This window comes from Nuphar pumila, chromosome 12 (assembly GCF_984573655.1).
Source record: "Nuphar pumila chromosome 12, dmNupPumi1.hap1.1, whole genome shotgun sequence".
NCBI lineage: Eukaryota > Viridiplantae > Streptophyta > Magnoliopsida > Nymphaeales > Nymphaeaceae > Nuphar > Nuphar pumila.
The window spans coordinates 16,763,940-16,836,028 of record NC_143260.1 but is presented as its reverse complement, the minus strand read 5'-3'; the positions used below and the strand labels follow the sequence as shown (position 1 = coordinate 16,836,028).

Here is a 72,089-nt window from a genome sequence, read left to right as displayed (position 1 = left end):
TACGCTTCGACGACAGTAAATGACAAAAAGGGGTGCTCCGACGGCAGCAAAGTACTTCAAAGGTTGCGTCGTCAAAGGGAGCTTCTGTTACAGCAGATGGTGCATCGTCAAAGGGTGAGCCAAAACATTTAGGGCGACATATTGAGAGGAGCTCCTGTTAAAGCAGAATCGTTTACTCTTTAGAGCGAAAACGATGATGATTTTAACCCTTTCTCTCTTCTGGCGGGAGGACATTTTTGTCTTTTACTTGAAACATTGTTTCATGGTGCTAATGGCGGGAAAGGGTACTTAAGTCTTTGCAAACAAATCGGACTCCAATGCTAAGTGATGCCGACACACATGGGAAAACGAGCCTCACGTCGTGTGCTTACATACGTGGTGCTCATTCAGACCCGAGAAGACGCACCTGCATGTTCCGGGGAGGGGGGGGGGCATATAACCTACTTGGCCTTCCCAGTCCATCTCAAATACGAGGACCTCTAGCTAGCTTTTATTCCCTTTATATCAAGAATTTCATATCCTTGATTTGCGATCCCTCATTTGAATAGCCTCGGATTTTGGAACGGAGCCTGTGGCATCTCACATACTTGAGATCCGAGTCTTTCAACCACCTGCTAAGATTTTTATTAGTCCTCTTTTAAGTACTCAATCATATTTATTGGCTGATTTGATGAATAAAGATTAATATAATATCAATATCAATATCAAATTTTGGTGTCCCTTAACTTGCTCGATTCAAGCGGCTGTACATACCCTTGGGGTGGGGAGCGCTGTATGTTACCCATGCCAACACCTGATTCAGAGTGAATGGACACCCAACTTGGGCTGGGTGCTCCCGCATCACCTCACGTTTGTGGATAGGGAGATATCCCCTACCCCGAGTTCGAACCCCTATGTTCCCACCCCTTTCTGCAAGGCGAAGTAGGATGCTCCCTCAGGGTCGAGATTCGAGAGGCAGCCCACAAAGTTTTTATGTCATTGCGAAGGCAATCGCGACACGCTAAGACCAATGGGGCCAGGTCTCTGATCATGAGTGCAGTTTCTCTATGTAATAAATCGAAAATAAATTAAATCACTGCTAAAAAAACTGATAGTGGGAGGAAGTTTAGGCATTTATAAAAGTGGCAGCTGTCAGGATCCAAATATCTACCGCCAAGGTAGTTTTTACCAACTAAACTCCCATCTTAGCTAACGGTTCCAAAACGGAGAGGATTCAAATGGTGTTATAGATGGTTCGTGTTACCAACCTCACCTTTCTCCACTTGGATCCGATATGTGTGCGTTCATTTGTCCAATTAGATGATCGACATAGGTCTTATGCAGGTTCACCTGGTTTATGTTTGGACTAATGAAATACAAATTATCTATTCCACATTCCTCTTATGAAGCAAGGTTAGAACGCTATATGATCATATCTGCAACACTTATCCAGCAGCCAGGATCCAAATCTATCTAAAACCTCTCTCTCTCTCTCTCTCTCTCTCTCTCTCTCTCTCTCTCTCTCTGATTGAGCTAATTAGATTCCCGGGTTGAAATTTTAAAGAGTATATGAATACTACAAGATGAGCAAAAGCTCAAATATACACAAAGAATAATGAATTAGTATCAAAACCCAATAAAAAAATTAACACGAACGTTCACGAGTTCACGTTGCCCCACTGCCCTTGCTGTTCATCCAACGGTGGCAACTCCATGAGCCATCTGAAATCATCTGTTGTCCAATTCTCCGGCTTCAAACTGCCATTATCTCCGCCCTCCCTCATCAAATCTTCCTGGACCGCAGGCTCCTCACTGAACGCTATTTTCTGTCTGGTCACCTGTTTTTCCGTCGGAATCCCAGAAACCACCGCATCTTTTCCGGTAAGTTTCTGAACGACTGCCCTGAAGTTCTGTGGATCCGTTTGCACGAACTCGGTGAGAATGACTCTTACCAAAGTGGGTTCCCTTCCTCTTATTGGCATGGCGTGTAGAGAGAGAGAGAGAGAGAGAGTTGGAAACTTGCTCGGTTTGCAGAGCTCTAGAGCATAAGGTTAGTGTGAAGAGTTGCTTAATTCTCAGAATTACTCAAGAGCTCTTTGCGTTCTTGAGATGTTATGTTGGCCATGGATCATCCTATTTATAGGATAAGGCTTCTCTCTCTCTTTCTTAGCCGGCATGGAAAGGATCACGAAACTTGAAAATATTACAACTCCGCTACTACCTTCCAGAAAGCCACGCTGACCAAGGAAATGACGAAAGCAAAAGCACAGACGAAACAAACGATTGGGCCTACGGAAGTTTTCTGCCAAAAATCTCCTTCATCATTTTTCTTAAATCCAAACGCACATCCATTTTTCAACTCTCATATGAAATCACAAAGTAGAATTTTTTTTTATTATTATCTACAAAATCATGGCACCACTATTTCCAAAGGCGTCAATATGTTGTTTACTTGCTGTGAACACAAGATACAAATGAAACCAGGAGCTCAGCACATCTGGCTAAGTTGGCTGGGCTCAGTTTAATTACATAAAAGCAATTGATAAGGGTAGATTTTCTTGTGATCTCGGCTTCAAGGTTACATCACCCCAAGTGGTTTCTTTAATATTAAGAGCTTGCAGAAAGTATTAGTAATACCATAACTTGCATCTATTGAAAGTATTAGAAATAGCAACTAGGGATGCACGAGCCCAGTCTGGGCTGTTCGAACTCGTCTCGTTTCAAAATGCATGTGTTCAAGCTTGGCTTGAGCTCGAAGTTGAGCTTGAACAACATTGTTTAAACTTGTCTCGGTTTTGCAGTAGAACCGAGTCGAGCTTTACCTGAGTTTAAAAAAAATGTATTTTTCACTTTTGAAGAGGTGGGATTCAAACCCCCAACCACTTCAAAATTTGTACAAATGCATCACCGTTGGACCAGGCTGGCAATTTTTTACTACTATGACGAAAAATTATGCATATTCTAAAATCAAAGACTAGGTTATTGTAAAACTTGAAAAGTTACCTGTTAGGTAAACACTAACTATTGTTTTTGCTTTTGCAAACATATGTTATATGTACTGTTTTTATGAGCTTTATCGAGTTTAGTGGCTTGATCAAGCATGACACATTTATGTAGATTGAGTCTGAACTTGTATACAAGCTTGGCTCATTTACTTTCATGGACAAGCTTGAGCTGAGCTTAAACAGATCGAACCTGAGCTAGCTCGGCTCGTTGTGCATCCCTTGGCAACTTCATATTTACGATGAGAAACATATTTAGGCAACTAGCTCGGCTCGTTGTGCATCCCTTGGCAACTTCATATTTACGATGAGAAACATATTTAGGCAACTAGCTCGGCTCGTTGTGCATCCCTTGGCAACTTCATATTTACGATGAGAAACATATTTAGGCAAGAATGGTCCTAAGATGGATGACCTTTTGGAAAGCCTTTCCCCAAACCTAAAAAGACAATTAGTTTTAAGACATTGCCACCAACATCAGCAAGTGGCGCAGGAACTTGAACTGACCTGTGATGACAACAAAAGGCTGGAGAGGCTTGGACTTGGAATCAACCAAGAGAGGGGGGGGGGGGGCAGCTCTCATTTTCAGGTTTCATTGTCCAAAAGGTAGAGGAGAGTTTCGTAATTTCCTTGAAAGAGAGTGAAAGGGGATGGCGATTTTGAAATTTCATCCAAAAGTGTGGCTGCTAAGACAACCTCCTCAATCCGCAAGTCTTACGTGTGTGCTGACCTTCGTTTCGTAATTTCCTTGAAAGAGAGTCAAAGGGGATGGCGATTTTGAAATTTCATCCAAAAGTGTGGCTGCTAAGACAACCTCCTCAATCCGCAAGTCTTACGTGTATGCTGACCTTCGTTTCGGTCAAATCTTTTTAGTTTCTATTGGGCAGCCGCTGCTTTGACCAAATGGGGGCTGCCCCAATCCGACCGGGTCAGCCCATGATGACAGGGCCCAGTCAAAGAAATCCGGTCTACCACGTGCAGCGGCCGACTCCCAAGAATTTGGATTATTTTTTTCTGATCACCAAAATTGCTGGAGCAACCGCCGACTCAAGTCACTCCAGGCTAGGCTGTCAAAGGGTCCGGTATGTCTCACGTACGTATCCGACCCTGCCCAACCCTGCATATCTGGGTATGGGCATAAAAAGGCTGACCCAAATCCAACCCAATTCAAGTAACTTGTGGGTTGGGTTTGGGCCAGGGGCGGTTCGAGAGAAGATGAGGCCCTAAACGACTCTCATCTTGTAAAATATCAGTCATAATAAAAACAGGATCCTTGGTGAGCTCATTTGAAAAACTAAGAGCAAAAAGCACAACAACAACAACTACTACGCCTTCATCCCAAAACAATTGGGGTCGGCGATATGAACCAAAAAAGAAAATCATTCTGGGTCTTCCACATGAATCCTTCTCCTTCAATCATTTCTATCCAATGCCATGTCAACGGTGAGGTTCAAAGCATTCATATCATTTCCTATCACCTTCATCCATGTCTTCCTAGGCCTACCCTGACCTCTTTTAACTAATATATTTTTCCATTTCTCCATCCTTCTAACTGGAGCATCATTAGGCCTTCGCCGAATATGTCCAAACCACCGTAAACGATTCTCTCTCATCTTATTTTGAATGGGTGCAATGCCTACCTTCTTACGTATCTCCTCGTTCTGAATCTTATCTTTTATTGTATTTCCACACATCCATCTCAGCATACGCATCTCAGCTACACTCATTTTTTGAATATGATGTCTCTTGGCAGCCCAACATTCTGTACCATATAGTAAAGCGGGCCTAATAGTCGTCTTATAAAACTTTCCCTTCAACCGCAATGGCATTCTACGATCGCACAACACTCCAGTTGCACTCTTCCATTTCATCCACCCAACCTTTATCTTATGATTTACATCTCCATCAATTTCTCCATACTTTTGAATGATAGATCCCAAATATTTGAAACAATCGTCCACCGGTATTTCTTGCTCACCAAGCATCACTACACTCCCATCACTACTTCGTTGCTTACTAAAATGACATTCCATGTATTCTGTCTTACTCTTACTCAACTTAAAACCTCTTGCTTCCAATGTTTGTCTCCATAATTCTAACTTAGCATTAACCCCAGCTCTAGACTCATCAATCAAAACAATATCATCAGCAAACAACATACACCACGACACATTTTCTTGAATTGATCTCGTAAGTTCATCCATCACTATAGCAAATAGGAAAGGGCTTAAAGCAGATCCTTGATGTAACCCAACCATTATAAGAATATTGGTTGTCACCCCTCCACAAGTGCGGACATTGGTTACTACCCCTCCATACATATCTTTAATTATACTAATGTACTTGAGAGAAACACATTTCTTCATCATTGTCCATCAGAGAACGTCCTTAGGTACTCTATCATATGCCTTCTCCAAATCAATAAAAACCATATGCAAATCTTTGTTCCTCTCTCTATTTCTCTCAATAAGTTGTCTAAGAAGATGTATAGCTTCCATAGTTGATCTTCCAGACATAAAACCAAATTGATTCTCTGATATTATGAAAGAGCAAAAAGCACATAAAAATAAAATTCTAGAGAGAGAACACAACCTGATGCTCCTACGGAGTTTCATTCTTATCCTTGAGTTTGTTAAATTCATTTTGCAAACTCTATAAAACCTCAAAATCAAATGACCATCGTCATGATTAACAACATAATAACATTAACAATGACAATAATGATATGCACAAAGTATATTTATCAAAAGGAATCCCATAAATTTGGTTGCAGTAACTTGCTGATAACGATTGTCATTTTCTTTGTGCTTTTTTTATATTTTAAAAACCCGTTAGAACCACCGAGGTGGTATCCCATGCGTTAAGCGGGGTCCTGGGTCAAGCTGAAGGCCCAGAATCGAATCCCTCTATCACATGGGGTGGTTGTTGTTTTGGTAGGGGTCCGCCTAACCTCAGCTTGCTTTTCAAAAAAAAAAACGTCAAAGAGAAAAGAAAAAAAATCAAAAGAAAATGTACTTGATGGTCGACCTACAATACTCGAAGAGCTTGTTGTGCTAGAGAAGAGGATCAAGCAGACGTGGACCTCACACGTGAGCATCACAGAGGACGGTGAGCTCGTCGTCTGACTGTTGGGAGTGTTCTTTATCCTCCTTATCTCTATCTTCTCACGACCCATCTCTTGATCACAACTCCTATAACGCCCCAAAATTTTAACCCTAATTTTTGAGGATTTTTTTTTATAATAGCGGAAACAAGTAATATTATGGGATTAAGCATTTCAGAACATTACAGTGGAGAGCAAGCCAAAACATCTGTTTCATTTCATTATCAATGAGATGGCTGGGTCCGTCTCGTTCTCATGTTTTCCTTGATGAGAGAAAGGCAGTACAAAACTTATAGGGTATTATAATATTGGAGGACTACGTGTGTCTCATCTTCACCCCATGGAGGTTAAGGGGAGCGGCCTATTCAGAGATTCACAGGGTAGGTCAAAAACTCTGCATAGTAAAGAAAGATGCTCCCTTTGTTTTTAGCTCGAGTGGCATATGTGGGCATAGGTCGGTACAAGGACTCTGTGTTCATCTTTCAATCGCTGCATTGTAGGATTGACCGCTTGTGATAGACTCAGTTAAGTCATTAGAAGGAAAATGAAAATACATAGCATAAGAAATACCCCTATAGTTGTTTCTAGCCAGCTATATGAGATGGACATGTTTATGCTTTTTCTGAGAAAATGAATGTGAATGCTTTAATTTTCATAGACTTATATGTCTCATTGACTGAAAAAACATGCGCTTATAGAACACGCTGAAATGATCAATTGAGATTTTGATCTACTTGTTATATGCAAATTTATGAATGCATATGCTATTATTGTGAAGGACTCGCTTATCCTGACTTGTTTGAAAAGCATGTGCATGTGTTTCACGCTAGATACAGTCAATCAGATTTGATCTATTTACTTTATGCAATTATATGTGGAATTATTTGATTGATTTTTCATTTATGTAAATGATTGTCATGGGAATGAATGTATGAATGCCATGGTTATAAACGAATGAATAAATGTCATGAAAATGAATGAATGAATGAATGCATTGTGAGTGAATGTTATGTATGTGGATTCGCTTGACCCTTATTTTATAAATGATGAGAATCACACTATGATTGTACCATCACAAGCTTGATTTGTATTCTTTAAGTTTGGTTTTAGGTTTCTTATAGGCACGTTGTTAATACCTTACAACATTACAGATACAATCCTGGAGGATTAAAGCGAAGGACGGGTTATTGCGCACTCAAAGGGACACTCTTACTCATTACGATCCCTAGGGGATCTAGAATATTATTCTTTGTGGACTTGTAAACATTTAATTTTTTCTTTTTACTCATTTAAAGACTTTTAAATATTTCATAATGAGAAAAACTGCTAGATGTTGTTTTCCTTTCTCATATATAAATTGGAATTTAATTTTAAATTTTATACTTATTACATAACTCCTCAAATGTCTTAACCCTTAAATAAATTATCAGCATGCATATCAGCCTAAAGCCACCTAGGAACTGGTATGATTTTGAGTGTAAAGGTTTTAATAAGCTAAAATCCTTTTTGGAAAATTCGTTTCTGAGAAAAATCATACTCTACGAAATTATGTGATTTCGGATGTAGAACCATGTTATGAATTGTGTTTTTGTAAGTATAACATGATTTTATGTGTGCAAGCATGAATATGATGTGTTCTTAATAGATCAAAATCATTAGATGTATGTTCTTGGTGTTTTCTTTATGAAAATCTTGAAGTTCTTGTTATTTCTTGAAAATTGCATGTTGTTTTATATATTTTAATCCGACCAGCTATAAAAATGTATCTAGTTCTTCAAAACAGTAAACCCGTAAATCTTGTAAAATTATAGAGATGTTTCGGACATATGAAAGCAATTTCAATCAAAGTCTGAGGCTTAAAGGAGCTATGGTTATAGAGATATGCACTCTGCAAGTTGACACAGAATTTCTGTCCCAACAGAAAATTTGTGTAGCTACACATTTTTGTGAAAATCATACCTCACAAAAATAATCAAGATTTATGGTTGATATTTTTATGTTTGTTAGTTTGTACATGTAAGAACACACAATAAAAAACTTGGAGGCTTACTCCTCACAATTTGGAAATTAAAAATCATAGAAATTTGATCTAGAACCTATATTTTTTGGAAAAATAGTCTATTAAATAACAAAAATAACTTGTATAATAGAATTTTTAATTATTTAAGAGAAATGAATTTAAGCTTAAGTTTTTGGAGACTTGTGTCAAATATATCAATCCACTCACATTAAAAATCTCAGAATTTATTTCATTTTGTTTGACGCATGGCTTATTTTTCATTCAAAGGATTGAACTGGACATGATTGTTTTGAGAATAGAAAACAGTCAGTGTTCTCAGAATTTTTATTTTTCAATCTAGAATGAGTTTAGATTTGAGTTTTTTTCCTGTAAACAACTAACATGTGTATGAATTTACAGTAAAAATCTCATAGTCAAAATCATTTTGTTTGATTTATGGTAGAGTTTTTAATAACTAAGAAATTTTGTCTAAACATATTTGAATTGGAAACTTGTGTTTGAATGCATGTCATGGTTCCAAAAGTGAATCAGATAAACATGGCTTAGATCCAAAGGTGAACCAGATGGGTACACGACCTGTTGATGTACAATATGTGAGCCTATTAAAGTTGTATGATTGTATCATCCTTTATGAATATCTTTTGAATGTAGTACTTTAAAATTCTGTCATATAATGTACAACATGATGTTATGATATCTTATAAGACATAAAATGTATTAATGCACATGTAGATGCTCATGAATGAACTTATGGTTTAAAAGAACCAATGTAGTACCATAGATGCACGAATATGATATGTGGCATGTTCGTGAACAACATATGGGTCTCTTGAGGTTGTGTACTACTTTATTATTTTTTTGTAAAAATCACGTGATTGCATTATTTAAATTGGTGCAATCATGCATGATGGTTTTAATTAGATTTTATCAGTTAGGTAGCTTGTTTTGATTGTGATTGGGGATTATCATCTATAAAAAAAGATGAGAATCTTATTGTTATTTTAGAGTTGGATATAAAATCAATTTTATCGAATTTTCCTTTATTTTCAGTTATTTTTCAACAAATTCACTTGAATTTCTTGCTTTCTCCAATATAATGTTGTTGTTAGCTAGATTTTCTCATAAATGAGGCCCTCTTATTTACATCATAAACCCAACCTCACCGGCCCATGTCGGGGAGCCAACGACAAAACCACCAACTGATTGCCAAGTATTCTGTCAGCCTGAGGTAGCCGGCAACCACAATCTAGCTGGTTCTCCACCGGCCTGCAACCCACTATGGGTGGTCGGAAGAGAGGGAAACCATGAGGAAGATGGAGGAATGTGTGGTGGTGATCGAGAAGGACAATCGGAGGAAAGTGAAGGAGAGCTGGGTTGAGGGTTAGAAACATGCGGGCTACGATTTGTTAACCCACCCTCATCCAACCATGTTGGGCAGCCGCCAGCAGGTCATCGACTGGCGATAAGGCATCTTGCCGTCCTGAGTTGGCCTGTCTACACTCCTCCATGACTGGTCGGGTGGGAAGAGGTCGGTGGTCTAGGGTAAATAGTCGCCCCACTCACTCTCTTTATCTGGGTCGTCAGATGGTAGGGGATGTTTGCCGAAGAATCTGCCGCTTCATAGGTGGTGTTGAAAAAGCTGATTGGCCAAAAAACCATGAACTTCACTGATCTAAAAAATCGACTGAGGAGCATGATTATCCATGGGTTGATTATTATGGATCCAATATGAAACCAAACAGGATTGTTCTCTCGATGGAATCAAGGTGAAGATCTTTCTCTAATACCAACTGATAAATCCATTGTCGGATTTACGAAGAAAGCTACCAAAGTACAATTATCTCTATCATATATCTAAGAAAAGCTGAGAAAAAAATAATGAGAAATTGAAATAATTAAAAATTAAAGTAATTAACTGATATTTATCTCTTCTCAAAACTGAATAACCTCCTAGATCTCTCGTTCTTTTATATATTAGAGTTTTTTAATTATAATCAAATTAATTAGCTTATTCAGATAACTTCCAAAAATATAAAACTTATCTTAATAGTATAGATCAGACATAATGATCCAATATTTAAGCACAAAATTCAAGAAAAAAATCTAAAATAGATTCAAACAGATCTTTTATGGATCTGGGTCTTCTGCTCCATCACCTTTTGACAAGGGTCAAAAGATGCACATGTAGGTTTCGAACTTGTGGGATTGTGGGGAGATACAAGTACTATCTTGCAACATATCCTCAGATTGTGGCTCGTTCCACTCATCAAAACAATATGGAATATCATCTACAATCTACGAAATAGTATGGTGTCAATGAATACCATATGAGGAGACTTGAATGAGAGATAGACGTTAGCATTCAACTGCTTTGTTGCATTTTCTTCAATTTATAAAGTGTTGATGACATGCATCAACCTGCCTCTTGCTCCCCTCCGTCTAACCTTCTCCATCGTTCTCCTCACCTTCACTCACTCTCCTGTCTCCCTCTCACACGCATTCTTCTCCAAGCCTAATTTCAATATTGACTTTGGTCCTATCGAATATAACTATGCTTAGGGCACAACCTAATGAAAATATGACTTAAAGCCACCTTTGCACCTCTGATAAAGAGGCACTTCACATGAAAGAATATCTAAACAAATATTTGAAACTAAAACCAAGTGAATATTAGACTGTTATTTTTTTTCTTTTAAGGCTGTTTGAGAGCGGTGACGGGGGATTCACCAAATCCAAAGCATCTCCATTGATTGGAGTCACCATTTTGGGAGGGGAGACAGAGATGGGAGCAGTGTTAGGAGGAGAGATGGTGTTATCAATGGGTGCATTTCAAAAATGTTTCTATCAGGATGTTGTTGCCAAATCCGCAGATTTCATCACCACTTCCATCAATGGCTCCCAAACAGAGCCTAAAAGTAATATCTAACTCAAATATACATGAAAGTGATGGCAGGGCCCGCACTGATCACGGGAACAGGGTTGCTCGGATAGGTGCTCAAGGTGATGCCCGGGGCTTCAGGTGTATTAACATTTGACATATGCCTGACCTGAACAATATATTTTTTATTCTGTGCTACAGTTCAGTGAAAAAACTATGGGACACCCTTTGAGAAATGCACCTCGTTTAGTAGCTTTAGAAGCGTGTGGACAAGCTTGTTTTAACTTTAAGAGAGAGAGAGAGAGAGAGAGAGAGAGAGAGGATCCAGTTTCTTTGAAAACGATGGGAGTGTAGTGACACCTGTGCAGATGGGAGCCACAAGAGGCTCCAACAGGATGCTTGGGACTTTGTTCAGTGACCCAGTTTCCCTCAGCGTCTGTATCAAACATGTCTTAATTTAGATCCCTACAGAAGTCAGGTTCACATCAACCTTTTTGCCTCTATTCTTACCAAAATCTTCCTGTGTAAATATATCTCAATTTAGATCCCTACACAAGAACTACAAGAAAAGAAAAAAAATGGGTTTTCTGAATTGTGTGAATGAGATCATAAAGGACACTGTTTCTGCATGATTCCCAAGAATTTTCGGCCACCAGAAAAGTGGCCTAAGGACATTCAACAGGAATAAATCCGGTTAACACATGCAGAGGGATAATTAGATTTCCGGTCAATCAGCACATCATTGTTTTCTGTGAATTAGCTGGATCTAAGATCTGAGATATCACGTAGACAGAACTACAGTGGTTGGCAGACAACTCCCTACCACTTTCACCAAAATACACAAAAGAAATGAACTCATTCACTGATTACAGAAGAACCAACACCCTTTCATATAGAAACACGTGATTGTAACACTTCAACACAGTGAGCTGATTGTAACACTTCAACACAGTGAGCGACCTTAAAAAGGTTCCATGTCAGTCTGATAACCCTTTCATGGAAAACGTGATAAAAATCTTTATTACAAGAGATCATTATCAATTTACAAGCCCCATAAACTGCATGCAGAAAGAAACTTAAATATAATATAATGCTCAAGTTCAGACAAAGAACGCACTCCATATGCAAATTTTTTTATTACATTCAACAAGAAAATAGACTCTATTAGCTAGTTAGGTTAATCTCTTAAAATTCCTTCTTGAATTCCAAAATCTCAAATTAGCCACATTCAAGCCTTGTATTGCTAATAAGCATCTTAAATTGCATACACAAGAATCCAAAAGCAAATGAATGACTTGCAAAAGCTGCATGAGAACAAACTTGATAGGATCATACTACACAAACCTTTGACAACCAGTCACACCCTGCATAAACCTCTAAGCCTGGCTGGTGAAGTTCCGCTTCCTTGAAGCATGCACATCTCCGGCTTATTTCACCTGTTAAGGCTATATCCCCAGGCCTTTGAACTAATCTTGGATATCCATCTTCACACCAAACCTGAACAAAAGAAATTCACAACACAAATTAGTTAATAGAAGTTTCACATGCCTGCCTCAAATTAGTCAACAACTAGTGAATTCCCGGAGTGCTAAGTTTGATGCTAAATGACAGAGAAGAAACTGGCTAACATCTCTATCATGGCCAAACCACCTAAAGCCACATGGAAAAGTGAATGCAGAAGTTCCCAACTCATAACTGCTCCTACCTTGGAGTATAGGTCCTATGAAAAAATTGCCTTAAGTTTTCAAAACTAATGGTTCAGATGGAATGCTCTGGGAGCATGAATTTTGGCATATTTGAGTTACAGCATATAAATTTTTGGCTGAGTTGTTCATTCCTAATCAGGACAATATTGTTGACATGGCCATCTCCAAGGAAATGGATATTATGTTCAATACTGAAGAAGCATGAGGCACAACCGCTAGAAAATGGATGGCAACTGGCTTTTCAGTATCTGAAATATTTCCATGAAATTTCGAGAAATAGATAGAAACCTTATTCTAGCACTAACCCCAGGCCCAATTGGAAAATGGAATCAACGATGTGCATGACTTGAAGTTCTTACAGAATGGATACACAAAATCAGGAAAGAGAGCAATGGAGTAAGCTGATGAAAGGATAGTGTTTAATGAACTCACTCCAATTCAGAGTGATGCATTTAAACCAACTGCTCCCTGCCGCTGTTCAAGACACACACATGCACCACACGTGCACACACACACAGGGAGAGAGAGAGAGAGAGAGAGATGACCTGCCCTCCATCTTCCTGACTCCATCTAGAATTGCAACTTGGTATCTTAGCTTCTTCATTCTTCTGTTTTTCTAAAAGTTGGGCGCCTCTAGCAGCCTTTGCTTCAACTCCTTTTAGCAGCTTAGTTGGATTACCACCATTATTGTAGTATCGGCCAATAAGTTTACCTACATATCTTATTGAAAGAACTTGAGTTTAAACATGGGTTATCTTTACGCATTAGCAAATGATCCTGTGATGGTTTGTAACTCCTTATGTGCTGCTTACTACATGCACAACTAAGCTAAAACATATACCAACTAAGATTACTTCACACAAAATACTGCAATGGATGTATTCTCTCTAACACAATCATTAAAATCTGAAAAAGAAAAAGGGTAAAACAGACTAAAATTGCTCAGCTTCTGAAACAAATGTATTTCTGAATAAAGAAAAAAATAGAAATTTGATAAATAAAAAGGTGCAGAAATGGCATCATGCAGTTGTCTTTATGTCTTCAAGTTCCCTTATCTCTAAATCACGCAACCTATCTGATAACAGACAAAATACGTGCTCTGAACTGATTTGATTAAAATCAATGACTAGTCTTCAACTAAAGGGTGAAAAGACATGGTGCAACTAACACAGTAAATTAGAGAAAAACTTGATCAACACATCAAAGAAAGAGTTGGTTGACATAATGACTCAAATCATAGGATGTGCTTTTTGATATTTCCCATAATGAAGCATAAAACACAGATTTAATCAAGACAGACCCATTGCAAAATCAGGTTTTTTAATTCCACATTCAATTCTACAACTAAATAATCAATGTTTTCATTTACTTCAACAAATTAGAGCCAATACAAGCACTTTTATGTGTCATGCATGTCCAAACATTTGTCCTCATAACATGCAGATTTTCCATGCCTTCACAGAAGCACTGTTTTCCAGTCTTGATGTAAGTATTAATGATTTATGTGTATGCATTCCACAGCTTGCAGAAGAAACTAAATCACAAACAAAACAATATGATCAGTATAATGCAATCAGAAACTAACTTCCCAAAAGGAATTCTGTAGGTATTTGAAGATCGACCTGCAAAAGTACTCACTTGTATCTTTTGAAGTAAAAGTCCCGCCAATCAACTATGCTTTTGATCTATGGGAAAGTAGAAAAAAAGAAAGTTTGTTAGAAACAATGGAGCAGAAGAACGGTAATAAACCGATTAGCTTTCATAAATCTCAACCATCAGGATAGTTACTGAGAATTAGTCATGACTACATCAATTTGATAAACTAAAGATACCACAGAAAAACGAAGATGGAGTGAATTAGTTAAGAAGAAACAAAATTAGCCTTAGAGAAGATATGAATAACAATATGGAAGATATTTCAAAGAAAAATTGCTACGGCTACCCCATACAATTCTCATACTAAATTCACAGTGAAATATTCCCTATTAGTAAATCCAATTGGAATATGACAAGTTAATGCTAGTTATACAACAAATGGAAATTTTCTCTATTGGAACCTGAATGCCATGACTGCAAAAGTATCATTCTTCACTATATCATGTACTTGATTATTTCTAGTGAAATGGTGGGGATGACATCTTCAGCTTGAATAACTAAAAGTAAAAATGTAGACAATAGACATAGAAGAGATAGACCAAAGTTGCCAGACTAGAAAGCGGAAGCAGGAATCGATACAGGAAGTAGAAGCGAGAAGAGAGGCATTTTAAAATTTAAAGGAAGCGAGAAGTGAAGTATCAATTTGAAAGCGAAACAGGAAAAACAAAAGGAAGCAATATGATAACTGAATAGGAATTGAACAAGAAACAAATAAAAACTAAAATAAAATTGATTATTGTTATATTTCATGATTTTTCAGTAAAAAAATTAAATTTTTGTTAAAATCTAACAATGATGGTTACCAATTTAGAGAAAGCACATGGGAAGTGTGTGGAAGCATGAGAGGAAGCACATGGAAAGCATTAAAAGAAACGCGAGAAAAACATATAGGAAACATGTACGGAAGCATGGATAACGCATGTGGGAAGCATAGAAGAAGCGTAGGGGAATTGAGATTCCCATGGAGTTTCGAAAGCGAGGAGTATCACGCTATCGAAGCAAATTTCTGGGAAGCGCACTCACCTACCTAAGAAGCCTTCGGTAACTCTGAGATAGACAATCAGGATCCAGAATAAAATTAAAACTAGTTAATAGCCAGCAAGTAGAATAACACCTAAAGGAATCCTTGACACATATTATACATGCTATTATAAAAATTTCATCAGTAAGAGTAAAAAATCAGAGCAAACATGATTACAATTACTAATAGAAGTAGAAACTGAAATGTATATAGTAGTCAAGAAGAAAAATAAAGATGGTTGAAAGGCTTACCTCTGAGGCAGACAAACCACGCAGGCAGTCAGTTAACCCATCCCCTAAGTTGAGAAAATAATTATTAATTAGTGAAATGGAGAAACCAGAATTACCTTTACTTGTAATAACCAAAGAAATAAAAATCAATCAAAAAAATTTTTTAAGCCTTAATCACTGTGAGAAAGAGAAGATGCAGGGGAAATCTTTTGAAAAGAATGTGTTTACCATTTCTCAAGTCATCCCTACCTTTATGTAGTTTGGACCAGCTATTATAACGTTATACAGATGACATCATATAAGCAAAAGTCCCTTACCAGTAGATGTGTTTCTTGTCATAAAGTTTATGTGATTGCAGACCTTTTTCATATTATTAGTGGAGTTCTTGCTTTGTTTTGGTTGTTTAATACATGATGGTGCTGAATACAAGTACTCGCAATGGAAATCGTGATAATCAGGTGACATGTTCTCTGGCGAAAACTGCATGTTCATGTTAAGGCTTTATTATGTAAATGGAAGTATTATCATGTTCATACCAAGATTTTACTATGTAAAGGGAAGCATTACAATAGTCAGATATATTACATATTTATTTGTAATGTTTGGTGAGAAAGGTTTGGCATGGATTCTTTCATATTAACTTCACTGGCTTAGTGTATTTTAAGTCAAACATGCACTGCAAATGAGTGTGAGACAAATTAGAGTTTCTTTAAGAGGAACCCCACCAATGAGGCTCTATTTGGGAGCCAGTGTTGGAGAGGAGATCAGAGAGGTGATGGGAGTAGAGAAGAAAATGAGTGATGAGACTAGAGTTGACAACTACATCCTTGTGAGGACGTAGTTGAAAAGGGCCATCTCCACTTTATCATCATTACCATCTCCTACATCTTGCCTTCCAACCACCAATGCAAGTAGGTGGGTAGGTGGCATTTATTATATCCCTATCTCCAGCTCCCAAACAGAGCCTAAGAGGAACTAGTTAGAATAATCATGGTTCAATGGCAATGTATTTGTTTCACATAATACGATACATCAGCAAGAGAGCAGAGATATTTTGTTTTGGCTTTATATGCTTAGTTTAGAATTTTAGAAATATTAAACAATAAAATGATACACACATTGATACAAGGAGGAGCCTAATGTGCTTAATGAGGATGTTGATAGGAAGCAACTGAAAGTTAAGATGGAAATAAGAGACAATAAAGAAGCTGATGATTATGCATGCCCAGAGTTAGAGGATGAAGAGGCAAAATGGGGAGAAACAATTTTGAAGAGGAGCAAATTTATTTAAGCTATTTTGCCATATTTGGAGAAGTGATTAAATAGCAGAAACTAAGGGAATCTTCTTCTGTATTATTCAGTGGGTTATATAACTTATTATCTATGCTAGATATTAAAAATGCATTCATATTCACAACTTTACATATGTTGTGGTTTGACAATTACCTTGAAAGCATATATTTCTACAAAAATGTGGTTAAGTAGATATCACTGCACTATATTTATGAAACTATAATTGTTTCTCTTTCCTTTCTTTTTTTTTGGCTGAGCCAAGGGAAAACCCGATCTCATCAGTCACGAACGATGGGTGTGAACCATAGTCACCTATATCGTTCAAGGTATTATCTTGGTGAGGGTATTTCTCGGAGAGATTTTTAAAAGTTGAAAATCTTGGGAGTTTAAAAAATTGAAAAAATATAAATAATAACAAAAAAAAATAAAAAATTTTGCATTACTTTTCTTTCAAAATATAAAGAAACAAGTTTTAAAGGTTTTAAAATATAAAAGAAACAAAAAAATAGGAAAATGCAAGCTTAAAATAAAAAGAGAGTTTGTTTCCAAAAATATTGTGATATTATCACAATATTTTGTCCTCTGGTGATATTTTGAAAATAGCACAAAATATTTTCTTTAAAATGTTACCTTAAAATATTGGTATTTCTCGCGATATTTTGAAAATATCACCAATATTGGTGACAGTGGTGTGAACCCAGCTGGCCCCAGTGCAGACCTCCATCAATAAAACCCTTGAGGTCCAATTTCTGCACATTTATTTCATGGTCTATTTATTCCATAATCAAGTTTACTTGAATTTTTTAGCTTTTTTTTTCTTGCATATGCTTTATTTTTCTTTGTAACCAATTACTTTTCAAAAATTTACAATTTCTATCCACTTTATTTGTTATAACTTTTTAGTTTCTTGTTCAATTTCAAAATGCATCGTATAATTAGATATGTCCATGTTTTCACAACAAAACATGTCAACACAACAAAACATGTCAGAATGCACATATTGAACTAAATGCTTGCAATGCAGCATTTAAAAGTTGCAACATATTATTCAAGGCCATTAAGTATGCTCAAATGATCGCAACACATGAACATGACCCATATAGGACATATGATACAAAGCAACAGCATAACTAAATGGTTTTAAAGATAAAAATATTGTAAGCATGAAGCACAAATATAATTATAATATACCTGTAAAATTTCCTGAAACAAAAGCACGAGATGCATCTCTGAAATTGGAAAAAAAAGGTGTCATTGCTATGAGAATTTGATGTCTGACAAAATAACTTTAATGAATGAAATGGACTTCTACCCAGGAAAGCAGCAAAGAGTGTATTAATCCTAGACATTACAACCAAGACATCAATATCCAATACTCTTCAAGAATAAATATTTTATCATCACTTCATAAGGAGCGTAACAATGTCGATCTTAGTCTCTGTTTGGGTGCCAGAGATGGGAGTGGAGATGGTATTTAGTAAGGGTATAATTAATACCACCTAGCCCCACCGGTGTTTGGGAACCCCGTTTTGGGAGATGAGGCTGGTGTTGGCAGTGGAGATGGACCATTTTCAATTACATCCTCACAAAGATGCTGACAACTCCACTTCCATCACCCCTCTCATCTCCACTCCAACACCGGCTCCTAAACACAGCCTTAGATGCAAATGGAACTGGCCAGATCCTACATTCCTACCTGATATGAATCCAAATCATAAGCCCAAGTCTGGACCCAAATGAGATGCAATCATGTAAAGTTGAATTTGGACCCAAAACATGTGTAGTAATACCTGATCCAGTAAAAGAAGACTACAATCAAGGTTTTTACATGTAAAATGTGCTAAAATGTATAATATGTATATATATATATATACAAACTTAAGTATGTGTACATATTTATATGCATATACACGTATATGTATACATATATTATATATGTAAATATTGTAACTAGTTGCAACTATTTATTGTAACTATTTTTCTTTTTTTCCTTTCCTTTTTTTTGTTAGGTTCTTTTTGGACTAATTAACATAGAGTTGACTAGTCAAATAGAGTTGTTGGAACAGTAGGGGTGAACCCTTTCATTATTTGTAATGCATTTCTTTGCATTTTGGTGATTAATAAAATATAATTTTTATATTCTTCTCTGCGAAGAACCCCTTTGTGGGTTTTTGTGTGTGTCCTTAGTGACACTTTTGTACTTGTCCATTTGATTTATTGGTGGACATTTTGGTTCGTAATTGGAGAATTGTATTCTCACATGGTATCAGAGCAAGGTGTGTAATGAGATATGCAGAAATACAAAGAGTGCTATAAGCACTTACAATGTCCTACAATGGACAAACAATAGCCAAGTCCACAAAGGGACAATACATACACAGCACAAAATATAAGTCTTTTTATTGAAAAGAGAGAGAGAGCTCTCGAGAATGAATAAATACAAAGGGGTTCACCCCTATTTATACAAAAGGAATAGGAGAGGAAAGGGAGGCCACATGACCTCAAAAGGAGAGCCAAAAAGGGGGCTCCCATGGAGTCGTTGGAAGCCCCCAACGACTCTATGGTGGGCCCTCTTAAATGGCTTAAAAAAGGAAAAAACTAAAATAAATACAGAAAAATAAAAAAGAAGAAAAACAAGTACCCCTATCGGGTACTTATGAAAAGATCATAATACCCCTATCAGGTATTATGGTGTATTATATGTATAGATACATGTATTTTAACACCCCCCCCCCTCAAACTTTATGGGGAGATGACCGAAAGTTTGCCAAGGAGAAACAAGAAGCGAAGAGCAGGAAGTGCTTTAGTAAAAAAGTCTGTGAGCTGATATTCGGATGTGACGTATGGCTGTGTAACTGTCCCACAGAGATACTCATCACGAACATAGTGGCAGTCCATCTCTATATGTTTGGTCCGCTCATGGAAGGTGTAATTGCTGGCAATGTAGATGACACTTTTGTTGTCACAGCAAAGCTTCGAAGCACCGAAAATTTCAACTCCCATATTTTGAAGAAGACTTTGAAGCCACACAAGTTCCATTGTAGTAGTTGTCATAGCCCTGTATTCAGCCTCGGTAGATGATAAGGAGACTTTCTGTTGTTTCTTGCATCTCCAAGCAATTAACGAATCTCCTAAAAAGACACAGAAACCAGTCGTTGAGATTCTATCATTTGGGTTTCCTCCCCAATCAGCATCAGTATAGGCAAGCAAATTTAATGAAGAGAGCGAGGATAGAAATAGCCCTTTAGTTATAGTGTTTTTTATATAACGAATAATCTGAAGCACAACACTCATATGTACAGTTGTAGGAGTATGCTAGAATTGGCTGGCAAAGTGAACAAAGTGAGCGATGTCTGGCTTGGTGATGGTCAGATAGGTGAGAGATCCAATGAGTTGTCTGTAGAGTGTAGGATCATCCAGAAAAACCCCATCCTCCAACTGTAGTTTAACGTTGATAACCTCTGGAGTCTCCACCTTTTTGTCATCAGAAATTCCAGATTTAGAACATATATCTGCAGCAAGCTTCATCTGTGATAATATATACCCTCGAGGAGAGTATGCAACTTCAATGCCAAGAAAATATCTGAGAAAACCCAAATCAGATATATCAAAGTTATCTTTTAACATATTTTTAACATCAATAATACCACTTTCATCATTGTTTGTGATGATCATATCACCAACATAAAGTAAAAGAATAACAATACTATTACCTGTACTTTTAACAAAGAGAGCAGTGTCAGTATAACAAGAACGAAATCCCAACTTAATCATGATAGCACTAAATCTATCATACCAAGCCTTAGGGGTTTGTTTGAGACCATATAAAGCTTTTAATAATTTAAGAGTTTGACCTTTTTCAAGCTTAATTCCCGGCGGAGGGCCTATATATACTTCTTCATTTAGTTGACCATTAAGAAAAGCATTTTTAACATCTACTTCAAATATAGGTCATTTCTTAGATGATGCCACAACAATTAGAGTTCAAACACTAGTCATTCGAGAAACATAAGCAAAGGTCTCCTCATAATCAATGTCGTATTCTTGTGAGTATCCCTTAGCTACTAATCTTGCTTTATATCGTTCTAAGGAACCGTCACTTTTTGTCTTTACTTTGTACACCCAACGGCAACCAATAACTTTTTTATTTGGAGGAAGTTGAGCCAATTCTCAAGTTTTAGCCTTCTTTAAGGCATCTAATTCTACCCTCATTACTTCAATCCAATGTGATATATTTTTTGCTTGATTATAATGAGAAAGCTCATAATATGAATGTAAGGCTATTAAACAAGCTCTATAATTTGGTGAGAGAGATTCATATGAAACAAACATATTAGGTGAAATTGATTCTCTAGAGGAGCGCCTAAGGGAAGTTTCTTCTAGAGGTTCATTAAGCCGCAAGAATTTTTCTAAAGCACTAATAGGTTTCTCTTGCTCACGTCGGGTGTAAACATGTAGATTGTCACCGGCAGTTGGTGATATTTCAATATTATGTGTGTCTTCACTATTACGTGTGTTTTCTAATATTTCTGAATGACTTAAAGATTCATCATTTGTATCTTCTAAAAGATCATTTAAAAACATATATTCAATTTCATTTTGTTTGTCTAAGATTTCAAATCCGTTCTCATCTTCTAAGAATGTCACAGCTTTTGAGACATATAACTTATTGTTCTTATAATCAAAACATTTATAGCCCTTTTGATTTTCACCATATCCCAAAAATACACATTCAATTGCTTTTGGTGATAGTTTATCTCTTTAATGTAAAAGAACAAAGCATTTACCTCCAAAGATACGAAGACGATTGTAATCGGGTAAAATTTTTAAAAGTTTTTCATGAGAGATATTATTTAATTTTGAGGACGGCATTCGATTGATTAAGTAGGTGGAGGTTAACACGGCTTCGACCCAAAAAAAAATTAGGAATATCTTTAGAGATAAGTAATGATCTAGTGGTTTCTAGGATATGACTATGTTTTCTTTCCGCTAGACCGTTTTGTTGTGGAGTTCTTAAACATGATCTTTGATAACAAATGTTATATTGTTTTAAATATGTTTGAAATTCATTTGATAAGTATTCTCTTCCGGAGTCGGATCTAAGAATGGATATGTGACTTTGAAATTGATTTTTAATTTTTGCACAAAATTCTTTAAAAAAGGTAAAAACTTTTGATTTAAGGTTAAGAAAATAAATCCATACATATCTAGTATAATCATCAATAAAGGTTACATAATATGAATAACCACCTTTAGATAAAACCAGAGATGGTCCTCATATATCGGAATGCACAAATTCAAAAGGTCTAGTTGAAATAAAGGTTTTTTTAGGAAATGGAGTAGACTTCATCTTTCCAAAAATACAATCTTTGCAATTGATATCTTTTTCTTTACAAAACTTGTTTCCAAAAGAAAAAAGATACATTTTAGAATAACTTGTAAGTCCAAGTCTTTTATGCCAAGTTTCAATACTTTTATCTTAGACATAAGTACAAAAAGATTTTGTAGGGACTATCAAGTGATCCATGTAGTAAAGATCTCCCTTTTTATGGCCTTGCCCAATCTGCTTCCTGGACTGGAGATCCTGCACAAAGCACCCTTGAGATGAGAAAGATGTTTCACATCCATGGTTGGCAATTTGGAAAACGGAAAAAAGGTTGAGATTTAGTTTAGGAACTATTCTTACTTTTGGAACAAAAAAGTTTTGAAGATTTTTAGGATCTAGAGTTCCAATGCCATTTATTTTGAGAAAGGTTCCATCGGCCGTAGAAACACAAGATATTTTTGAATTGGTGCATACGTTGTTTAAAGCATTTTCATGGGGAGTCATGTGAAAAGATGCTCCAGAATCTAAAATCCAAGAATACGTACCGGGAGGAGATGAAGAGGCAATGGAGGCATCGGAGGTGGAGGAAGTAGCCTTTAGGATTTGTTGGAGAGCCAAGAATATTTGACCAAGAGTGTTTTTGAAATCCCCGTTTTTGCCTTCATCTTCTTTAGTGGAGGATTCCTCAACGGAAGCCACCTTAGGCTTGAAGGTTCCATTTAATTTTGGGCATGTGGGTTTCATATGTCCCGGCTCATAACAATGATGACATATAATCATCTTCCTTCCACATTCCCTTGTTTTCCAAAATGAGGTGCTTGTCGGTTTTAACATGATTGTCGGGTTTAGATACAGCAAGAACATCATCCACGTTTTTACTCATGTCATGTCGAGTCGCTTCTTAAGTAATTTCGGCAATGGCATTCTCTAATGGAGGAAGAGTGGATCTATGAAGGAGTGAGGATCTCACTTGTTCAAATTCGGGACGAAGCCCAAATAAAAATTAAAACAACCTATCTTGTTCCATTTGTTTTTGTCTAAGCACAGCATTCTCTATAGCCACTCATTTAGGCTCTAAAAGAGTCAATTCATCCCACAAAGGGTTTAGAGCACTATAGTAATCTTAGATGCTCATATCCCCTTGTTTTGTAGTTCTAACTTTCTCTTGCAAGAAATAGGCTCTTGCAAGATCTTTTTGGGTATACATACCCTTCATAAAAACCAAGCTTCATTAGCTCGGCGAAATTTTGCAATATTTGCACATACCTTAAGTTCAACATTATTCATAAACCATGCTAGGATTTTTGCATGGTTGTTTTCCTAATCTTTCACTTGACGTTGATGGTCTTCTATTGCTTTGAGGCGAGCATCTCCCTCAAGAGCTTTTTCTTGACCTCCCTCCATCTTTGTGAGCTTAAGTTGAGGTTCCAGAACAATCCCCATTACATAACCCCAAAGCTTCTTCCCTTTGAGATTATTTTTCATTACAGATGCCTACATCATGTAATTTTTTCCATTGAGCTTGAATGATAGGTCGATCTTGGTATCCATTGCTTCAATAAGAGAATGTTGTAAAAGAAGTGGAGAGAGAGAGACAAGATTTCACCTTGGAAGAAATACCATGTAATGAGATATGCGGAAATAAAAAGAGTGCTATAAGCACTTACAATGTCCTACAATGGACAAACAATAGCCAAGTCCACAAAGGGACAATATATACACAACACAAAATATAAAAGTCTCTTTATTGAAAAGAGAGATAGAGCTCTCGAGAATGAATAAATACAAAGGGGTTCACCCCTATTTATACAAAAGGAATAGAAGAGGAAAGGGAGGCCACATGGCCTCAAAAGGAGAGCCAAAAAAGGGGCTCCCATGTAGTCGTTGGGTGCCCCCAACGGTCACAATTGTGACCGTTGGGGGCCTCAACGACTCTATGGTGGGGCCCCTTAAATGGCTTAAAAAAGGAAAAAACTAAAATAAATACAGAAAAATAAAAAAGAAGAAAAACAAGTACCCCTATCGGGTACTTGTGAAAAGACCATAATACCCCTATCGAGTATTATGGTGTATTATATGTATAGATACATGTATTTTAACAAGGTGCTCTTTAAGAATGAAGAAAGTTTGTTGGCTTGTGAAATCGTCTCTCTCATGCTTGTGTTGGTGGTTGCAACACAAGCTTGCTTTCTTCTCCGTGAATCATCTCAAAGTGTTTGTGTGATCAAGTTGTGTTCTCTTGAAGGTTGATTTGTTCGTTGTACTTTTTCTGTTATCGCTTTCTCATATTCTCTCTTTCTATCTCTTCTTACCCTTGCAAAATGGATAACAAAGAAAGTATCATCATCATGCTCATGAAACTCAATGATACGAATTATGTTATATGGTCTTTCATTATAAAGCATCACATTTGGAGAAAAGGGTTGTGAAGATTAGTGGTTGGTTCTGATCCGGAACCTAAACTAGTTCTCACTAAGGTGAAGAACAAAAAAGAAGTCCCTCTCACAGATGTGGAAAAAACTAAAGTTAAGCTAATTATGAAAAAAATGGAAAGAGTGAAAAGTAGGACATGTCAAGATTATGTCATGGCTCATCAACAAAGTTGACATCAAAAACCGCTCTAGCTTTGCCAAATTCAAGCATGTTAACAATGCTTGGGAATACCTCAAGAACGTGTATTCCCTTAAGGATATTGCACAGGTGTGCAATTTACAAGACAAACTATGAACTATGACTCAAGGCAATAAAAGTATTAGAAAATACTATAACGAGTTATTTGAACTATGAGAAGAATTGGTGCTACTTAAACCAAAGTGGCATTCTCCCAAAGGTATTGAGCTCCGCCAAAGGCAAATCGATGCGTAACAATTTTATCAATTTGTGAATGGTTTGAGGCCAAATTTGAGTCTACTAAATCGGATCTTTTGCATAGAGGCAAAGAAAGTTCCCTCTATTGTTGATACGATAGAGGAACTAAGCATGAAAGAGAATGGGTTGAAGAAAAATTCTCTTAAAAATGATGAAGAATTTGTGTTGGTCGTCTCTAGGCCCGAATCTTATGCTCGTACTTATAGACCACCTCACTTTGAGAAACAGCAAATGACTATAACAACAAAAGAAAATTCATGTATCATTCTTGTCATAAACCAGGGCACATTAAACCTGTGTCCCAAGCTAAGGAAAAGAAATGAAAAAAATACTATACGAAGAAGAAAGTGACTACGGTTGAAACACCTCAAGAGACCAAGGACGATGATACCTCTCAAGATACATCCATTGGAATAGTTAAATACTTATCTCAACTAGTAGAAGCTCTTCAACCTCTTCTTAGAGGATCTTCTTCAACTAGAGTTGCGGTCTCATCCTACACCAACCCCGATAAATTTTCTTGGCTTCTTGATTCTGGTGCATCTTTTCATATAACCCCAAATCGTGATATTTTATCTGAATGTCGTAATAACCCAAGTGTGTCAAATGTTTTCACTTTCGATGGTACATTTCTTGAAATCAAAGGAATAGAAAATTTTAAGAAAAATCTTTCAAATAAAAAAAATTATTTCAAAAATTAGACACATTCCAAAATTAAATTTAAATCTTCTATTTGTCTCTCAAATATCCGATTATGGTTATAATATCCCCTCTTCAAACAAATGTTGGATGCAGGATCAAGGCCATAGAGAAGGAGGTCTCTACTATATAGATTTTTTGGAGATACCCAAAGATATGTTTTATTCTATATATCCAAAAATTCAATATTTTCGGAGATTGGAAAAATTTTGTAATATTAATGACTTTACTCGTAAAGATTGTATTCTTGGGAAAATAATGAGATTACCATTTAATGATAGAACTTTTATTTCTTCTAAACCACTTCAGTTAGTTCATTCGGATGTTTGGAGTCCTACACCAATTATGTCTAAAAGTGGATATGCACATTATGCTATATTTGTGAAGGATTTCACTAAAAAAAATTGGATTTACTTAAACATCAATCTGAAGTTTTTTCTTACTTTCAAAATTTTTATAAGTTGGTTAAAAATAGATTTAATAATGATATTTTTATATTTCGCACTAGTTCATGGGAAAAATTTGTGTCTAATGAATTTAATGTCCATCGGAGTTTTTGAACCATCACATCCTCTCTCTTGACGAAACCAAAGAGACGAATGGGTATGTCAGGTCTTATTTAACTGACGACCCATTATACATGCTCTGGTCTTTTAAACCAAATCGAGCATCTTACCTGTGAAGGCGATCATCACCATTTATGTGATTTTTTTTAATCATCCTGCATTGTCACACTACGAGGTTACCATAAACCTCCAGTCCAATCATCGTAGTACTAACAAAATGTGCATGTCTGATAGTACCACTATGATGAAAAGGATATCGGTTTCTCGAAAAGAAACCCCAACATTATTTAGAAATTTTAAAGTCTCGTGCTTTAGGCCGAGGAATATCCAAGTCATTTCGGATACCAAAAAGAAAAATCAGACGTAAATACCACCTAGGGTTACGTAATTGAAGCCTTTTCGTTATGTTGGTTTGAAGAGAAAACTCAATTGCGAATACGCAAACGCCAAATACTTGTTTTTGCTTTTCGAGATAACGAACAATGCGAGCTTGAAATCTCGCATGTAAAATCATTTTTTTAAAAAAAGAGACTCGACAAGGATATCCAAATATGCATCTTTAAATACATACACGCGTAATCTAAAGTAAATAGGAGTACGCAAAACTATATACTTTATAAAGTTATATATATATATAGAATACATATATATTAAAGCAAAAGCCTATGCACATTCCAGCGCATCAGCAAGGTAAATGACATAAAACAAGGCCCGATGTGTGAAACCACATATCGAGCTAAATAAATTGCGTAAGCGATGCCCGGTGTAAAAAACCGTACATCGAGCTAAATAAATTGCATAAGCGATGCCCAGTGTATGAAACTGTACATCGGGCTAAATGACGTAATTTAAATAGACAATAATATGCAAAACTGAGTTCTTGAGTTATATATATATAAGTATAAGTTAGAAGTATTCTCGTATGCAAGTTTCCCCTACCTCGAAGATGGTCTAAATCGCCGACGATTCCAAGCATAGGTTCTTAAAGGCTCGTGCCTTAGTAAGTGTGTCTTGTCCATTGTGCTGAATGGTGCACTGAAAATAGTTTTTATCGTGTTGCGAATAGAACGATATAACCAACTTAATTTAACAGAATAAGCGACGTTTGTGTCACAGGGGTTGAACCCGAACCCAATTCAAGTTGACCGGGTCAAGCCAAGCTAGGTCGACTACAGAGCTGGGTTCGTTTTCCAACCGAGTCGATCTTGATCCCTAATCGACTAGGAACCGAGATGAACTCGGTTGGCTCGAGCTTTGCTTGGTTCTGGCCGAGCCCAAGGCAGCACCAGTTGTCCCTGCTGCGGGCGAGGGGCAGTGATCAGAAGAAAGAGGGGACAAGGCAGCTCGGTGGCTCTACTGAGCCCACCCCGACTTGAGGCACCCTAGTGGAAACTGAACCCAGGCTGGCACAATAGCAACCTTATTGTCGCTGCCATTGTCACTGCTTGGGGCGACGAAACAGAGCCACCGCTCAGGTGGCTCTGGTTCCTTGTTTGAACCAACGAAAGGGAAACAATAAAAAAAAGGGCAAGTGTCAGGTGGAGATGGCTCGATCCCTCCACCCAGCCAACCCAGCGAGAGGGGGAGAGTCAGACGGGGGGCAGGGGGTTTGCCTAACCCCACCTGTCTTTCCAGAGAGGAGGAAGGAGAGGGTGCTCGACACCCTCTCTCCTGAGCCAGAGCCAGAGCCACCGCCGCTGGTGGCTCTAGGTTGCCGGCTAGAGAAATAAAGCACGGGGGTGGATTGCAACTTCAGCCGCCCCACCTGGTCGGCAGGGGAAGAAAAGAGAAGAGGAGAGGGTGCTCGATACCATCCCTCCTGGCAAGCCAGAGCCACCACCGTTGGTGGCTCTGGTTTGCCAACGACAAAAATAAAACAGGGGGAGAAAAGGGGGAGGGCGACATACCTGCAAGAGGGTGACTCCAGACGAGGGAGGATAAATACAGTTGAGAGAGAGAGAGAGATGAAGGTAACGCAGAGTGAGAGGGAGACGGGAGGGCTTGGGTGAGCCGGCGTGCAAGAGAGAGGCGAGAGGGTCGAGACAGGAGCCGGGGCTCCAACGTTGTTCAGGGAAGAGAGAGGCAGGGGGGTTAGCAGGGAGAGAGTCGAGGAGGGGGTTTGCATTTAAAAAGAAACCCCCCTCATGGGATTTACATAGGCTAATCATGGGGGAATGTTGACTTCCCTCCTAGATCCGGTTAGATCCAAACACTTTTTTTGTAAACAAGAGTCTTATAGGTTATTTGAGAAGCAAAAAGAATATTTAAATTATGTTTTGGAATAATTCTGACTTTTGAAATAGAAAATTTTGAAGTATTTTTAAAATTTTCAATTCCTTTTATATCAAGAGATTTGTCTACGATAAAAACATTAGATTTACTTGAATTAATATCACAATCGAAGAGCACAGAACTATTAGGAGTCATATGGAATGAAGCGCCAGAATCTAAGAGGCAAGAAATATTACCGAGAGGTGAGGAAGAGAAGATCGCAACACCAGTTATAGAGGATGAGCCTATGAGGAGCAGTTATAGAGCTTCTACTAGTTGGGACAAAGACATGCTTCCAACAGATTTTGGGTTTCTATCAATTGCATCTTTGTCCTCCCGAGAAGCCTCTAGAGTAGTTACTCTTTTCTTGTCTTTTCCTTTGAATTCAAGGCAATATGACTTGATGTGTCCCGGTTCTCCACAGTTACGACAAATATTTTTTTTTCTCCCATCATTGATTTGTTGCCTCCCAAAGTCGTTTCTATTGAAATGAGGAGGCTTATAGCAATGAGCATTAGCACTGGATCTACAAACCGCCAATACATTGTCTTTGGTCTCCTTAGATTCGGTCATGAATTTTAACCTTGTTTTTTTCATGCATACTTGGGTCAAAATCTCGTGTAAATGAAGGAGCCTTTTTTGCTTACAATGGATGATAGATCCCTGAACTTGTTCAAACTCAGGCCTAAGTCCTCTCATGAATTGGAAAAATTACACTTCAAGGATTTGATTTTTTCTAAGGCGAGCATCATTAAGGGGGTATCCCAAATGGGCCCCATTTTAGCCATTTGGTCTCATAGTTTCTTGAGAGTCCCATAATATTCTCCAACACTTTTTTTTTCCTTTGTTTGCAATTGTAAATCTTATCTTGCAACTCTAATTTATAGGCAATATCATTTTGAGTGTAGGTTTGTTTGATAAAAACCCACGCTTCATCGGCCCTTTCAAACTCTAAATATTTTCACAAGGTTTTTCACACATACTTCCCAAACATAGGGACAAAACCTTGGCATGACCAACTTTTTATTCTTTAAAGGCTTTTTTGTAGTTCAAAAGAGTATTCTCTCTCTCTTTTCCCCTAAGAGTTTCTTCTTTAGTAACTCTTATCTTCCCCACAAATAGATTTAGTGAGAATAGGTTGAGGTTCTAATAAGAAACCATCAACATATTCCCACAAATCTTTGCCTATCAAAATCCTTTTAATAGTGGTAGACCACATATTATAATTCTTCCCATCAAATTTGACGGGAACAACCGTAACCACTTATTTTTCGGCCATAGTTTCAAGAGAAGAAGAGTAGAGGTAGAGAGAGAAGATAGATAGAGGAGGTAAAAGAGATGTGTTGACGATGAGCTTTCCGAAGCAACGAAGTTCATGATCACTCGTTCCTCCTTTACACACTCTTGAATGTTGTGCTCCTTCGTTTCAAAAATACTTTTTGCTCTGATACCATGTGATGAAATACAAAAAAAGAACAATAGGATGCCTCTTATGGGCTTTACAAAAACACAAGTGTGTCAAATACAAGAACATACATACAAGGTCACTAATGGGCAAGAGACAAAGGTAAAAAATATAAATATTATTTAGCATAATTGCTTGAGACAAGCATACCAATACAAGAGGGGTTTGTCCCTTATATATAACCTCACACACACAATAGAGCCTTGCAACCATCCCTAATGGCTAGAAATAGAGTTGTTGGGGAGGTCCCAACGACTCTGGATCAGAAATGTTAATCACAGAATGCAAGGGAAAAGACCGAGTACTTTGTGGTGAAAGAGAATAAGATAAATACATGCTGAATCGCTGATCCAGTTCAACATAGGCACACTTGCAATTTGATACAAATCACTTCCAGATTCTTTGTTTTAAGTGTGTATGTGTGTGTGTGTGTGTGTGTGTTTTGAACAATTCAATACAGTTTGATCTGATTTTAGTTTGTCTTTATAATAGGTGTCCAAATGAGTGCATGCACAAATTAACTATATGGGCTCACACAAGCACAACTCAACATACATGAACATGAACGCCACTTTAAGCTTATGCTTCTACATCATTGCTTGCAACACTCACATATCAGATATCAAATTTCTATTACTCCCAAGTCCTAACCTACAGTATGTCAGATTTCAGACAGACAGACAGCCACAGAGAGAGAGAGAGAGAGAGATTAACCTGCCTGCAAAATGATTGTAACCTCCACCTGTGCCATAATGAGTTTTACCTTTTGTGACATCAAATACAGAGCTGTAAAAGGAAAAAAACAAAAATTAATTGAACCGGTATATCTGACATGAACCAGCTTAATAATTGCAATTTTAAAAACCCAAATCACAAAGAATCACAGATTGATACCCAAGAATTCCAAGAAGGATGGGCAACTTATCATCCGTGCCATTGTGTCTAGCCAGTTCTTCTACAGTCCACAACTTCTGCAAACAGGTAGTTGAAATTGAAACTCAGACATTTGATTCTATCAATTTAGAAAGCTGATAATTAAGGTTATTGATATATAAACACCACACCCAAAAAATTGTTTCACACCACTAGTTTACTTAACAAACAGCAGACTTGACCAATTATTTTTTTCAACTATCCAAAATGGAATAGGCTAGAAGGATAATCAATCATGGAAAACCAGCAATCAATCTAAGACACATGGCAGGGACCCAAAAGCTTCCTAACTGACAGCAACAGCGTAGTATTCTCTTAGAGAAAGCCAGAAGTACAATAAATGATCACTATCCCTAATATTATCTATATCCACAAATGCTTGGTGTAAGGAGTTATTTAGATTCTACGGGCTCCTAGGTCATTTACATGACCATCAAGACAAGGATAATACAATTGACAGCAAATAAAATCTTATCCATCTAGTGATTTTAAGCTAGATCTATCACTACCCTTAGCCCAGTTCTGTCACACTACTCTTCCAAAAACTCTAACCTGCTAAGAATAAGGAGTATATGGTAATACACAAGATTACCTTTAGTATCACGGATAAATAAGTCATTCAAGTTAGAACAGGTCATCATGGGTAATGGGTACTTATAAAGTTATAATGAGGTCACTTTTGTAATTCACTTTACATCATACATGCATGTGTGCAAGAATACATTTATACATACATATGGCATCCAGGCTAATTGTGGACTGGATGGCTCATTTGATCTCAAGTTCTTTTCCTTCTTGGCCTTCTTCCTTCTTTCTTGTTGCAAGGCATGAGTGCCGAGGCAATTCATAACCAGATATTCCATATTCCTGAACCAGTTCAATCCGAAGTTGGGCACCAATTACAACAAGGGAGTCCCCAAATTCCACGTTAAATAATATGCCCACCATGTGTCCTCCATAAACAACAGCACACACCATTTAACCAAAAGAGGATAATTTATAAGACTCATCCTCCTAGTCCTTGCTCCCCTAAATTCCACAGGTAGGGTTACCTGCTGTTGTCAAACCAGCATTAAGTCATGCATGGATGGGAGATGCTTCCAAAAGGAACTAGGAAATAGTTTGCACCAATGTTGTAAGTATCGCATACGTATCGTATCTATGGGATTTTTCAATAAGATATGCACTTGTATCTCGATACAGGGTATATCTTATGATACACCTCTGTATCTTACAATAGGCCCCTGTATCTTACGATACACTCCAATACAGGGTGTATCTTAAGATACGCTATAAATGCAGTTTAAGTGAACTCATTTCAATTTTTCTTTTTCAAAAACATATAAAACCCCTTGAGCCTAGTTCATATTCATCCCTAAAGAGCTTAAGAGTGATTTAGGAAGATTTTTTGCAAAAAAAAAAGAAGATAATGATAATGATGATACTCATGATTGATGTTATCTAATTCATTTTTGTTTGAATTTTGAATAAATTTGGCTATGTAAAATTTTTTAAGTAATGAAAAAAACACTTTATGATATTTTTCTGTTTATGTAAATGCTCATTATTATGAATCTTGTGACTTATTAGCTTAGATTCATTATTTAAAATGCATATTATTTCATAGTTTGCATTTTTCTTGTGAGATATACATGCCATTTGTAGCATATTATCTTGATTATTGAATCTTCGATGTCCTTTGCATGTCATTCAATGCACATAATTGTTTTGATCTGTGATATTATAGTTTTATCTTATGCTATTCATTATTGTTTTTTGTTTTATGAATTTTTTAGATTTTTTTCTGATTTTTTTAATTTTTATTTAAAACATATGACTTTTTTATGATATGCTACGATACAATATGATACGTATCTTATTTTGGGTCCATCCGATATGGGTTATGATACGCTTTTTACAACCTTGGTTTGCACCATAGTCACCAATATCATCTCAACAATATCTTAGTGAAGTTATTTCTCAGGATATTTAGTTTTTTTATGTATAAATAAATATATGAAAAATATTAATAATAGTAAGAGAAAAGGAAAATCCTAATTCATTGAGATGCTACACTGTTGTATTGTTTTCAAGCTAATGAAGGTGTGCAGATTCAGTAATAGTATAGGATGCATTCATGAATGGCAGTACAATGATTTGACACATACCAGCTTTTGCTCAAACCTCAATGGCATAGATATATACTTGATGTTTAACCAATTTCATTGCCAAAAATTAGAAAAATTACCATATTATTACATGGAAAGTTCAAACTTCAAAAGTACCACCCACCAAAATTTGAAATTTATATAGTCAATGAAGTTTATGCTCTCTTGTTGGTTGAGATCTGGTACGGTCTGAAATCAGCACCAATTTAATTTGGTATTTTTTTTATTTTAGTGAGATTTGATGTTTCGATTTCTTGCTCTAATGGAGCGGGTGTAGTGGGTCTTTGGGTTTGGATGTTAGTATTTGATTTATTTAATTTTAAAAAAGTGGGTTATGTCTGTACGAATCAAGGTTCAGCAGTTGTCCCTAACTCAAATCCAGCTAAAACTACAGACCCAAGAGGAGATCCAGATCCAGCCAATGATCTAAATCCAAATGACACCCCAAATCTAGTGTTAAGGTGGACAGCCCAGTCAGTGTGGGAGCCACACATGTTGATATGGCAGCTTAGGTGGCAGATCAATAGTGGGCCCTACTGAAGACAAGTGTCAGCTTCCTATGGAGTTTTCGAAATTGAGATGGCATCTCTAGCACGTGACACGTGTCAATACCAGAACGAAGAACAAGCCAGCGGAGCCCACAAGGGGGCATCTCCCCCTCTCTAAAATGTCTCCTACTTTTTTTTAAATATGCAGAGTCCAATTATGCATACTTTTATGATTTTAAGAAACTAGGCTTAATAAAGAGTTCATTCAGGGAAAGACTCTAGTTTAGTTCTTGTTGCTAAGTAGGACTCATTTTTTGCCAACTAGAAGGTGTTTTGGGTTTATAGGTAAGGTTAAATTTAGGAATTAGAATTGGACTCTACCCCAGGCCCCAAATCTATAAATAGAGGTTTGGGATTCTCCTTATGAATTATTAAATAGAATTAAATTTATTTCTCTCTCTAGAGTCTAGACGTTTCTCTCCCTCTTCTTTCCCTCTCATCTCTCTCACCTCTCTCACGTTACTCTCTCCTCTCTATGACTCACGTGAATCTCAGCCTTCACTAGAAGGCTGGTCACACCTTGGTAAGGGCCCAAGCCCTTCTAGCTCATAGATGTCATCTAGAGATGTCGTCCATACCAGTAATTTGACTTGATGCTGCTCTCCAACCGTGGTTTCGTTGGTCCAGCCCTTTGTTAGTATTCCCAGAGGTATATCAGAAGTATACCTAACTTGACATAACTTTTGGAGCCTCTTTGAACTGTCCAATAACCCAAAACTACATTAACACCCAAAATTGCACCTACCGAGTGAGGTTGTCAGTGTATCGGGACAGTTCTGACTTCTGGAACTGACCTACACCTATCCCAACGTCTTAAACATTTTTCCATGTCCCTAGAACCTCCTCTAACTCAACCATGTCGTGGTTGAGCCCTTGACCCAGCCTTTCACTCATAGAATCCAACTACCTAAAACAGGTCTACTTGATTTAGCGGTGTAATGAAGTGGATCGATTCCGATGAATATGCAAGAACACACACCTCAATCAAGTGAGAACACTTGATTGAATAATCACACCACCCACACAAGGGTCAAATGATGTATATTGCATACAAAACTCTCTTGAAAAAGAGATGAAATAATACAAAGGCCATGAGGCCTATTTATAATACAAGAGGATAAAGGGGGCAGCCAATATGGTTGTTGGGCTGCTCCCAACGGTCATATTTATGACTGTTGGGAGCAGCTCCAACAGCTATATTGGAGCTGGCCCAACAGTCAAAAACAAAAAATTATAAAAAACAAAAAACAAAAAGTTGAAAAAGGGTTGTCAACCCCTAATGGGTTGACGCCTATTATAGTGAAAAGACTGAAATACCTTGCTGGGTATTTCAGTTACAATATATATATATATATATATATATATATATATATATATATATATATATATATATATATATATATATATTAACACCCCCAACATCAAACTCATGGTGAAACAATCGAGAGTTTGCCAAGTAAGAAGTGAAATCTTGGAGACGGAAGCGATTTGGTGAAGAAGTTTGCTAATTGATATTCAGACGGAACATAGGGCAATGTGATGGTTTTTCTCAGAAATTCTTCACGAACGTAGTGGCAATCCATTTCAATGTGTTTTGTCCTCTCATTAAATGTATGATTGCTTGCAATGTATACAGCGCCCTTGTTGTCACAACATAATCTTGAAGGTTCTTCAATATGAACCTCCAAGTCATCGAGAAGTTGTCTTAGCTACACTAACTCAGACATAGTTGTCGCCATGGCACGATAATCAGCTTCAGTGGAGGAGAGTGACACATTCTGCTGCTTTTTGCATCGCCATGAAATTAGGGAGTCACCTACAAATACACATAAACCAGTGGTTGAGCGCCTATCATTGACATCCCCTCCCCAATCAGAATCAAAATATGCAATGACTTCTAGTGAGGATGAGGATGATAAAAACAAGCCAAGATTAATAAATTTTTTAATATATCTAACAATTTTCATTATAACGCTCATATGCACTGTAGTGGGAGCATGCTGAAATTGACTAGCAGAATAAATAGCATGAGATATAGCAGGACGGATAATAGAAAGATAAGACAAAGCCCCAATCATTTGTTTGTAGGGCGTTGGATCTTGCAAAGGCTCTCCATCATCTTTATTCATTTTGGCATTTATGACTTCTGAAGTATCGACCAATTTTTTATCTGAGAGTCCTGATCTTTCAATGATCTTTGTTGCGTATTTAGTCTGTGACAAAAAATAACAACGATGTGAGTAAACAACTTCTATTCCAAGAAAGTATCGTAAAAAAACCAAAATTTGTCATATCAAAGTTGGCTTTAAGCACATCTTTGGCATGGTTAACTCTTTGCTTATCATCTCCTGTGATTATCATATCATCTACGTAAAGAAGTAGGATCATCATTCCTGTATTAGAAGACTTAAGAAACAATGCAGTGTGAGTAAAGCAAGATTTAAAATAAAGTTGTGTCATCAGATTACTAAACCTATCATACCAAGCTTTGGGGGTTTGTTTCAAGCCATATAAGGCCTTACGAGTGAATGATACCAAGCTTTGGGGGCTTTTCTCATGGCCTTAACTCATTCCTGATGATGTTTAGCCTCATGGTATGATTAAGGCTCAAAATACGAGTGAATGGCCATTAGACACGATCTATACCTTGGTTCAAAAGAATCATATGATACAGATCTACTAGGAGCTTTTGAAATTCTTATAGATTTTCTAAGGCTAAAAGAATCTTCTTCTTGGTTTTGAGAGTATCTTTCTAGGGCACATGGTGGGTGACCTTCGGTACGTCGAACATAGGTTTGTAAATTATTGTGAGATAGGTCTATTGTTAAAACATATGTAATAATACCATAATACCCGATAGGGGTATTATGGTCATTTCACAAAGTACCCCATAGGGGTACTTATTTTGTTTCTCGTATTTCACTATTTTTTATTTTTCTTTTTATTTTTATTTTTGTATTTTTTGGATACCGAAAAGGGGCCCCACAATGGAGTCGTTGGGGCCCCCAACGGTCACATATGTGACCGTTGGGGGCTCCCAACGACTCTATTGGGAGCCCCTTTGGTCTCCTCTTCTTATAAATAGGGGGAACCCCCCATGTATGTGGTATTGCTCTTGAGAGCTCCTCTTCAATAATAGTGATATTATTTTTCATGTGTGTTGCCTTTTTATAAGGCCCTTTGTATATCCCTTAGTGGATTTTCTCTCTTGTGCTTGTTGCATTTGTCCGTGTGGGACATAGTGAATGCTTTAGCATTCTTGGTTTCTTCCGCTTATTTCATTACATGGTATCAGAGCCATAAGATCTTCTAAAGGTAAAATCTTGTCTCTCTCTACTTCCTTTCTTTCTCACATCTTCCTTGTGTAGCAATGGAAGTCAAGATCGATCTATCATTCAAACTCAATGGAAAAAATTACATGATGTGGGCATCCGCAATGGAGAATAATCTCAAAGGCAAGAAGCTTTGGGGTTATGTAATGGGAACCGTTCCGGAACCCCAACTTAAGCTCACAAAGATGGAAGGAGATCAAGAGAAAGCACTTGAAGGCGATGCTCGTCTCAAGGCCATTGAAGATTATAATCATCAAATGGAAGATTGGGAGAGCAACCATGCAAAAATCCTTGCATGGTTTATGAATAATGTCGAACTTAAGGTATGTGCAAATATTGCAAAATTCCGCCGGGCAAATGAAGCTTGGTTTTTTATGAAGGGTATGTTTACCCAAAAAGATCTTGCAAGAGCTTATTTCTTGCAAGAAAAAGTAAGAACCACAAAACAAGGCGACATGAGCATACAAGATTACTATAGTGCTCTAAATACTTTGTGGGATGAATTGGCTCTTTTAGAGCCTAAATGGGTATCTATGGAGGATGTAGTTCTAAGACAAAAACAAATGGAACAAGATAGATTGTTTCAATTTTTATTTGGGCTTCGTCCCGAATTTGAACAAGTGAGATCCTCACTTCTCCATAGATCCACGTTTCCTCCCTTAGAAGAAGCTATTGCCGAGATTACTCAAGAAGAGACTAGGCATAGCATGGGTAAAAGCATAGAGGAAGTTCTTGCCGTATCTAAACCCGGCAATCATGTTAAAACATACAAACCACCTCATTTTGGTAAGCAAGGGAGTGGTGGAAGAAAAATGATTATATGTCACCATTGTTATGAGCCGGGACATATTAAACCCGTTTGCCCAAAGCTAAATGGGGCATTCAAGCCAAAGGTGGCTTCCGTTGAAGAATCCACCACCAAAGAAGATGACGGCAAGAACGGGGATCTCAAAGACACTCTTGGACAAATCTCCTTGGCTCTTCAACAAATCTTAAAGGTCACTTCTTCCACCTCTGGTGCCGCCATTGCCTCATCATCACCTCCCGGTACATACTCTTGGATTTTAGATTCCGGAGCTTCTTTTCACATGACCCCTCATGAGAATGCATTAACCAATGTGCACACCAATTCAAAAATGTCTTGTGTCTCTACGGCCGATGGAACTTTTCTCAAAATAAATGGTGTTGGAACTCTTGATTCTAAAAATGTTTAAAATTTCCTTGTTCCAAAAGTTAGAATAGTTCCAAAACTAAATCTTAACCTCTTTTCCGTTTCTCAAATAGCCGACCATGGATGTGAAATATCTTTCTCATCCCAAGGGTGCTTTGTGCAGGATCTCCGGTCCGGGAAGCGGATTGGGCAAGGCCATAGGAAGGGAGACCTTTATTTTATGGATAATTTAATGCTTCCAAATACCTCATTTTGTACTTATGTCCAAGACAAAAATATTGAAACTTGGCATAAAAGGCTTGGACATCCAAGTTACTCTAAAATGTATCTTTTTCCTTTTGGATACAAGTTTTGTAAAGAAAAAGATATCAATTGCAAAGATTGCATTTTTGGCAAAATGAAGTCTACTCCTTTTCCTATTAGATCCTTTGTGACAACAAGACCTTTTGAATTGGTGCATTCCGATGTTTGGGGGCCATCTCCGGTTCTATCTAAAGGTGGTTATTCATATTATGTTACTTTTATTGATGATTATACTAGATATGTATGGATTTATTTTCTTAACTTTAAATCGGAAGTTTTTAACTTCTTTAAAGAATTCCATGCAAAAATTCAAAATCAATTTCAAAGTCAAATATCCATTCTTAGATCCGATTCGGGTGGAGAATACTTATCAAATGATTTTCAAGCATATCTAAAACAACATGGCATTTGTCATCAAAAATCTTGCCCAAGAACTCCTCAACAAAACGGTCTAGCGGAAAGAAAACATAGGCATATTTTGGAAACCACTAGATCCTTACTCATTTCTAAAAATATTCCTAAAAATTTTTGGGCCGAAGCCGTGTTAACCTCCACCTATTTAATCAATAGGATGCCATCTTCAAAATTGAATAATATCTCCCCTTATGAAAAACTTTTTAATATGACACCCGACTACAATCGTCTTCGGATTTTTGGGTGTAAATGCTTTGTTCTTTTACATAAAAGAGATAAATTGTCACCTAAAGCAATAGAATGTGTATTTTTAGGATATGGTGAAAATCAAAAAGGCTATAGATGCTTTGATCATAAAAACAATAAGTTATTTGTCTCCAAAGATGTAACCTTTCTAGAAGATGAAAATGGATTTGACATATTGGAAAAATCAAATGAAATTGATTATATGTTTATTAATGATCTTTTAGAAGATTCAAATGATGACTCTTTGAGTCATCCGGAAATTTTAGAAAATACTCATGATTCTCATGATGATGATGTATCACCAACTAATGGTGACAATCTCCAAGTATACACTCGGCGTGAGGAAGCCCAACCTATTAGTGCTTTAGAAAAATTCTTGCGGCTTAATGAACCCCTAGAAGAAACCTCCCTTAGGCGTTCTTCTAGAGAATCAATTCCACCTAATAGGTTTGTCTCATATGAAACTCTTTCACCTAAATATAGAGCTTGTCTAATAGCCTTGCATTCTTACTATGAACCCTCCCATTATAATCAAGCAAAAAGTATACCTCATTGGGTTGAAGCAATGAAAGTTGAACTAGATGCTTTAAATAAAGCTAAAACTTGGGAAATAGTTCACCTTCCTCCAAATAAGAAAGCTATAGGATGTCGATGGGTCTACAAAGTCAAAACAAAAAGTGATGGTTCCCTAGAGCGCTATAAAGCTAGATTAGTTGCTAAGGGATACTCACAAGAATATGGCATCGATTATGAGGAGACTTTTGCTCCCGTGGCTCGCATGACAAGCGTTAGAACTTTAATTGCGGTAGCATCATCTAAGAAATGGCCTATATTCCAATTAGATGTTAAAAATGCCTTTCTTAATGGTCAGTTGAATGAAGAAGTATATATGGATCCTCCGCCGGGAATCAGTGTTAACCAAGGTCAAACCCTTCGGTTATTAAAAGCCTTATATGGTCTTAAACAAGCCCCTAAGGCTTGGTATGATAGATTTAGTGCTATCATGTTACAATTGGGATTTCGCTCATGTTATACTGACACTGCTCTTTTTGTTAAAAATGCAGGTAATAGTATCATCATCCTTCTGCTTTATGTTGATGATATGATCATCACTGGCAATGATGAAAGCGGTATTCTTAAAGTTAAAAATATGTTAAAACATAATTTTGATATGTCTGATTTGGGTTTTCTCAGGTACTTTCTTGGCATAGAAGTTGCATACTCTCCTCGAGGGTATATACTGTCACAGATGAAGCTTGCTGCAGACATATGCTCCAAATCTGGGATTTCAGATGATAAAAAGGTGGAGACTCCCGAGGTTATCAATGCTAAACTACGACTGGAGGATGGAGTTCTGCTGGACGATCCTACGCCCTACAGGCAACTCATAGGCTCCCTCACCTATCTGACTATCACCAGGCCCGATATTGCTCATGCTGTGCACTCTGCAAGCCAATTTCAGCATGCTCCTACATCTGTGCATATGAGTGCTGTGCTCCGGATCATTCGATATATTAAAAATACTTTGACTAAAGGGCTATTCCTATCCTCAATCTCTTCCTTAGATTTACTAGCTTATACTGATGCTGACTGGGGAGGAAACCCAAATGATCGAATCTCAACTACTGCTTTTGTGTATTCCTAGGAGATTCGCTAATTGCTTGGAGGTGCAAGAAATAGCAGAAAGTCTCATTGTCTTCTACTGAAGCAGAATACAGGGCTATGGCAACCACTACAATGGAGCTGGTGTGGCTTCGAAGTCTTCTTCAAGATATGGGAGTCGAAATTACCGGGGTTTCGAAGCTTTGTTGCGACAACAAAAGTGCTATCTACATTGCCAGCAACCACACTTTCCATGAGAGGACGAAACATATTGAAATGGATTGTCATTATGTACGTGATGAATATCTTCGTGGGACAGTAACACTGCCATATGTCACTTCAGAATATCAACTTGCTGATTTCTTCACCAAAGCCCTGCCTGCTCCTCGCTTCTTGTTCCTCCTTGGCAAACTTTCGGTCATTCCCCCGTAAAGTTTGAGGGGGGGTGTTAAAACATATGTAATAATACCATAATACCCGATAGGGGTATTATGGTCATTTCACAAAGTACCCCATAGGGGTACTTATTTTGTTTCTCGTATTTCACTATTTTTTATTTTTATTTTCATTTTTATTTTTGTATTTTTTGGATACCGAAAAGGGGCCCCACAATGGAGTCGTTGGGGCCCCCAACGGTCACATATGTGACCGTTGGGGGCTCCCAACGACTCTATTGGGAGCCCCTTTGGTCTCCTCTTCTTATAAATAGGGGGAACCCCCCATGTATGTGGTATTGCTCTTGAGAGCTCCTCTTCAATAATAGTGATATTATTTTTCATGTGTGTTGCCTTTTTATAAGGCCCTTTGTATATCCCTTAGTGGATTTTCTCTCTTGTGCTTGTTGCATTTGTCCGTGTGGGACATAGTGAATGCTTTAGCATTCTTGGTTTCTTCCACTTATTTCATTACATCTATATCATCAAGATTTCTTCTCACATTCTCATTTGCCTCATGAATATTTTCACACTTATCATTGACTAGGTCAAAGAGGAACGAATAATCACAACTCTCTTAGATTTTTTCTTTGCTAAAACCGTTTTCATTTTCAAGGAATGTAACATTTTGAGAAACATACAATTTGTTTATTTCAATGTCATAACACCTATATCCTTTTTTGTTTTCGACATAACGTAAAAACACACAAGAAATTGCTTTAAGAGAGAGTTTATCATTCTTGTTGGTAAGAACAAAACACTTGCACCCAAAGACCCTCAACCTTTTGTAATCATGATACATTTTACAAAGTTTTTCAATAGGGAAGACATTTTCAATATTTTTTGAAGGCATTCTATTTATCAAATAGACCGCCGTAAGGGCGGCTTCGGCCCAAAAATCTTTTGGAACATTTCTAGATACTAGAAGTGTTCTAGTGGTCTCAATAATGTGTCTATGTTTTTTTTCGGCAAGTCCATTTTGTTGAGGAGTGTATGAACACGATTTTTGATGAACAATCTCATTTAAGTTAAGATAATTTTCAAACTCTTTTGACACAACTTCTCCCCCAGAATCAGTTCTAAAGATTTGAATATTGGTTTTAAATTGATTCTTTATATAACTATGAATTTTTTTAAAACAATCAAATACTTCTGATTTATGTTTTAGAAAGAATATCCAAGAGTGTCTACTATAATCGTCTACAAACACAACATAATAGGAAACACCTCCTTTGGACACGACCAGAGTTGGTCTCCATACATCCGAATGCACTAATTCAAATGGATTCTTAGTTACAAGGTGTCTTGGTCCAAAAGGTAAAGACTTCATTTTGCCAAGAATGCAATTTTCACATACAAAAATTTTTTCTTTACAATTTGAAAGAAATGAAAACAATTGTAATTTAGTCACACTAGGGTATCCTAGTCTTTTGTGTCAAATTTCTATATCTTTCTTTTCCACAAAATTACAAAAAAATTGTTTTGGTAATTCAAGATTGTCCATGACATAAAGATCTCCTCTTCTATGGCCTCGCCGAATCGGCTTCCCGAACTAGAGATCCTGTATTAGTCAATCAATAGATGAAAAAACTATTTTGTAACCATAATCTGCAATTTGAGAAACCGATAAAAGATTTAAATTTAATTTTGGTACTATTCTAATGTTTGGTATGTGAAAGATAGGTGTTTTTTGATAAATACCAAAACTTTTAATTTTCAAAGATGTGCCATCGACAGTTGAAACACAAGAATCATTTGGATTAAACTTGCATTCGGTCAATATAGACTCATTAGGGGTCATATGAAATGAAGCACCAGAGTCAAGGATCCAAGAGGTCTTACCATGGTTGTCACTTGTAGATATGGCCGCTCCCGAATAAAAAGTAGCTTGAGCTTTAAGCATAGGTTGTAGTGCCTCCATTAGTTGAGCTAAAGAGAGCGAGCCGATGCATTTGGAGTCGGCCATTTCACTCCTTTCAACCGAAGTCGCTCTTTTGTCTTTTTTATGATTCTCTTCTTCCTTTTGGGACAAAAAGGTTTGACGTGTCCCGGTTCATAACAATGATAACAAATAATTTTTTCACTCCTTTTAAAATCATGATCACCTCTCTTTTCATAGTTGTTGGGATTTCTACCATTCTCATTTCTTAAAAAATGAGGTGGTTTATAGCTCTTGGTAAGATTTTCGGGCTTTGACATAGCAAGCACGGATTCTTCATCTTTAGAAGTGGATGGCTTTTTCAATCTATTTTTTTTCATCGTTAATTCTTCAAGAGTTTCAACTATGGAAGGGACCCCTCCTCTATGAAGAAGAGCGGATTTAGTTTCTTCAAATTTGGGCCTAAGCCCATTTATGAATTGATAGAAATGCCCCGCTTTGATTTGATTTTCGCGGAGTTCAACATCATGTGGGCAATGCCACTTTGGTTCAAGAAGAGCCAATTCATCCCAAATGAAAAAGAGAGAGAGAGCATTGTAGGATTCCCTTATGCTCATCTCTTGAGTCATGGTCCTTACTTTGTTTTGGATGTTACATATATGTGTGATATCCTTAAGACTATACATATCTTTACGGTATTTTCATGCATCACTAGCGAAGTCAAACTTCGCCAAATTAGAACACTTGTGGATGTCCACACTATTGATGAGTCATCCAATAATTTTGGAATGACCCATCCTCCATTCCTTCCATCTTTTCTCATAGTCGGAAACGGCTTTAGTCATTTCTTCTTCTTGAAGCGCAACTTCTTTTTCATTCTCGATTTTTGTAAGAATGAGTTTAGACTCCTTTTCGATGCCGTCAACCAATCCCCAAAGTCCTTTTTTCCATATTTTATGTTTTACTATGGATGCCCACATCACATAGTTTGTGTCATTTAGACGTATGGGAATGGGGACTATTACCTACCTCTTATTCTCCATTTACAACAAGTGGATAGAGAGAGAAAGAAAAAAGAAAGAGAGAACGAGGAAGAAAATACAAGAGTTTTTTTTTTCTCGAAGTGGTTCGCTTCCCAATGCAACAATTCGTGATTTGTTGTATTTTGCAAAGCTCATGATCCTCCTCTTGATATTGTCACGATCTTCTCTAAAAACGGCTTTTGGAACACCCAAGCTCTGATACCATGTAATGAAGTGGATCGAATCCGATGAATATGCAAGAACACACACTTCAATCAAGTGGGAACACTTGATTGAATAATCACACCACCCACACAAGGGTCAAATGATAAAGTATATTGCATACAAAACTCTCTTGAAAAAGAGATGAAATAATACAAAGGCCATGAGGCCTATTTATAATACAAGAGGCTAAAGGGGGCAGCCAATATGGCTGTTGGGCTGCTCCCAACGGTCATATTTATGACTGTTGGGAGCAGCTCCAACAGCTATATTGGAGTTGGCCCAACAGTCAAAAACAAAAAATTATAAAAAACAAAAAATAAAAAGTTGAAAAGGGGTTGTCAGTCCCTAATGGGTTGACGTCTATTACAGTGAAAAGACTAAAATACCCTTGCTGGGGTATTTCAGTTACAATACATGTGTGTATATATATATATATATTTTAACAAGTCGTTTGGTCCTATTTGGACTGTGTGACCGTTCCACATCTTTTCCAGCCTTTCCATGTGTTCCAGACCATAACCAATTGTCTCATGCTTATGCACACATCCCTAGGTAGATCCTAGACCCCCTGGTTCAGATTCAAACCCCTCGGATTCTGAATCACGAAGATCCAAATTGTGGGTTCCCGCCTACAGCTTGCAGCCAGCTTGTGTACGCAGCCCATAACCCACATGTCTTGGGATCCCAAATTGCGTGCCTAAAATTTGGTATGCAACCAGATATTTATCTTAGTTGCCAAAAGCGCTAGTTGGGACCTAGGCAAAAGCCTCCTAAAAGGACTAGTCGGCCTAGGCAAGACCAAAAAAAATAAAACATGGAGTAAAGTAGAAATATTATAATAAATAGTTAAATTTAGTAACAAACATCAAACATATGATTATAACTATCAATGTAGTATAAGTGTCTAATTCAATATAACATATTCCAAAATTGCATAACATTGAACATAAAACATACATAACATACATACATATATACATATTGTATAATGTACCTACAAAAACACATAAAAACCACTATCACCAATATCTATGATATTTTCAAAATATCGCAAGAAATATTGATATTCTAAGGTAGCTGATATTAAAGGAAATATCTCACGCTATTTTCAAAATATGGTGATAATATCACAATATTTTTGGAAAAAAACATTTTTTTATATTTTAAGTTTGCATTTCCTATTTTTTGTTTCTTTTACATTTTTAAAACCTTTAAAACTTGTTTATTTATATTTTTTGAAGAAAAATAATGCAAAATTTATTATTTTCTTATCTTTTGGTTATTATTTATATTTTAAAATTTTTAAACTCCCAAGATTTTTGAACTTTTGAAAATCTCTCTGAGAAATACCCTCGCCGAGATAATACCTTGAACGATATAGGGAAATATAATAAAAACTATATATATTTTTGTACGTAAACTCATGTATATGCATGTGTAGATCTATGAAAAACACAGACATACATTTAAAGAACATAAATAAAACAAAAGAAAAAAAGGGGGGAAGAAGAAGAAGAAAAGGAGGAAAGTGGAGGGCTAAGAGGAGGAAGAAGAAGAAAATAAGAATAAAAAAAAAAGGAAGAAAGGAAAAAAAGAAAAGGGAAAAGACGAAGAAAAAGAGAAAAAGGTGGAGGGGCGGAAGGAGAAGAAAAAAGAAAAGGGAAAGAAGAATAAGCAAAAAAGGAGAGAAGAAAAAAGAAAGGGTTTTCTACAAGTGGAGGAAGAAAAAGAAAGAAATGAAGGAGAAAAAAAAGAAGAAAAATTACCAACCATGTCCTTGTGGCCTAGGCGAGAAAAAAGGGCCCTACTGCTGAGACCCATAAGCCTAAGTGGTAGCCCTATGCCTAGGCGCCGCTTTTGACAATTAAAATTCTTATTACTCTAATGGCATTAGTTGCCTCCCTTATTGATCATGCAAAGAAGTTTCACACCAAATTTATCCTTTGCGTTGAGGACCAATGCCAATTTACATCCTAGGCATGTGATCTTTAACAACACAATTTTTCATATGCTAATCCTTCTCTTTATGGTCGTGACACTTGGAAGTGGAGATCACCATGCACGTAGATTTAAAAATAAGCATTAGGGAGTAGTACATATAAATATAACAAATCTATATCCAGTAGTAAACATTGATGTGTAAACAATAATTCATGATAACCTAAACAGTTCCCCAAGCAAAATTTTCATGCATTAGTTAAAATACTATGCCTCAAAAAACCTTCCCTAGATCATCTCGGAGGAGATCTATGCCTTCTGGTACTATATCTTCGCATGTTTATTCCAACATTAAGATCGATGGTATTCTATACTCTGTTCCATAAAAAGAAGAAAATGAGTAACTAGTTGCAAAAGAAATCATTTATTGGATCACATTTCGGAGGCAGAGTAGGATTACAGCCATTTACAACACCAAGATAAACACTACTGACCAGAAAGAGGTATTCTTATCTTGGCAAAAGGTGAGGAGAAAAAAAGAGACCAGCCCATCTCCAAGGACTAGGAGTGAGAAGGACAATTATCTACTGAAATCATGTAGAGAAAGGAGATGGCAGACTGTTCAGCAGCAATAAAATGACATCCCAAGATGGATCATGAAGACTCAAAAAATTCTATCAAGCTGCATATATATCTTAGAATAGATCTGCTTCTTTGATATATCAGTACCGACAGTTTGAATCATATTCCCCATTGTCGACTAATCTCAGCACCACCACAGAATCTTCTTGATCTCAACCAAACAAAGGAAACAATCAACCAAAACTTAAACTCAGTTCAATAAAGTAGAACTACACCAAATCAAGCCCGTTAGGCCGTAACCAAACAAATTTCATCTACTCAAACACATGGTATATGCCTACATGGTAGGTGATGCTACATGACCACTTCCCAGCATCTAGCAATACGCACAGCCATCTTAGGCAGATGGTTCCTGCCAACTTAATGGAGGTCACAGACGGAAACCGATCTCCAAGGTTCAAGAATGAGATCAAGTAACAAAAGTTTTCACGCTCTTTGACTCCAAATCACAATTTGATTTCACCAACAACAGTATAGTCCCGATGCATTTTTGAGAACTTATGATTTGAACGGATGGATTATGGTTTCCAAAGATTAGAAACTCCGTATTAAGGAATCCAGTCATCTACTTGCATCTTAATCATGACATCCATCATTCTATTTCTAACGCAGCCAATCCTTCGTAGTATAAAAGCCTAAGTAACTACGACTTCACCAATCCATTGGAATCCATCATCATTCTTCCTCAACTATCCTCATTCTCAATGGCACCACGAACAAGTAAACAATGAAACTGAGCTAACAAAATGAGGAGTCTTCGTGATCATCAGAATTAGCTCACAAATTTTGCACAGAGAAAATAAAAGACAGAAGGAATTTGATGAAAACAAATTCTATAACACCAAAATTTCTCAAGGAAAAAAAAAATCAGATACGACCAACCACTTTTCCGAACGGATTCAGCGACGACCGGAGGAGAAGAACGGCGAGGAGAGCCACCGGAATCGACGAAGCGATCAGGAAGCGAGGAATCGATGGCTTGAACGCCATAACCCGGAGGATTCTAGGGTTTAGCTTGGAGATTCAGAAGTGTGGTCAAAATCCTGATTGAAAAGCATCCATTCAAAGCAACTGAAGTTTCAGTGTGCTTTGGTTTCTATACTGGATCGAATCCACATATCTCTCGCTCGAATTGGGTTTGAAAATGGACCGGGTTGTACACTCGGATCCGATGTATCAGTTTTTTAAGGTTTTTGTTAAAGTTATGTGTAGTTTTCAAGGGTGCCAAGTACTTTGAACAAAGTGGTAGCTGCCTATCAGTTTTGTTTTTTTTTTTGCCTATTATCAGCCTACCGCGAGTGAACTGATGTTTGATATTTTTTGTAGCAAATCTGACCGTATTTGGCATGATCAATTTGCTATCAACTTTTTTTAATTAAAAAAGTAAATTTTTTAACTTGAATATTTATGAAAATTATAGACGGTTGACTTTTAAACCTTATAAAAACCGATCTGAATGTTAGAATTGAACAATCCAAGAGTCAATTTCTATAAAAACTCTTAAAAAAAAAATCCTTAAGCTAGAAAAGTAACAGGCAGCTACCACCTACTTCTTTGACAAAAATATATATATATATATATATATGAATGGTCAGGCTTGGATCACATTCATTGGGACCGAATCTGATTTTATTTGAGCTAGAACAACCGGATCCTGACACATACATGAAGCCCAGTCAGGTGAATTCGAACAACGGTAAAGGTGGCCCTAATCTGATTTAGCAGTCTCCGGTCTCTCCGCTGTTAGAACCGAATTTTCTCCGTAATAACAGGGTTTGGATCTTGTAAGATCCCCACTGGATTCGGTTTTGAAAACCAGATACAACTGGTTTTCTAGTTTATTCTTGTAGTGGTAATTGGTAAACCATTCCCCACAAACAACACCCGTATGGCCTGGGCACCCAACTCCAAAACCGTGGACCATTTTCGCAACCTTGCACGCAACTCCTAGCAACATTAGGGGCGGTCATCAGGTCAGCCTGGCCCAACCCAGACCCGGGCATGCAGAAAGCCCGGGCCCAGGTCTTATCCAGCTGAGTCTTAGGTGGAGCGGGACAGGCCTTTTAAGCCTTATTGGTAAAAGCGCCGTGCCTGGTTGGGCCAGGCTCCACTCAAGTATCATTTTGGCCCGACCCATTTGCTAGTCAAACAGATGTGCATCCCCATTTTTGCCAGCAGATTGGATTTGGTACCGATACTGGTCAGGTATGGTTCGGGTCTTCACATCCAACTCCAGAATATCCCACGCACCTTATTGTGATCAAAAGATAGATTACATTATCTAATCTGATGCGGTTGCATTTTTTATATGTGCCAGCCGGCATTTTTTTGGCATTCAAGTGATCATTTTTTTTTCAGGTCTAACCTCATTAATGCTATAACCACATTTTGACTTGGGTTGGAACCAAAACTCCAATTCAAATTTGATAATAAAAACACAAATTCAAACTAAATGAATTTTGTATTAAATTTGTTTTAGGATTACCCATAGATAGGTCGGACTTTTAAGACCTACATTTGGCTTTAGGTAATTGGCAATTTGAAAAACTCAAGGTTAATTAGGCATGGTCATTGATAGACTTTACATGCCCTAAAGAGTACTTATGATAGTGAGTGAAACTAATAGGAAATGTACAAAAGCTTTGATAAACAAACATAGGTTGGTTAGATGTACAATCCAAAACCTAGATTGTTCACCTTAGGATTGCTTTACTTTAATATGGGATAATATTTGCTACTCTTGGGGGTAAGGAACCCTCTAGCGAGAACTTCAAAAAAAAAAAATTTAAATGTTTTTGCCTATCTGACCTTTTAGATGTAATCTATATGTTTGGTTTAGTAGAAACCAACCTTTGGGCCATGGTTTTTTTATGTATATGTCAGATTTTCTTAGGGTTGAAAATTCAACAAAGTACCATATCAAATTTTCAAATCTTGCAAGTCTTTTTTTTTTTGAGAAGTAAAAAATTGAATATAGAAGAGGATCATACAAGCATAAAGAACTCGCAAGTCGTATTTTTATGTGAAAAAGTACCTCTAGGAGTGATTCCTACTATTTTGTACACATGCCATATTTGGTCAACACAACCTCCTTCTATGAGTTCCAACTAAAGGATTCCTTATCCATGAGTGTAGCAAATATTATTCCTTTATGCTTGTATGCTTGTAGTCACTAGGGATGCACACAAGCAGAGATTAGCTTGTACAAGCTTGGCTAGCCCAAAGTTCTGCTTGTATAGTCTCAGCTCGAGCTTGGCTTGAGACTAAACCACTACTGTTCAGGCTCGGCTCATGTCGAGTTTTGAGTCAAGCTGAGATGGGCTCATTTACCTCATCCTGAGCTAAACAGGCTGAGCTAGCTCAGCTCGTGTACAAACTCAAAGAAAGGGACCAGCCATGTTAGATTGCAATGTTCTACCGTTATTAATCTTTGGTTCACCTTATACACAGAATTGTACTGGACAAATCTTACTACAAGGGCCATACAATAATTATATGATCCACAGAAAAACACCATTAACAAAAAAGTCATTGTTACCAAGGTGGTATCCCATATGGTAAGCGGGGTCTTGTGTCAAGCTGAAGGCCCAGGATCGAATCCCTTGGCACATGGGGTGGCTATTGTTCTGATAGGGGTCTGCCTAACAACCCCAGCTTGCCTTTAAAAAAAAAAGTCATTGTTTTGTGCTGCTAGTTTTTTGCTGCAAGCGGATATCCCTTCGTCTACCTAAGCTTCCCTGTGGGTTGTGGCATCTCATAGACAACCTAAAGCCGGCAATTCTTATTCCTCTAAGTAGATCATCATAAACCAATAATGAATATCACAAAATGTCTCACAGACTGAAGAACTATAAGCAGAACCTGCAATACACATGGATAAACAGGGTTAATTGTCATATATACATTTCTACACCCAGCAAATGGTATCACACGTAATAGGGAAGCCTAGGAAGAACTAGCCAATTTTCAGTGCATGACACACTGGTGTTGGCTTAAATTGGATTGAGAAGAGCCACTTATAGGATGCTGCCATGGATCATCCGAATGGCACTGTGATGGAGGTCGATGGTCGGCATTCTCCTCAGCCAATCAACGTCCTCAATGAGTCCAGGCCAAAATGTTGAGAGGCAAGCAGAACCCGCGAACCCCAGAATCAGTGAGAGACCGATAACACATAGGTGGTCTAGAACACACTACTATGGGTCTCCTATTTATAGGAAGGTCCATAATGGGAGACAGAGACAGTTATGAGGTTGTAACCCCTAAAATCCAACTCTCCCATATACGTCTCTTGATGTACCCATGTCAATATGGGTCAGGTTAGATCTGATCCGATTCAAACTCCAACATTCTCCCACTTACCCATTGACATGGTTTCTTTCCTTCATTTCCTCCATGGTGATGCCCAACAAGCAAGTGAATTCCTCCTTGGAAAAATAGAAAATAAATGGACAATGTTAGGAAGTCATATTAGAAATATAGTGATGTCAAAACAAACCATTATGAGAATGCATGCAAATCACAAAATACAACAAACAACAACAACAACGGCTTCATCACAAACAATTGGGGTCGGCGATATGAACCAAAAAGAAAATCATTTTGGGTCCTCCACATGAATCCTTCTCCTCCACTCATTTCTATGCAAATCACAAAATGAGAACGGAATAATAGGGAGTGTAGACTTAAGAAAATTAATGAATTCAGGTATCTGAAGTTGAATATAAACAAGACTTGAATTGTTTATAGATAAAAAATAAAAAAAACAAGTCAGAGAATTGCACTTTGATATGTACAAGAACGATGAACTCGGAAGAACACATCTACCAACAAAAGAAAACAGTTTGAATTCATGAATAAACAGAGGTCAATAAACCCATTCGATTGGGACCATTGTTGCTCCCAAATGAGTTTTGCATTCTATATAAAAATGATAAGAGAGTCCCAAATGAGTTTGTAATAGAGCCTAAGAACCCAGCACATTACATAGTTTACACTAATTTTGGTGAAGTTTGTACAAGAAAAACCATGTTTAAGCAAAAGAGCACAAAAGCCCAGCACATTACATAGTGATGGAGCACTCTTAAGAATATGCCTCACCAGCATTAACTCTATGTTCTTCCCCACTAAAGGATTTGAAATTTGCACTTTGAAGGTGCTTAAGCAGACAATCAGTAGGTTCACATGGAGCATTTGTGCTTCCACAAGAAAGATTGCAGCATCCTTTTTCAATAGTTGAGCTACAAAAAGCTGGATAAGATGCAACCAATAAAGAAGAAGAAATAGACCAACAGGTGTTGAAACTCACTTTCAACGCGGAAGCTATGAAGACGAGGAGAACTTCTGAACAAAGATGTAATATCTTCTAGCCTCAACTCCTGTGAACATGGACAGACCACCAGCTCTTCCAGCTCATTGAATTGTTTGTGTTGAATGCTTTCATTCCCCCTATAGAGACTTCACATATACACGTAGGATTAGAGAAAAGGGAAAAAAAGATAAAGAACTAAGTTATAGCATATAGAAATGAGTTCTCAGATCCAACTCGTAGCTGCTCATAAAATCTAAGATAGTCCACCCCCATCTACGCAGCCCAATGAAAGGACTCTTCTTACCAAGTAAAGGCCTAGAACCTTCATAGGAGCCAACAAATTCCTTGGGCCTGGTTGGCAAAGTAACACAGAGGGCTGAGGTTAAATAGTAAGACCAAAGAACCAGTTGAGTCAAATATGAGTTAAAACTAGGCAATCGTGTAAAATCTCTAACATGGAGTGGACAAACAATTATGTCGAATCTTCAATAAGGCATTATCAAGGTCACATTTTCTCTATAAAAATGATAAGACATTCCCTAATATGAGACAAAGTTGATAATGTGAACCCAATCAAGCTATATATAACAAAATTTCAAGTTTGATTGTTTAAAGTTCAAGAACAAAATTTCAGGTTTAAAGTTTTCATAAGTCTCCTATCACTATTTACACAATTACAGATTCATAAAATTCAGGAAAGAAAAACATCGTCTAAACAAATTGACACGATGTTTAGACTTAAACTACAAATGGAGACTTAGTTGCAAATCGATTTGACTATAACGATAAGTGCTATTGCGATTTGCTTGATACGTCCTATCACATTGACTAGTTTTATAAGAGGCAGACGAAAGTACATAACAATCTATTTTTGCACGCACACATTTTAAAAGTCTTTCTACAAATATCTTACAAATCGATACTAGAAAATACATAATATCTTACAAATCGATATACATATCACATAATATATTACAAATCGATATGGCAATTCAGGATAATAGCTTACAAATCGACACTACAAAATACATAATATCTTACAAATCGATATACATATCACAAAATATATTATAAATAGATATGAAAATTCAGCATAATAGCGTACAAATCGATATTAACAAACAAAACACTATCTCACAAATCCGTAGTATGTTACTACAATCGTGATTTGTGATACATTGCATATACTGAGTGAATGGAGGATACTAGATGGGGTAGAGGCTCTTCCTCGCATCTGTAAACAAGCATTCTTGTCAACATGTCATAGAGTCTTACAAATATCGTTAAGTTTCCAACCATCTAAAGGACAAGATCCACCTGCAATAACAAAACAATGCTTTAATGGCACTCATGATGATATATGTTCTTCAACGATAGCATGATGACATGGAAAGATACTCACGACGCCTTAATGACACTTGTTGAAATGTTTGTGGTCATTGCTTTCTTCCATAATGCCTAACGACAATGAAAAATAAGAGAAGACTGTAAAAAGAGATGGCCGACAAATGCCTCTATGACTCCCACCAATGATCAAACCAGTCGATCGCGAACAAGGGAATGTTTTGTAACACAAGACATGAATGAGAAGGCAACAATGTGTTGTAACACAAGCTAAAAACTAAGGCGGAAACCTGGACTCGAGACGACGACAAAGGTTGCTCCTCCGGTGGCAGTAGACGATGACAAAGTTTGTGTCATCAAAGGGAGCTTCTGTTACAGCAGATGGTGCAAAAGTTTACTGCTTAGGGCGAAAACGAAACGTTTGGACTTTGAAGAGTTAACATCATCATTGACTTTTTGGATGGAGGACATTTTTATCCTTTTCTCGAATCGTCGTTTCCCTTTTTTTGAATGGAAAACATTTTTGTCATTTTCTCAAACCGTCGTTTCATGGCGAGAATAGCAGGAAAGGGTACTTAAGTCTTTGCAACCACACCGGATTTCGATGCTAAGTGATGCCGACACACACGGGAATACAAGCCTCACAGAGTTAACATCATCATTGACTTTTTGGATGGAAGACATTTTTGTCCTTTTCTCGAATCGTCGTTTCCCTTTTTTTGAATGGAAAACATTTTTGTCATTTTCTCAAACCATCGTTTCATGACGAGAATAGCGAGAAATGGTACTTAAGTCTTTACAACCACATCGGATTTCGATGCTAAGTGATGCCGACACACACGGGAATACAAGCCTCACATGCTTATATGTGTGGTGCTCAATCGGACCCCGAACATGTACTGTAGCAAACATTGCGTCTTTAAGGGAGAACACACAACACCCTCTCTCCAATAAGTGTTCTGATCCTTGTCTCTGCAAGTTGGACTGAGTTCTCATAAACACAATTCTGGGCCAGAATCATGATTTCCGGGGTAGCGCACACTCGAGATCTATCTCATGTCCCAGCCACCTTGTCATCTCCTAGGGGTCAAGACTTAGGAGTAGGAGGCTATTCTGGTTTGAGCATTGGTGGCTCCGTGAATGACTCCCAAAGATAATGATTCGTCATGGTTCGTGCTGATATAGGAGACCTCGACAACATTTCGACTCAACCAGAAGCTTTCTCATCTCCGCAGGGAAATTAAGCAATGGTTACAATCTGGTTATATCTCAAAGTTTCACTTGAACAATAGTTGGGAAGCCAAATTGTTATCGTTGGCCAACTCATCCCATGCATTAGATGACGTTCCTAATGTGGATGCTCCTTCAACCTCCGTTCGGAAAAGGAACTGATTGCTTGCATCAAGGAATGGCAAATCCGGGAGGAGCATAAGTGGCACCAGCTCTAGTGTGTCCTTTGGCTCAAAGATGGGGACACCAACACCCATTTCTTCTATCAATACACTTTTGATAGAAAGCAGTACAACCTACATGACTTCATTCAAATTTAGGGTGAGGTGGTTGATATCTATTGTATGTCGTCTCCTCTTACTTCAGCCATCTATTCTCCACCCTTGCTTCTCATGAAGGTTCTATCTCAAAATTAGGGGTGGCAATCGGGTTGGGTTGGCGGGTCAGAATACCTCAACCTGAACACGACCCGTTTATTAAACGGGTTGGATGTGGCAAACACGAACACGACCCATTTATTAAATGGGTAACCCGACCCGACACAGTTAACCCATTTAATAAACGGATCGGGTCGACACGACCTGATTACACGACACGACGACCTGTTTATTAAATGGGTCAACCCGATAACATAGACACGATTCGTGTAGTTCTTATTAGGTTTGAGTAGTTCTTATAAGTCTCTCTCTCTCTCTCCAGTAGCATTAAAATAAAACCCTAACAAACTCTTTAATCATCAACGAGCAAACCCAACAATTAACCCACGACCATCGATCAATCATTCATTAGAGAAATCATCCTCATCGGCCGAATCAACTTCCTCATCATCACCATCACCATCATCGTCGTCTTTGAACACCATGTCTTCCTTATCATCGACGTCCTCCTCATCCTCTTCGGTGCTGGAGCTCCAACGGCCACTAGCGGTGAAAGTTTGAGGGCTGTCGATGAAGAATTGAGGAGCAATGGCGGGTCTGAGGACGGTGTTGGGTGGTGGCAAATACGAAGGGGCGAAGATGTGCCGAAGGAGGAGGTGGGAGATCAGGAAAAGGGGAGGAGTCGACGATACCCTCCGCAGGATGATTGGAGAGAGTGCAGAGGCCGCAGTCTGCCACATTCTTTCTCTTTCTAGAAAGTCTCAGGGGTTTCCGAAGGGAGGAGCAGAAGTTTAGGGTTTTAGTGGGTTAGTATATTATATAAGAGGGAATATTTTTGTTCGGTCAAAATGGTGCATGATCTTTTCCATCAAAGACATTAGTGTCCCTAAACTTGTGACTTGGGTGGGTCGGACCTGGTGGTGTTAATTGGTCGGATATAACCTGTTTGCCTAACATGTTTATTAAATGGGTCAAACGGGTTGGCATACCCCTAACACGAACCCGACCCGTTTAATAAACGGGTTAGGCGGGTCGACCCGTTTATGACACGAACCCGTTTAAGTCAAACCCTAACCCAGCTAAAAAGTGGGTTGGTGGGTCCGGTCAGATTTTGCCACCCCTACTCAGAATCTTTATACTGTAGTTTCACTCGAGCGAAGGCGTCATTGTTGGACACACCCTTTCAGCTAGCATAAATACACAAGGGCCCGGTCCAGGCCCAGTTAATTTTTTATTTTTTTTAAAGCCCAGTCCTAGCCTAACATATGAAATAGATTTTTATCCATTTTTGTAGCCCAGTCTTAGCCCAGCCCTGACTGCATCAAATAGTTTGATTTGTCCATATGAAATAGTTTTTTATTAATAATTGTAGCCATTTTTTATTTTATCTCAATTTTTTTTTCGGGGGCGCTGCCCCCAACCCCAGCCTATCACATCATTTTTTTTTCTACACCCCTGTTTGCCCCGGTCTCACATGAATCCTAGCTACGCCCATGGCCTCAAGTCGCCAGGCATTGACGGGTTTCTAGTAGATTTTTCTTGTGGTTTTGGGAGGTTGCGCAGTCGGACATCTATCTGTTTTTTATTGAGTTCTACCACCATGCTAATTTGCTTAAGTTGTTCAATCGATCTGAGGTAGTGCTGATCCCAAAGGTGTCTGACATGGTCAACATTTCCTCCTTCAGACCCATCTTCATCCTCAGGATGCCCTACCACATCCTCTCTAAAGTCCTGGCGGACATGACGTAAGGAGTCATTTCGAACATCATAAGCATTTCACAGCAAACATTCATCAAGGGCAGGATGGTGCAGGACTGCATCGTGCTTGCATCAGAGGTCGTCCATAATATCTCTGCTTCTCAAAAACCCTACTTTATGCTAAGGCTAGACATTAGTAAAGCTTTTGACTGTCTTGTGGTACTTTTTAATGGATTCTCTGCAATACAAGGGCTTTGGAATACACTGGTGCAAGAGGGTTAGGGAATTGATTCAGCTGTCAGTCTCAATGGTGAATCAGGACAATTTTTTGACTTGCAACAGAGGCTTCGGCAGGGCTGCCCACTCTCCCCATTGCTCTTTGACGTGGTAGCTGAGGGTCTGACTTCCTTGCTTTGTCAAGTGGCAGGGATCAGTTTTTTGAATTCATCCTTCTTCAGCTTTGATTTTTCTCTCATGCCGTTTGCCGATGACTTCATCTTATTTGGCGAAGCCTCCATTAAACAAATAACAAGGATTCTCTGCATCCTCAAGGTGTTCGGTATGATCTTTGGTCTCCAAGTCAATAAACTCAAAAGTGAGGTTTTCGTTTTCAACGTTGATCCAACCATCACCGCTACTGCCTCACACCTATTTGGATGCCGGGTCGGTAAGCTACCTACCTCCTACCTTGGGCTCCCCCTTGACAACCCGTTGATTCAAACTCCCCATTTATCGCTGATTCTAGACAAAATTGAGTCTCAGTTGCAATCATAGCGAGACAAGTATCTTTGATGCACAGCTGGTAGGCTCACTCTAATTAAATTGGTGCATTCAGCTATTCCCTCCCACTTTATGTCTGTCTACAAGATGCCTAACAAAAATCTAAAAGCATATTCATTCCTTTGGTGGTAATAATGACCATTCAAAAATAGCTTTGGTGGCTTGGTCTCAGGTAGAGAGACTATCTCACACCTTTCACTGAAAAATTGAGCATTGTTGTCGAAATGGTGGTGGTCTAGTTATCGCAATGAAAGTAGGGGTGGCAATAGGGTCGGGTTGGCGGGTCAGCATACCTCAACCCAAACCCGACCCGTTTAATAAACGGGTAACCCGATACGACCCGCCAACCCATTTAATAAATGGGTTGGGTCGGGTAAACGGGTTTTCAGGTTCGCGGGTTGACGGATCTGGTTGGCAGGTAGGCAGGTTGGCGGGTTGACGGGTCGGTGGTCGGGTTGGCGGGTTGACGGGTTGGGTAGACGGGTTGGCGGGTTAACCCACCCGCCTAACCCGTTTATTAAACGGGTCAGCCGGGTTGGCGGATTGGCATACCCCCAACCCGAACCCAACCTGTTTAATAAACGGGGGTTGACCCGTTTATTAAACGGGTTGGCTTAAGCCCAACCCGAACCCGCCTAAGAGTCGGGTTGGCGGGTCGTGTAAGAAATTGCCACCCCTAAATGAAAGTGACCTGGCGTCGTATTTCAGATCCAAGTATGCTTTGCAAGGTCCTTCGTCAGACTAGTTGCCTAGCATGGGAAGGGGGAGGAGGGCCGCATCCGGGGTGTGGCTTCACTGGCGACATGTTTGGCCCCAATTTGCATCTGGCCTGGGGTCATTGGATGGCAGGAGCTATGTTTGCACCTGGAATTATTCTCCTTTAGGTGAGTACTCTGTAGCCTCCTTTTGTTTTGCATTTGAGGAAGTAGGGGCTGACCAGAGAAGTGCGTGTGGGCTCGAGCTCCATCCCTTAGCTCGAGTGGTGTTTTGACCCATGAGAATAGGGCTAAGAGGTGCTTCTGCTACTTGTGATGCGGCCTCTGAATCAATCCTGCAGTTGCTTTGGTACTGCCTTTTCTTTCAAGCTCTGTTCTTGGCTTCATGGCAGCAGCTGCGCATTCCATCCCACCAAGATTCGTTTGCTAAAGACCTCCTTATCCATCCACTTCTACCATCTCGGGGCAGCAAATGGTATTTCGTGTGGCGTTGTTGGTATGCTTTTTTACTACTCATCCATGTCCTATCTGATGTATTTCATATGGTCATTCTTAGGTAGCCGGCGACAGATCTACATTTTTTTCGCCGGTTGCCCTGCTCTTGTAAAGCTAAATTTTTGTCTTAATAAAATTTGAGTTTACTGTTCCCTAAAAAAAAAAATAATGGAAACGAGCTGTTTACATGTAACAACTGCAATTGAGTCAGATTTTGATCTGAATCCGAATTAGATTCAACCTAAAATCTCAATCTGATTCTGATCCAAACCCCAAAATAATCTGAATTAGCAAATCTGAATCCAATCTAAATGCACATTCAGGTCTTGCTTTGAAGATATCTGACTATATCCGTATTGGGTTCGGATCAGATATCTGACTATATCCGATCCGTTTTCACCGAGGGTTACCCCTTACTGGAGGAAAAAAGACAAGAAGGGACTTTCACAATTTTACAAATGCCCTAATCACCCCGAAGATCTTCGCCATTTATCTCTTCGATTCGTTTTCCCTCCCTCTCTCGTTCTTTCGCTTGCTCTCTTCTCTTGCTTCTCAGATAGAGAGAGGAAGTTACATCTCTTCCTCTCTCTATTTCGCTCTCCCTCTTTTGGGGCCTATAAATCTGCTAGTTTTTGCTTCGCACTTGTTCGTTTGTGGAGTTTCTTCTCCTGTTTCGGGTTCTCCCGCCGTCTCTTTCTTCTTGCCAGAAGCGGAGTTTTTCCGTCGCCGGCGGAGATGAAGTACGTCCTTGTTTCCGGCGGAGTCGTGAGCGGGCTCGGCAAAGGAGTGATGGCGAGCAGTATCGGATTGGTTCTGAAGGCGTGCGGCTTGCGTGTGACCTCCATCAAAATAGGTCTCTCTCTCCCTCCTCCTCCTCCTCTTGTTCTTGTTATCGTTCTCGTGAGGAAAAACGAAGGCCGAAGTACGGAAGACATTGTTTTGTTTCGATGCTCATTTCAAGGTTTTAGGTCTAAGTATCGTGTTTGCTTCGCGTTAAAAGGAAGAAAAATGATCGGAGGCGGCAAAAAAAGAGTTTTTTTTCGATCTTTGGAAGTTTTTGGAAGGATTTTCTTTTTTTTTTCAGTGGATTATTGGGAGATGTCTCCTTTTAGCAATGAGAAATTTCGAAAATTTATGCAGATTTTGTTTCGGTGTTTTATTATTTTAAGATTTTTAAATTATGTCCACATTTTTCTTGAAGCTTGAGTGTTCATTTTTTAGTTAATGATGTTCCCTTTTTCTCATTTATTTTAAATTTTCTGAAGGATTTGAGTTATGAAACTATTTTTCATCTAAAAATCTCCCATTTCCTTCCTTATTTAATCCATTCCATTCCGAAACTAATTGCTTTTAATCGAGCCAAAGGTGGAAAAGAATTCGCTGCGTGTCGGTGATAGTTCTTTTGGCGTCTTAATTTCCTTCATTTTCTTGAATTTGTTATGTTTTTGATGATCTTGTGCCCTAATCTATATAAAAAGGAACATGATACATTTTGAGTGGTGGAACGACAAGATCTTGTTATTTTAATAATAATAATAATAATAATAATAATAATAATAATAATAATAATAATAATAATAATAATAATAATAATAATAATAATAATTGTTGTTGTTGTTGCCATTTGCTTCTCTCTGTTTTTATTTTTTATTTTTGAAACGTTTGAAGCGGCGTGATCGTTTCCGTTGTTTGAAAGTACGTGGAGGGCTTTTAGGTTTGTGATCCGCTGATTTGGTGCAATTTCTTAAGGAGTTTTTTTTAGTATTTTTACAAAATTCAAGCCTTATTAAGGGAGCATTTTAATTTCTGTTTTTTGATATGCTCAGTTCTTTCTTCGTCTCATTAAGGTTTAATAAGTTGAAGTACGTGCTTTCAAGGGCTTGTTTCTTTTTAGTATTACGTGGCTACCACTCTTCTGTCTGGCAACATCTTTTGGTTCTATATTAAGTTTTTAAGAGTGGATCTTTTTTATTCTTAAAGTTTTTATTTTTTATTTGGTGGTGGAAAGACGGCCTTTTATTGGTAAGGAGTGTGGTTCTTCTTTGCATGGACCTTTTATTTTAGGTGCTAGATGAAGTTTCAGTGAAACTTGGAACCGGTTATTGATTTATTCATCCATTTAAAATTTTATATAGGTATTCTCTGTCACCTAATTATGGGGAAAATGATTTATATGAACCATACATTTCATGAAAATAACTTCTCTTTTTTCTTTATGGAGTTTTGAGAACGGTTGAACGCTATGTTGACGTAGATTGTTTTTTCAAATCCTATTGCTCTTTTGAGCAAGTCAATTCGAGTTTCTTTGTGAAATAACTAAAGTGGGACAGTGGGTGCAATTTCAGCTGGCATGGTGTGTGTTTTCTTGCTTACTTTGCTACCAACCGCAAGGAAGAAGAACTGTTGTTTAGCATACAAAATCCTTGTGTTGTTTTTGGCTAAGGTAGGTATTATCTCTTTCTAGTCTTTTGGTGAAATAGTTGAAGTTTTGAGGTTCTTTTCTTGGACTGGCTTCTTTAGGCGAGACATGATCTGTCATCCCAACTCTGTTTGCTTATTCTCAATATGGACTTTGGTATTAACCCTGGACCCATTGTTTCACATGCAAATGGTGGTGATCCCGGAATTTTCCCTTTTAACCCCACCACTGCCATACAGATGGTTGGTTGAGTTGTGGTGTGAGGTTTTCTTAATCATTTTTACTGTGTATCCGTTAGGTCTTTGGTGAAAGGTTGTGGCCTTTACAGGTGGGTGTATTACTTTTTTGTCATTTGTTATTTTTCCTAACAGTGTAGTTTGGCTATACTTGTTTGAAAAATCAAGTAAACTGCCCTACGAGGTTCAAGATGTTACTTTGAAACATACACGTGCCTTTGGTTTCCTTTATTCTTTAAGAAAATCCAAGAGTAAAATTGTCCTTTTCTCAAAGTCTTGAACTAGAAGTTTAGAACAGACTACTATTTTTCAGAATGCTCTTTATTACCGCTTGACCTTTTCTTGCTTGTCATTTAAGACTTAAAGTGTTATTTCAAACAGATAGTTTGTAGTCTTCAACTTATTTATTGGCAATCAAAGATTTAACTGCAGAAATTGGATGTCATTGCTTGTTTTTAGTTCAATTGTTCCTTCAGTAAATTACGCTGTTCGAAAATCGAGCCCCAAGGGGTTTGGTGTAGTGGAGTGGGCCTTGGCCATTAGACAGGTGGTCAGGGTTCCATTTCCATGGGTGTCAAAACCCTTGGATAAGCTCTTGCTCAGCCGAAGCTGGGTGACTCCTTGGGGTCAAGGGGTTACACCATCGGGAAGGCAACCATAGGTATGGCAGGCTGAGCCAGCACAGTTAGGTCTCTGATCCGAGGCTGGTTTCCCGGTTTCTCATGGAAAAAAATCAAGGTTTGTTTGTTCCTTTGCTTATTTATGTGTTCCCCTTTCACCCTTCGTTCCCAAAGGCTGCACCACTGTCTTCTTTTCCTTCCTGTTCGTTTTTGTTTTTCCACCAATAAGGCTTGCATCTTATTGTGGTAAATTACATTCTGCTCATGTTATAATTGACTTATTTATCTTCGATTCTTTCCAATTTCTTTTTTTTCTGGAGAAAAGAAAAAGCTATGGTTACAATTATTAGCATTTCTAAAGATGCAATTGAAGAAAAGGATGACACTTTCTTCTATTTCTTATATAAAAGAACATGTATAACTTTTCATAGTTCTAGTGTTGGTTCTGTTTTCCCACCCATATTTTGTATCATGTCATCATGTTGGTTTGAGGGAAAAAAGTGTTCATTATTGTGGTTAGTGAATTTGAAAGTTTTAAGTTCTGGTTGGAATATTGGAAAAGTGGGAAAAATGTGCTTGCTTGCTATTTTAGATGAAATGCAGTGGATTTTACTGCATTGAAATTCTGTTCTACTGTATGGAAAGAGGGTCTTATATATCAACTGTTAGAAGCCTGAACTTACTGTTACATGGATGATTAATGGTCTCCTGAAAGTTAAAAAATGTTTGAAATTTCTTTGTGAAAGTTCGTTTTCAACTCTATAAAATGAGAAGCTAATTTTATGTCATTTCTCTAATTTGAGAGGCTTCCCAAGTGGTATTCTTCATTTTGATATTGCATGTTACTTTTTTGAGACTCAATTATAGAACAGGAGTTATGAGTATGAAGCAAATCACGTATCATTTTTTCTTGAAGAAATAACATTTATTAGTCGTGTGATTTTTGCAGATCCATACTTGAATACTGATGCTGGAACAATGTCCCCTTTTGAGCATGGGGAGGTGTTTGTTCTTGAAGATGGTGGCGAGGTATGCTTTGAGGGAAATTTATTTTTTTATTACTTGGGTTGTATCATATTTTTTGAGCTGCATAATTTTTCTTGTCTAATATTTTGCACGACACATAAAAAACACATGAATGCATATACACACACATGGACATTTACTCAGACATGCATCTTCCAAATTATTATCATTGGAGCTAGGCATTGTAGATAGGAGCCCATGGATTTCAGAGACAATCATGTATTAAATTTCAGGCTTAAAATCAGGGAGCAATGGATGACATATTTGCAATGGGAAAATCATTAAACTAATGTTGGATGCTTATTAACTTTTCTGAATTGGATTTTTTTTAATGCATGTATAAGGGCTTTAGTTGCTATATACTTGTGCTGATGTCTATTAGAAGGCAAATTTTTTCTTGGAATCCCATGTCTTCACTCATAATTAAAATGAATTATTATTCTTGGAATATTGGGAATTTGATATGATTACTTGAGAATTGCCTGTCCTAATATTTTTTTATTGAAATTCCATATTTTGCTAGCATTGATCAAGCCCCCATTTTGAAGAGTGTAATGGAGGCATTGGTACACCCGAAGTGAAAAGAGGCTATGATTCAAGAGATGGATACTTTAAAGAGAAATCAAATTTGTGAGGCAGACAATCCATCAGAAGGGAGAAGGCTTGTTGGGGATTTCCATAAACATGTGCAATCCCATCTCCAACGGAGACAGCTTGACCAATCTCATCCACTTGAAAATTTGTGCTGTTAAATTCTAGGCATATGAATCTATTGAAAGATATAAAACTAGATTGGTTGCCAAAAGTTAGCCAATCTTATGAGATAAACTTAAAGATTCCTTTGCTCCTGTGGCCAAGTTAACTTTTATGAAGGTGCTTATAAGCCTAACTATTTATAGGGGATGGATTTTGCTTCAATTGGATGTAAACAAAGCATTTTTGTATGGTAATCTAAATAAGGACATGTACTTAGTTTTTTCTCCTGTCTTCAAGTTGTATAATGATGGTGACACTGTGTTCTAGTTAAATAAATCTCTATATAGGCTCAAGCGGTCTCCAAGGGCATGGTTTGATATAACCATTATTCCGTTTGGATACAATAGAAGTACAATTGATGATACACTTTTTATAAAGGGTGGTGATAAAATTTCTGTGCTAATTGTTTATGTAGTTAACATTGTGATTACAAATGATGATTAAAAGGGAATAAAAGTCTTAAAGAAGTACTTAAGAAGAGTTTTTGATATCAAAGACTTTGGGCCCTTACATTACTTCCTAGGTGTTGAGGCGTGCTCCTTTTTCAAAGTATATCCTGGGTCTCTTAAATGAAGCCAGAATGATTGGATGCAAGAATGTAGAAACTCATACTAAGGTGAATCATAGATTGGGACTAATCCAGGGTAAGGTATGAGTGCACTAAGTTGATTCATGCGTGCACCGACTCTTGCTCATATAAATGTTGTGTATAGGGTGTTACGAGTGTACTAAGTCCTAAGATTGAATCACATGCAAACCTTTTTTTTCATGAATTACCATTCTTTATGGCTAATTAATGTTGTTGTTGCCTATTCTAGTATTTCAGACAGTTGCCTCCTTACATTCTTCATCTGATATGACTTTTTGTTTTGAAGGTTGACCTTGATCTAGGAAACTATGAAAGGTTTTTAGATGTGAAATTGACTCGTGACAACAATATAACGACTGGGAAAATTTACCAGGTACTGATTGGTGATTGGTTAATTGTATTTTAATAATTTATTATACTCTAATGTGCCTAGCTTTCAAGTTTCAATGATAAAACTCATCTTATCAACCAGTCATAATTGTTCCAATATGTCGGTCTCAGTTTATTGGATTGCTTGTGCAGTCTGTCATTGACAAGGAAAGAAGGGGTGATTATCTTGGCAAAACTGTTCAGGTCTGGATTTGTACTGTTTATCATGGTGTTATTTTAGTCAGATATGTTTCCCACACTAATTATTAGAGTATTTCTTAAAAAAAAGAGTATTCTGACAAATTGTTCATTTGGATGCTGCATCTCTGTTGGATTCTGAGCGTCAATTATGACCCTTATTACAGGTCGTTCCTCACATTACAGATGCTATTCAGGAGTGGATAGAGCGGGTTGCCATGATTCCTGTGGATGGAGAGGAAGGTCCTGCTGATGTCTGTGTCATAGAATTGGGTGGAACAGTTGGTATAAGAGAATTTCTTTTTCCTAATTTAGTTTAGCACTTATTCCTATGTAGCATGTTATCATTGCCTAGTATTATATGCAATCATTAAGCAACCTTCATGAATCACATTATACAACCATGCTTGTGTTCATATATTATAGTTTGAGATGTTTTTTTTCGTTCTTAAGCTCCATAAAGATGCTATGGGAGCATTAATAATAAGATAATGAGGGTTCATGGTGAAATGAAAAACATTGCAGGAAGAGGTGAGCTCTTGCTCAGTCATCATTATCTATATCACCTTGGTTTCTAATTGGTTGCTGGTTGCAATAAGTTAACAATAGTGTTTTCATGTAGGGGATATAGAGTCAATGCCATTTGTAGAAGCTCTACGTCAATTATCATATCGTGTTGGTGAGAAACACATGTTTTAATTTTCTCAATTACTGTAAATTTTTGCATATAAAGTTGGTGCTCTTAGTTTGGTTTATTGTCTTTTGTTTATTATTTTGCAGGCCCTGATAATTTCTGTCTGGTCCATGTCAGCCTTGTACCAGTTGTTAATGTTGTTGGTGAACAGGTAATTTGGATAGAATAGCAGTCAGCTCTTAACTGTGACATTGGAAATAACTTTGGAGACCCAAACCAGGGTGCCTAAGGTCATGGAGTTGCACCGATTAGTTCGACATAAAATTCTTTTACTTCAGTCAACATAAAATTCTTTTACTTCACTGACCTGGTTAAGTGACCTTTATTGGGTTAGTTGTTATGGGTCTTTGTGTTTTCACTTGGCAAGTTGTCCAAGTCTTCAAGTTGTTTCTGCTGTTATCTTCATTATAAAGTCTTACATATGTGTATGTATTGGTATGCAGTATGCTTAACTGAGCTTCAGAAGCATTTTATTTAATATTAACCGGTAGATTCTGATACAAATGAATTTTGTTCTGCTCTTCTTTCTGTGTCCATAGAAAACGAAGCCAACTCAGCATAGTGTTCGGGAACTAAGGGGGCTAGGATTGATCCCGAACATTCTGGCTTGCCGCAGTGCCAAGGTCTCTCTCTCTCTCTCTCAATCAATCAAAATACATCACACCATTTAACAGATGCAATTTAGACTAATGCATCTGCGAGATGGTCTGAGTAGTTGAAAGGATATGTCCTGACATTTTGTGAAACCGTGATGATCAATGGGATGTTCCATGAGGCTAGCAAGTTTAGCCACCAAATGATTTTGCAATGGTGAAACCATCTCACAGTGCCATCAAAAGTTTGATAGGACAATTACCCTATCTAGTGCTTCCCTTTGATTATGGAATCACAGCTGCAATGCTTTAAATGGATTTGCTACCTCCAGAGGTTGTCTTCATTTTGAACACATTTTATAAACCTACATTGTGATGAATTTCTGGACATTGGAAATGCACTGAGTAAATGAGCTAAAAGATGAAACATTCTGTGAATGTTTAGCAGAGAATTTTGTGCAGGTTTCCTTTTGTTTTTTTTTCCTTAAATAGGTCATTATTTGCCCTTCGGGTGCATTGATAATACCCAAAAAAATAATATTCAATTTGGAAACTGAGCGATGTCAACATATGGATCCTTTCTAGTTGAAATTTTCTTGACTTATTGTTTAACAAGTTGCATTCTATGATCACAAGCACTTTATGTGTGTGCGTGTGTGTATACATGCACTAACATCTGTTCAGTCTGATGAGTGTTGCTTGATTGTCTTGTGCAGCCGCTGGAAGAAAATGTGAAAGAAAAACTCTCAATTTTGTCATGTTCCTGTACAGTCCTCAGAACCCTGTTATTAATTTTTTGCTCTTTTTAGCTGCATTGTTTGTACTTTGTACTCAAAGTTACATAGAGCAATAATTTACTTTTTTAATTGATTGTTTTAACAGGCTGAAAACATTCTTACTATTTATGATGTTTCAAACATTTGGCACATTCCTCTGCTACTAAGAGTATGTGAGATATTTTTAAATCATTATATTACAAAGTGACCAATGAAATATGACATTTCCATACTTTCTTCTCTTTTATGATTTTGTCGCTTAGTAAGAATGAGCTTAATGGTCATATAGGATCTTTTCGTCTTACATAAAGCTTTGTGGATGAATATTGCCTTCACAGGATCAGAAGGCACATGCAGCAATTCTGAAAGGGCTAAATCTTCTTGGGTTTGTGTTGTGGAATTATTTGCTTTTTCACCTAGCATCTATATTCTGTACTGTCATGATTTTTCATTGATCTTTTATTCATAATTGGTATATGCATCAAATCACAGTTTGTTGGATTTATCGTCTTTCTGCCCAGCATTGCTAGGAAGCCTGCATTGGAGGGATGGACTGCAAGAGCTGAACTATATGATAGGTTGTCTCATCCAGTAGGTTCTAACCTTTCCATATTAATTAGTTTGGGGGCAGTACTTTCTTCACAAGTGTGTGTAAGCATTGAACATGGTTTACAGGTTAGAATTGCTATGGTCGGAAAATACACTGGTCTGTCAGATTCTTATCTCTCTGTATTTAAGGTATGTAAGTGATATCCCATGCACGGTCACCACTATTGACAATATTTTGAATTCTTGCATTTTAGAATTTTCTAAAAGTACATAATATACAAATTGCAAGCTTAAAAAAGCTCCAAAATGTAAATATCATGTTATGACAAACTGAGAGAGATAGCTGGTCACTGATGGTAATGTTGCCTGAAGCAGGTCACTGCCACCGGAGTAACCAGTTAAGGCAAAATTAGATTCGGTCTTAGTTGACCAAGTCCAAAAAGGGTCAGGTGTGCATTGGCCGCACCTGACCCTCCTTTGACTGCACCAGGTGCCTCACTCGCACCTGTATAACACCTTGTTGACACGACTGTGATGAATCTTTAAGGGCATCCGTGTTACATAACATAAAGAGCTCAACTTATCAAAATGATGGAGGAGTGCAGCATAATCAACTAGGATTTCTTTTTTAGCATTCTATCTAGTTAGAATACAAGCTAATGCCCTTTTACATTTTAAGGAACTAAAAAGAAAAATGCCTTCATAATAGTCTGCTTATGACTGGAGTGGACAAAGAAATGAAGATACATAAATGGCCCTATATGTGACAAAAGGAACAAAAATGTCCCTACATACTATATGCTAGTGCTGTTAACAGGTTGGGTCGACCCATTTGAATAGTATCCTGATTCGAGTTAGGGTTCAAGTTACGAGTTATCAGGCTAGAGTTCTTTTTGTAGTTGACATTGGGTTAATGGGATTCTTTCAAAATTTTAAATTTTGTTCCTTTTTTCAAATTAGACGTGTCTACTTTTTCTCCATCTCCTTTTATCTCTGGAATCTGGGGACACATACAGGTAATATGTGAAAATGATACTTTCTGTAGTTTCCGAAATACCTTCTAGTTACTGTTATATTTCATCACACAGGCTCTTCTGCATGCATCTGTAGAGTGCTCAAGGAAACTGATAGTTGAATGGGTTGCTGCTACAGACCTTGAAGATACAACTGCCAGAGAGGTTTCTTGGCATTAATTTGTGTTCTGCTCTTAATTCTTTTCTTCTAGAGTGGCTTGGGTAGCTAATTTCTGTTCTGCAGGCTCCTGGTGCTTATGAAGCTGCATGGAATGTGCTAAAGGTGAGAACCTAAAGGAATTCTGTACTGTTTTTTTTCCTTTTTATGTTTGGGATGTGATAAATGAGGGAAGTTCATGGAAATGAGTTGGAAGGAAATGAAGGGAAATGGATTTAGAAAGAATTAAGGGAATCCATCTTGTTTGGTGGCATATTCTAATTCTATGAAGGATCCAAGCCAGCATTTCAAGGGATAATTGGTTGGAGTCCAAATGGATCTGAATGCTTCCTGGAGAAGGATTTGACAAATACTTCCTCTCTATGGACTCCAAAATATGGAACTAGGTAGATTTGGCAGAGGTGGAGTCCTTCCCTGTTTTTGTGGTTCCTCCAAATCCTCTTTCCGAAACAACTGCATATGGTTTTGGTATACTTGAATCCCAAGAACCTGCTCCATTTCCTTCCGATTCTCTCCCTACTACCATTTTCCAAACAGGGCCTTAGTTGCACGCATAGTGACAAATGTTAAAATCGGCAAAATCTCGTTTTTCAAAAACTTGCGAGAATTTGAATTTTTTTCATAAATCTCGCATTTTGGCAAAATCTCTGCAATAAAAAAATAAAAAATAAAAAATAAAAAATAAAAAATAAAAACTATTTTTATAAGAAATTATTAATAAAAATTATTTAAAAATAAAAATACACAATAAATAGCCATTTAAAACGTAAATATCGCGTTTAAATCACAGTATTTATGTTTTTTCATAAATCTCGTGATATTTGTCACTATAGTTGCAGGCTAGGAATTCAATCCAAGGTTGCTCACTTTCCTTTCTGTCTATGAAGTAGCAACACCAATTATTGTTTCTTTCCCAACTCAGGATGTAGATGGTATTCTTGTACCTGGAGGATTTGGTGACCGTGGTGTGCAAGGAAAAATCCTTGCAGCAAAATATGCTCGTGAAAACAGAGTTCCATACCTAGGAATATGTTTGGGAATGCAAATTGCAGTAATTGAGTTTTCACGTTCGGTATGTATTGCCTTTTAGAGTGATTTCTCAATGATCAACTGAATATTGATTTGTTGTTTAGATCGTTAGTTAGATTTTAACTGATACTTGGGTCATCCCTATATTTGTCCCAGATTCTTGGCCTGAAAGACGCAAACAGCACGGAATTTGATCCAAATACCAAAAATCCTTGTGTGATCTTCATGCCGGAGGTAAGATTGAGCTTGAGTCATAGCCATCTAAGGATTTATTGTTAATATGGATATTTCTATTATTTGCTACATTGTGTAATATCTACTATGCAATAGGGTTCAAAAACTCATATGGGAGGCACTATGCGTCTCGGATCCAGAAGGACATATTTTCAAGTTGCTGACTGCATCACTGCTAAATTGTGAGGACTAACACGTCTCTTGACCCATTTTAACTGTATGTTTTTAATCCTTAGGAAGATGGGGAAACAAGCTTATTCTTTGGGGAATCTTAGGATGTATTCTCATATGTAATGAATATGAGGGAAAGAATGGCCCTATTGCTTTACCAGAAATACAATATTTTAGTATTGTAAAAAACTTTTCATGAATCTCTTTTGTTTAATGCCTTTTTTGTCCTCTTGGTTTTGTGTCTGTCAGATATAACAATGCTATATATGTGGATGAACGACATCGACATAGATATGAGGTTTGTTTCTGATTACAAAGATTTTATAATACAAGACTAACTTGGGAACTCAGATTGTCGGGCTTGTATATATTGATGACTAACATCAAGTTTGACATGTCACTTGTGAATGTTTAGGTCAATCCTGAAATGATTGATAAGCTGGAAAGTGCAGGTCTATCATTTGTTGGAAGAGATGAGAGTGGGAAACGCATGGAAGTATGAGCTCTCACTGCCAAATCCTTTTCCTTCTTATTGTTCAAGCTAATGGTTGCCCTCAAGTGGGATTTGAAGCTACCTTTTGGTTAAGATAGTGACCCTAACTGGTCCAGCTATCTTCTTCAACCACTGGACCTGTAAAAGTATCTTCAACAAGATACTTTAGTCGATAACACAACAACCTTAAGAATAAATGTGTGAACATACACACCCAAGAACACTTGTGCACAATAAACACAACACACCGAATCACAAATGTGCACTTGCACCCATAAGTTTCATAAACACTAAAGAGGTTGGGCTATAATCCCAAATCCCTTAAAGAAATACAAGAGGAGCTGCCCATAAATGTGACCGTTGGAGGGGTCCAACGACTAGTGGGTTGGGCCCCTCCCAATGCATGTACAATGCATTAAATGCAAAAAACAAAAATACAAAAAGAAAAAGAAAAAAGAAAATACAAAAAAAACATATTCTTGAAAAAGAATGTGTAAAATTCCTAAACTACCCTTACTATGACTATATATATTTTATATATATAATTGGTAAATACATATACATATATTATATATATGTATATGTATTACCTTATATATATAAAATATATATACGAAATTACAAGTTTGATTACATAATTTAACACCCCCCTTCAAACTTAGGGCAAGATGACCGATAGTTTGCCAAGAAGGAAGTTGAACCGCGGAGCGCACAGGGCTTTAGTAAAGAAATCGGCCAACTGATATTCGGACGTGACATAAGGAAGGTCGATAACTCCTCGGAGATATGCTTCACGAACATAGTGACAGTCCATTTCGATGTGTTTTGTCCGCTCATGAAAGGTGTGGTTCTTTGCAATGTAGATTGCACTTTTGTTGTCACAGCATAGCTTGGTGGGTCCTTTAATTTTGATCCCCATGTCTTCTAGCAGTTGGTGAATCCAAACAATCTCCATGGTAGTAGTGGCCATGACACGATATTCAGCTTCGGTTGAGGAGAGCGACACCTTTTGTTGCTTCTTGCATCTCCACGAAATTAGTGAGTCTCCTAAGAACACACAAAAACCAGTGATGGAGTGACGGTTATTTGGGTCACCTCCCCAATCTGAGTCAGTATAAGCAATCAATTTTAAATCAGAGGAAGAGGACAGAAAAACTCCCTTATTTAGAGTACCCTTTATGTATCTTACGACCCGTAAGATGGCACTCATGTGAACGGATGTAGGCGCATGCTGAAATTGACTTGCAGTATGGAC

The 72,089-nt window shown here is 37.6% G+C and overlaps 2 protein-coding genes and 1 pseudogene across 5 annotated transcripts; 1 reads left to right on the top strand and 2 right to left on the bottom strand.

Moving 5' to 3' along the window:
* Nucleotides 1-1,637: 1,637 nt before the first annotated feature.
* On the bottom strand, nt 1,638-1,961 carry LOC149820144 (VQ motif-containing protein 10-like). The gene has a single exon (XM_089981749.1). The coding sequence runs from the start codon at nt 1,959-1,961 to the stop codon at nt 1,638-1,640; it is 324 nt and encodes a 107-aa protein (XP_089837875.1).
* A 10,087-nt stretch (nt 1,962-12,048) lies between these two features.
* On the bottom strand, nt 12,049-48,009 carry MAPR4 (membrane-associated progesterone binding protein 4). 3 transcript variants are annotated; one of them, XM_089982585.1, is made up of 8 exons: nt 47,823-48,009; nt 30,978-31,054; nt 30,798-30,869; nt 18,080-18,117; nt 15,617-15,660; nt 14,327-14,373; nt 13,234-13,408; nt 12,049-12,479 (listed from the first exon to the last, which is right to left on the bottom strand). In XM_089982585.1, the coding sequence occupies exons 1-8, from the start codon at nt 47,928-47,930 to the stop codon at nt 12,312-12,314; spliced, it is 729 nt and encodes a 242-aa protein (XP_089838711.1). In that variant the 5' UTR covers nt 47,931-48,009; the 3' UTR covers nt 12,049-12,311. The 3 variants fall into 3 exon arrangements, with proteins under 3 accessions (XP_089838711.1, XP_089838713.1, XP_089838712.1); XM_089982587.1 differs by lacking the exon at nt 13,234-13,408; XM_089982586.1 differs by lacking the exons at nt 12,049-12,479; nt 13,234-13,408 and adding an exon at nt 13,952-14,222.
* An 11,604-nt stretch (nt 48,010-59,613) lies between these two features.
* LOC149820142 (uncharacterized) lies at nt 59,614-70,356 on the top strand (annotated as a pseudogene). The gene is made up of 18 exons (XR_016426407.1): nt 59,614-59,744; nt 63,116-63,195; nt 64,824-64,910; nt 65,060-65,110; nt 65,272-65,389; nt 65,727-65,783; nt 65,885-65,949; nt 66,338-66,421; nt 67,108-67,156; nt 67,274-67,336; nt 67,506-67,552; nt 67,689-67,758; nt 67,843-67,905; nt 68,805-68,894; nt 68,974-69,012; nt 69,830-69,979; nt 70,093-70,170; nt 70,267-70,356. The product of XR_016426407.1 is annotated as an uncharacterized LOC149820142 (transcript).
* The last annotated feature ends 1,733 nt before the right edge of the window (nt 70,357-72,089 follow it).

Bases quoted from the DNA above. Each gene is read 5' to 3' on its own strand.
- MAPR4 (XM_089982585.1), bottom strand. From the start codon at position 47,930: ATGGCGTTCAAGCCATCGATTCCTCGCTTCCTGATCGCTTCGTCGATT. The intron at 30,870-30,977 runs GTATCAATCTGT...TTCCTTTTACAG, and splicing joins ATCCTTCTTGGAATTCTTGG to CTCTGTATTTGATGTCACAA. The intron at 13,409-14,326 runs GTGAGTACTTTT...TCTTTCAATAAG, and splicing joins TTTTACTTCAAAAGATACAA to ATATGTAGGTAAACTTATTG.
- LOC149820144 (XM_089981749.1), bottom strand. From the start codon at position 1,961: ATGCCAATAAGAGGAAGGGAACCCACTTTGGTAAGAGTCATTCTCACC.